This window comes from Lytechinus pictus, chromosome 7 (genome assembly GCF_037042905.1).
Source record: "Lytechinus pictus isolate F3 Inbred chromosome 7, Lp3.0, whole genome shotgun sequence".
NCBI lineage: Eukaryota > Metazoa > Echinodermata > Echinoidea > Temnopleuroida > Toxopneustidae > Lytechinus > Lytechinus pictus.
The window spans coordinates 20,948,027-21,020,115 of NC_087251.1; the positions used below are offsets into that span (position 1 = coordinate 20,948,027).

At 36.5% G+C, this 72,089-nt stretch overlaps 3 protein-coding genes and 1 pseudogene across 3 annotated transcripts; 2 read left to right on the forward strand and 2 right to left on the reverse strand.

The window, feature by feature from the left end:
- Window positions 1–1,969: 1,969 nt before the first annotated feature.
- Window positions 1,970–20,561, reverse strand: LOC129264772 (ribosomal protein S6 kinase delta-1-like). The gene is made up of 12 exons (XM_054902713.2): window positions 20,427–20,561; window positions 18,548–18,583; window positions 17,592–17,709; window positions 16,931–17,046; window positions 16,030–16,429; window positions 13,626–14,186; window positions 13,077–13,198; window positions 12,161–12,307; window positions 8,929–11,405; window positions 8,059–8,269; window positions 7,497–7,592; window positions 1,970–6,862 (listed from the first exon to the last, which is right to left on the reverse strand). Exons 1-12 carry the CDS (start codon window positions 20,526–20,528, stop codon window positions 6,752–6,754), a joined length of 4,497 nt encoding a protein of 1,498 aa, XP_054758688.2. The 5' UTR covers window positions 20,529–20,561; the 3' UTR covers window positions 1,970–6,751.
- Window positions 20,562–24,077: 3,516 nt separating this feature from the next.
- Window positions 24,078–32,786, forward strand: LOC129264767 (3-oxo-5-alpha-steroid 4-dehydrogenase 1-like). Its single transcript, XM_054902710.2, has 5 exons — window positions 24,078–24,560; window positions 26,450–26,616; window positions 27,176–27,277; window positions 28,583–28,733; window positions 30,561–32,786. Exons 1-5 carry the CDS (start codon window positions 24,238–24,240, stop codon window positions 30,625–30,627), a joined length of 810 nt encoding a protein of 269 aa, XP_054758685.2. The 5' UTR covers window positions 24,078–24,237; the 3' UTR covers window positions 30,628–32,786.
- A 2,485-nt stretch (window positions 32,787–35,271) lies between these two features.
- On the forward strand, window positions 35,272–41,238 carry LOC129265402 (choline transporter-like protein 4; annotated as a pseudogene).
- Window positions 41,239–45,395: 4,157 nt separating this feature from the next.
- On the reverse strand, window positions 45,396–55,243 carry LOC129264765 (muscarinic acetylcholine receptor M3-like). The gene has a single exon (XM_064102193.1). The coding sequence runs from the start codon at window positions 55,233–55,235 to the stop codon at window positions 53,871–53,873; it is 1,365 nt and encodes a 454-aa protein (XP_063958263.1). The 5' UTR covers window positions 55,236–55,243; the 3' UTR covers window positions 45,396–53,870.
- Between the last annotated feature and the right edge of the window lie 16,846 nt (window positions 55,244–72,089).

The window sequence follows — 72,089 nt, forward strand, 5'->3', positions numbered from 1 at the left end:
CAATTTCAAGGCGAACAAATTTCGGCTCATGGTATTTGCCTTGCCTGTACAGCAGAAATTAGATATCTTGATGGCGTCGACCGTCGACATAAATCTCCTCACATCCATGAAACTTGGAATGATTGTCAAATATAGACCAATTTGGCTTTGTTGCTGTTTTTTAAAGGTAATTTATAACTGCGGGGAAGGGCTTAAAGTATACCTAACATAAGATAATGTATGCAAATTGCATTGTCATAGCAACGCACCTGCTTCATTGCATAACTCATTGAAAGTGCTTTTATTCTACTTTGGAAGCCCCCCCTCCCAATTATGGTCGCCATAAGTTTCAGTGATCTGAAGTCGGATTTAACCATAGGCAATTATGTAGGTAGAATTTCAAGTTACTAGAAGTCAAAAGTCATTTTGAAAAGATATTTTTTTATTAATCCAAGTGTTTCATCAAATGGTTATGAGATATCACAAATCAATGAAATTGATATTAGTATCATATAAGTAAATGAAAATTAAACTTTAAATATGAAAAACTTACACCAATTTTGAAAATGCAATTTTCTTAAATTTGATTTCATATTGCATGGAGCTTATAATAATGGGTATCAAGTATCAGAAATTATATGACTTCATTTCCATCCACTTGATCAAGGTCAAATGTCATTTCAGGTTTTAAAAATTGGATAAGAATTTATATTCTCTTTAATTTTCAAATTAAATATAAAAAAAAACATTAAGTTTCCAATTCTTAAAGCAGGTATAATATGAAAAAAATATTGTGAATATAAGCAAATATGTTACATAAAGCAAGGACTCATTAAATTCCAGGCCTAAAATTGTAATAGAGCAAGGATGTTTTTTCTATAGGGCATATTTCTCTATTTGAATTGATTTATTTATTTACCAACAATATTCACATGTTTACAGGTTATAAAAAAAATTGCATAACAGTTACACATGTATAAAAATATGATGGTAAATGGGACCAGAAAATAGCACAAGTGCTAATCGAGCCTGGCCCCACATTAAAGTACAAATTTTAAATATTAAAATAGGCAACAAAAATTCTAGGGCCAATAACTGGAGCTTTGAAGCCAGTCACCTTAAGTCATCAATTTTAAGGGTATATGGGATTTTTTTGAATATCAATATTACAAAGTCAACACGTCTGTTATATGGATCTGAGTCTACTGGGGGTGTTGCACTCAAATACTGATTCGAGACGGATACATTTATTTATATCCAATAAAAGAGAGTGGGCTCCACTTACTATTTTAGAAGTTTCGTTAGAATTATGACATTATCCACTGAAATTATGCAGTAAAACAGGTCAATAGAATGCACAATTCCATAAAATATTACAAAATATTGAAAAGACCTATAAATCCTAACAGCAGAAATTACCCAATGAAATGTTTATGCCCTTGAAATATTCTGTTCCTCTGATCGCATCTCGTCCTGTTTACATTGAAATTATCGAGTTACTTTTTTTCTCACACAAGGTTAGACTGGAAGTGGTGCAAATCACCCAACCGATCAAACACTACCTACTCTCTCCCAACTCTTTGACTGGGTATAAAGTGAACAGATTGGCAATCAAATATTGAACATCCTTCCTGCCCATCCTTTTTGCCAAATTGCCAGTTGAAAGAAACATTACAACAAGCATATACAGTGGTGCCAAAAGTTAGTGAACCCCACCAGAAAATGTACTCCTTCATGCCGAGTGTTGAATGTAGACAACAACAACAGTACAGTGTTCAGCGAGCCCAGAGAAACAAACCCTACTGAATGTAATATTCTATCACCCAACTTCATACTTAAATATCTAGAACATGGCAGAACTTGAACACTTGAAATATGTTCATTTTTTGGTGGGGTTCACTAACTTTTAGCATCACTGTACATCCCAACACATACATCCCCATAAACAACCACTACAGAAAAAATGTAAAAGTGTAGGATAAAATTATTTCTGTCCAGTATATTATTCTTTTAATAGAAAATATTGCATGAGAGTTGTAATTCATATAATGCAAAAAAATACATTCCACAGTAAAATATACCAATATAATGGTTTCTGAGTATATGCCAGTATTATAGCGTCACTACGCAAAGTTCACAATGGCAGTATTGACAGAATGACAAACGAAACTCGGTCCTTCATCTGTAAGTATGCACAGTCATGTATGTCATGGTAAAGTAACAATAAAAATCATGCCAGTAACATTGTTCCTTCAAAGTCTATGCTTCGGGATTTCACAGAAGAAGATTCATTCTTGTAAGTATTGCAATGAAGGCAGGACCACTTAGTCATATATTATGAAATTATTATCACACACGCAATACGAGGTTATAGGTAGAATAGTCTTCATGTTCAATGCAGTGACTTAGAAATATAAAAAAAATCACCACGGTTACACTTTTGACCCCATCAGCAAATAAATTACTATTAGTAGTAAAGAGGGGGTGCTCTAAGCTCCTGAAGAAAAAAAATCACAAGATCAACAGGGCACACTGTTTTAAAGAGAAATACACAAAAAAGATTAATGCACTCACTCAGTGTTTGACACTGTTTATAATACAGAATTAAAATTTAGAGTGAAAGGCAACATGTTCGATGCAAATAAGAAAAAGTCCCTGCAATTGGGTCCAACTAAAAAGCAGGAATGTGCATGAATATTAGAAACCAATGCTAATTTATTTTTTCATTGTACTCTTTGTACCAAACAGTCATGATGATCCCTTGGCTCTAGTAATGAAATTGCAAATGATAATGCTCAAAGCATTTACACATTGAATAATGTATTCAATTTGATTTATACCAAAATGCCCATACAGCACACTTTAGCTCTGTTATGAAAAACATGTTTAACACAAAAAAAAAAAACATTGAAGGTTACTAAATAAAGGAAATATGAGTTGCCTAAATGCAATATACCTAAATGCCCATACAGCACACTTTAGCTGTTATGAAAAACATGTTTAACAACACAACAACAAAAAACATTGAAGGTTACTAAATAAAGGAAATATGATTTGCCTAAAATTACACACAAAATCTTAACCTTTCATAAAATAATAAAACTGTAACGATTCAAATGGTCCAATGGTTTAGTCATAGGGAATGACATCAGGGTCCTGTATCACAATGCTTAAAAATTGGTTACAGGGATGGATTTATGATTGATGGCATTGATCATTATATGGAATCAATCATACAAATCAACAGTACGATTAATCTCTTAAGCTTTGTGTTATGGGACCATGATTTCCTCAGGACTACAATACAGATTTGATTAAATCACTAGTACAGGAGGAATAATAAGAAATAAGGAATAGAATTTCAAGGAATTAGAGAAAGGGGAAGAATCCTCAGTAAATTAAAGATTTAACATTTGTTATTAATACAAACACATCTTCTAAACTAAATACTTTAGGAATTTACTCCTACAGTAAAAGTATGAAGATTTTTATTTGACTCACCTTTAACATAGTAATATGTTTGTTCAATCAGATGTCCAATACAAACTGGACGGTAAACTTAGTTCATAAAAACAACATGAACAGTTGAGCAATGCAATTCTTCATTCTCTTTTCAATTAATCAGTCTCTAAGAATATTAGCAGCTTTCTTTAATGTTAAAATGTATAATGTGCCATATCTCAAATGATATATGATTTTCCATAACTATGCATACATGCAGATAACATTACTTAAGGGCTATTCCACGGTTACTCACGTTACATTTAGAGACACCTTGACTCATACTTGGAGCTGTAACTCCATTATTATTGATAGGAACTAAACATCTCTTTATCACAACATAGTACGCAGTCTGACTATCCTTTGTATAAAAACAAAACTTGGGAAATTTCATTATGCTCCTGGCAAATCTTTGAAATGTGTCGGTTACTCATGTTACATGATTTGGACATGCATAAAATGAAAAGTGGACATAAGTGAAAAGTGTCCTCATGCAAGGCTTTTATGAAAGTTGATTATATCCATTTCAAAGAAGTATATTAGGGAGACAAATTTGTATATAATTGAAAAAAATAAAGAACACATGGTTTTTACAAGGGGTGCAGATAAAGTGGTTACTCACGTTACGGTTCAGATGGGCTATATGTACAAAGACACATTGAGCTCATGTCCACCAACCTATGAAATTGCCCTTAAGCTTTAGTTTTGTAATATATGAAATATAAATGTTAATGAAATAAACTTTGTCAAAGAACATCTTCACCCCAAAAGTAACAATATTCTTTTTAATGTCAGAATTTTACAAAACATATTTGCATACAAACAGCAATGTTTTATCACCTGAACTAATCACCTGAACTTAACAGCAACATTAGCAGGACCCAAGTGTAACATCAACATATCTTGAGTATTGATGTGTTATTAGATACATAACTAAAAATCTTGAAAACATAAAGAATATTATATGTTTTTATTAAACAGGTAGAATTGTTGTCATGAATATCACAGTTAGTTATGGATAACAATAGCTTCTTTCTCAGTCCTATTTATTGCACAAAAATATTTCAGAATCCCAACTGAAAGTGTTACTGATGAGAACACTCGGTCTCATCCAACTATATTTTAGTAATTTTATCTACTAACTACATGGTCAAAAACCACATAAAACATATTCAAAACATCATACAATTCCCAATAAGGCTATGTCCATTTGAATGAACACAAAAACACAAAATTTCTGTATAGCCACTTTTTACAGAGACCATACCAACTTGTATCTTTTATCTGGGACAAGAGAGGGATGAGATAGTGACCAACTCTCATACCACTTTCAAAATGAGTAAAAGCCACCCAGGTGACTCCAACACAATCTTTCAATCTGTAAGATCACATGGGTGACATTAAGTGCAGTTCTAGGGTAAAATGTTACCCCAGAATTGTCATGGTAACCCACTCTCACTGGTAGATCCAGATTTAGTTTTTTCTGAGCATCCAACATATATTTTAGTTTCTTACCATACATGTCAGCTTACTGTGACATCACCAAAAAAAAACCACACTACTTTTTTCCCCTTAATTGTGTCAAAGTAAGGTTGTTTAATTTTCTGTTGTAGAAAAGCAAAACAAAAGAAAACTGCCAAGGAGCTCATCTGACACTGTGAGAGGCAAAATCATCAGGTGAACTCTTGGGTGACACCAAACCAAAGAATGACCAGGGCGGTCAATGTGATCGAAAGGGGTATTTATGTAAACACTAACACTTCACAATGCCCTTTCTCAATTTCTGAGAGGATAAACCCAAACTATCTTGTCATAACAATATAAAATGAACCCTGGATCATAAATTTCTGGATGTTTTCTCTTCACTTCTAAACTATCTCATCATTTCTGTGGACTTATGTTCTACAAGAATCATCCTCTTTACAAACAATTCATAACAAGAAAGGCACAAATGAAATAAAATGGAAAGAGCAGCATTACAGTCAACAGATACACATGGCCAAACAATACAATAGAAAATGAAATAGCTTATAGCGAATATTGAAATACATGAAGCATATGATTTGGCAGGCACTTTTGAGAATAATTTGTCAATATTCTCCTTCCATAATTAGGAAATTAGGGATCGTAATATATCACTGGCATTCTTCCGAACCGTTGTATCAGTCAATTTTGGTCAAAAAATTGATTTTGAGTTTTTTGCAGAAAATGAAAGTACAAGTCCTATTCTATTCAATGCTAAATTTCTAGGAAGCAATTTATTTTAGTTTCTGAGATATGAGGAGATTTTCACGGCGATGCCACACAAATTTTAAATAAAATGCGCAAATCCCATTGTAAACGTGTACTGTAGCAGAGAGATACGACGTTTTGAATGACAGCGATTTCAATGCTCGCGGTCAGCCAAACCGTCGTATCGGCCATCGGCACTGCATTGACTTTGCACGTGAAAAGCGATACGTTTTGACTGACCGTGCGCATTGAAATCGCAGTCAGGGTTCTTGTATTCCCCATGGTATTTTTGTACAGCGGAAATCTAAACCGCTCAAACCAAAATTACAAGCATGGAGCTCTTTTGTGATATTTTCTCTGATCCTTGGATTTGTGTAAAATAAGGATACCAATGTCAAGCAATTGTCTTGGTCTTTCTAATCATGTAGTTTTCTAGCAATGAATATGTTGAAAGGCTCGGAAACTAAGTGTGAAAATTATAGTAAACTTTGAAGTTGATTTTCTCTTAAATGGGTTTGCATCACCGTATGCTTGATCCGATTCGGATGACCGCCGACGATGTCACTAAAGGGTGGATTGCTTTGGATTTATGCCTCTTTTGTCACATCCCACATGGGATAATCAATTTATATATGCTACCCGTTAATTTGTCTAACTGCTACTTAACTTTTCATTATTCCAATTCCACATTACAATTTCACCTATCAAAAACTATTTCATCTTAATATCTGCTTTGTCTAATATAAATGGCCCAATGCTCAAAGGTTCAGTTTTACTGATTAATGCAAAGTTTAGCACTATATCTGCAACAATCAAAGTTAAGACACAGTGATGCCACAAAGACCATAATCTCAGATATGTGTTAATGTCAAACACCATAACCTTAAACAATAATTCAGCCTCGCTAGGTGACTCTTTTAATGACGAGTAGATCTTTGACCTCATCAACACTTGATGACATCCATCAAGACACTCAGAGAGGGTAGCTCCTAGCCACACTCCATGTATGAAAGCTCTATGATAACCCCACAATCATCCTTCAGCCTAGGAGATTAGACCAGTTGACCTCTTTAAAGAAAGGGTGAACTTTGACCTCATCAGCCCCAGACTGACCTCCACCTAGACGCTCCAGAGGATTCACCTGTAAAAGCTGCAGATAATAATGAAAAACACATTACAATGAATAAAGCTATTTAACAAAGCAATCATTCACAAAGTAATGTAGAAAGCTCTTTAAAACTGTAATCAACATTGTCATTCTTAAAGCTTCTCTAGTTTTGGTAGCATAACGAACTTGAAATTGAATTGGTTCATTTACCAATTAATACCACTGTAACTTAGTAATAAGATACTTCATCAGTGATTTCAATTTGATTGAAATAATTTGTTTTATTCCATCAGTACATACATGTATTTATTCAAATTAAAGCAAAAAAACAAAACTTCTAATGTATACAAATAAATCATTACACATAGCTGCAAGGACTGCTTTCTGATAACTTTCTCAAGGCAAGTATAAGTAAAATGCAGTAGTAGTAAAAGTAGTATTAATGATAGCAGTAGTAGAATTAGTGGTAGAAGTGGTGGTAGAAGTGGTGGTAGTAGTGGTGGTTATGATAATAGTAGTAGTAGCAGCAGCAGCAGTAGTAGTAGTAGTATTAGAAGAGGTGGTGGTGGTAGTAGTAGAAGTAGTAGTAGCAGTAGCAGCAGCAGCAGCAGCAGTAGTATTGTATGTATATAGTTGATAGTTGTAATCGTTGAATCCATTTTTAAGTCAGACTCACCTGTGTGAGAAGGTTCTTAGCTTCTGGTGAGATGTGATCAGGAATGAAAAGTTGTGTATGACTATTGATCCCACTAGGATGGCAACTGTATAAAGACTGGAAGGTAGTACACAGAAAGAGAAGTTAATTATATTTTTGGGGGAAAGAAACAACAGTTTTCATATTTTTGATAGTACAAATCTACATTACCTAGAAAATTTATTATTCACCTAGTCACCAACAAATATATATTTTTTTTATATTTGAGGTCTGAAACGAATCGCATCCTGAATGCCCCTTAGCAAAATGTTCATATCATTAAACCTGAATATAAGTATACAAGGACAGCCAAAGTGAGACAAGTAAAGCTCTCATCATAAGTAGGTGGTCTTAAAGACAGGTTTTTATAGTACCGTACTTGTTTCAATGTGGTGGGGGGATATTTAAGAGAAGCCAAACTTGTTATCTTTCTGGAGCTAAAGAGGTATCCTTTTATACAGGTGGTTGCTAAAACAGATTTAATTGTACAATAGTGGCTTTCCTTTAAATCAGATATATTGCCAGTAGAATTATCTGTACACACCTGTCCAGTGAGTAATTCAAACAAGATGACCCCATAGCTCCACCAATCACACGCCGGTCCAACCCCGAAGATACCCGTTGCCTCAGGAGCTGTGAACATGTTGATCTGAGCCTTGGGATTCATCTCCTGACACACCCACTTCCACTGACTATAGTAAGTCAGTCGGATGTGACCACCTTCCGCTAAGAGGATGTTGTCCGGATTAAGGTCTCTGTCAATAAAATTCAAATTAAACATGGAAATTTATACTTGAATACTAGAAAATGTTTTACACTCAGAGTGTTAACACCAATTGTCTACTTGATGTTTGCTTAAGTTTAATCATCACTTGGTCCCATACCCAGAAATTGCTCTCAGATTGGTCTATCATAATTCAGTTTTATCAGAAATTTTCTAAATGTCACTTCATCTAATTAGTTTTACGAAATTTCATCTTATGATCCAATATTCTTAGTTATATTTTGATAAAGTGGGTACGTAACAAAATTAACATTGGCTAAAAATAGTCACACAAAAAAGTGGCAATTAGCCTAGAGAATTATAGCTGCAAATGAAGTTGAATTAGATGAGTGATGACGCCAAGGAAGTATTAGACAATAACAGATTGTACCAAGTGGCAATTCACTGGTTGGTATATCGAAGATTGAGAAGGCACAAAATGTTGATTGGCAAGTGAATAGCAAGGACAGGTAATTACACAAATACTATCTATCAGGGCATCAGACTTGATGGTTTCCATGTAGATGCACCATAGGAAATTAAACATGATAAAATTTATAATTTGACATAAATTACAGGGTTTTGATGTTTCATTTTTTCATCAAATTACATGATGATCAATCAAATAAACATGACTGAATCCATCATTACCTGCATGTGATGCCAGCAGCATGAAGCGTGGCCAAAGCAACAAGTATCTCAGATGCCCAGATGCGTACACAGGACTCAGGCAGGGTGGCAGAACTGCTTTCTGTTCTGGATCTCCTCATCTCATCCAGATGAGAAAACAATCTTGAAAGCGAAGGCAAAGAGGTGTCTTTATTGTGCAAAGTTTCCCCCTTAAGAGTGGAGGTCCTTGAATTTGTGGGGGTTGTGTTTGCTTCTCCGACCAGTCCATTCTCTTCACCATATATGTTGTCTTCTACTGCTTCCCCACTGTGGCATAGTACATTAGAAGAATCTGTTGACACTGCTGGTATGCTACTTGGAACAACAGGGGCTGTTACAACTTTATGGTATGGAGGTGTAATCTCTTGATTTGAGTTTATTGGTTGGAAAGTATGCTGGGGAGTTGACTGAGCAGAAACTGTGGACGAACTGGGAAAGTCCCTCATCACACCAATGGAGGGTAAATTGGTATCTGACGGATCAACACTCACATACGCTGTAGAAGAATAAGAATCTTTCCTACTGGTTATAATCAGCTGTTTGTCATTATCGAATGGATTGATGTGTAAATTCATGTCCTTTTGGTTAACATTCGAGGCATTTCCTTCTGTCTTTGCATTTTGCATTTCTTTCTCAATTTCCTCTGAGGAAGCTCCATCAGGGTTTTGTCTTGGCTGTGCAAGGGCATCCGCTTCAGCTTGGTCTCCTGAACTCAAGTCTAATCTATTGTCTCCAAGCATGTAAATATCAGCATCCCCACTATCAGCCACATTGTGATCATCCTTCACATCAAACACACCGCCAAAACCATTGTCCTCATCCTCAGAATCTCTTGGAATATCTTTTGGCACATCTGGTAAATTCAAAATATTAGGGGCAACATGCTCAGCAGTTTCCTGAAAGCCTGTAACTGAAGATCTACTCTCAACTTCTTTTGGACCTGTACTGGTATCAAAGCCAAACCCTTTTGTGTCTGGAGTGCCTCCGTCAAAGAATGAATCCCAGACATTCTCTTCCTGAGAGCGAGTATCTGCACCCATGGACACTGTTCGTTTTGTGTCTCTGATCAGAAAGTGCTTTCCTAAAGGTTCATTCATCCGAAATTCCATCATGCTGGACTGTTGCATAAATGGAGGGCGAGAGGGAGAATTATTGCTAAAACTGTCATTTGGGTCATGTCTGCTGGGTTTTTCAGATAAAGACTGGCTCCTCTTCTTTGGCGAGCCAGAATCAAAGAAATCAGCTAGATCGACACCAGGTACCATCTCTTCCTCGCTGAATACTCCAAAGGCCCTGGTATCCAAGAATGCCTGAGAGCTCTCCGTAGAATCAGCATTGGGCATTTCAGAAGTTGATTCTTTATCAGTTACAATTTCCTGGATGATATTACTGTTCTCTAAGAAATCAACCACATTTTCTTGTTTGAGCACTTGATTCGAAACTGAATGATCTATACCAGCTTCTTCTTCTTCTTTGCGCATCTGTTCAACTTCTTGGACAACAGCTAGTGCCTCAGCAATAACTCTGGCAGGATCAAGATCAAGTTTCTCTGTCTCAGACTTCACTTCAAGGTCAACTGGTCCAGCCTCAACAGGAACAGCATCTATTGGAGGTCCACTTGTAGAAGATTCAAAACCAAAAACTGATGAATCACCTATCTCACCCATGCTGTATTCATTAGGGCTTTCTATGCTGTCAATGCTAAATAAAGCCATTGATGCAGGTGGAGCACTTGACATACTTTCTTTCGCATCAGGCAAGACTACTTTACAAGGTGTGGATCCAAAGACTTCACAGTGACTAAACATCTCAGTCTCCTCATTAGTGTCACTCAGAAATAGACTGTCATCTTGCTCTGTTCGAGCGTTATCAGCACATTCGTCGTAGTTTGAACTCTGAGAAACTAGATCATTCAAATTTGAATCAGACAACCTCTCATGTGGGATGGTCTCACCATCTCCCAAATGTTCCCCACCAGTTACATATTCCCCACATGCATCAAGTAAGTTCACATAGCTACCAGAAACTGCTGGTGAAGGTATAAGCTTCCCTTCTATACTACCAACTGAGGCAGCATCAGCATGGGCATCTGGATCATGACTTGTATCAGATGTATCCTCCACCTGAGTGGTGGCTTCCTCAACAGCTTCTGCCAGACTGAAGACATCATCCTTCAACCCTCTTCCGCTTTGTGTACTCCCCGACCTGGAACGCTGGGACTGTCGACTGAGAGTGCTACTCTTTAAGCTGTTAGCAAGCTCCTGCCTCCCAGTTGCTTCTTTTTGTTGCTTGAGATAAGGACTTGCATAGTTCCAGAGCTTCCCCCCAGTGGCATGCTCAAGCAAGAGAAAGATCGAGCTCTCTGTCTCAAAGAAGCGATAAAGCCTCACCATGTACGGACAGAAGGCAGGCACTCTGGTTATCATCTTGGTGTTGGGTACACTGCACTTGCTGAGGGACTGTGGCATAAACAAGAAAAATTCAACCATTTATAGAACAACCAATTCTCATTTGTGCACTTCTACGAAATTCATATCAAAGCAGAGAGCTAAACAATATTATTCTATTGGATTATATTGATCTATACTCCTTTTCTTTCCCTATAAAAATCAGTGATGACACTTCCATCATATATCAATTTTATCTGTCACAATTTATGACTTCATATCTGAGAACTGTTAATTCATATTGGATATTTCATTATAGCAGAGAAAAAAAGTGCTATGTTGATTTCCATGAAAATATTTTGGAACTTACAATATGAGAAGCTGACAATGTGAAAGGTTGAAATTACTAATGAGATAAGAATATTTTCCCTTGTTGAAAATTTACAGAAATTTACAAAATGCAAATTGCGAAACAAAACTTAAGAGATTTAACTAAATCACTTTGAATCCTGAACTACTCAACTATCTCAATTCATTACCCAGAATGCAACATTTGGAGCAACTAGTCTTACAATCCAAATTCAACTACTGCTGGTATTCATTTCAACATTTTATCACATATACGTCTTCAAGTACCAGTAATGAATAAAAGTGCAACTGTTTTCTGATATCGATGGAAAATTGACTGTGATTTAGATTTAAATACAGAATGTCATATCTTCAATGATTATGTCAAAGGAATGTTCATCAAGACTAATTCTCCAGTACAGGAGCATACTGCAGACCACACAATATGACTGGCCTCCTCATGGAATTAAAAGACTTACTTTGATGATGAATGTTTGGTATGTTGACATATCAAGAACAAGAAGAACAGAATCAATGCAACCAAGAACCTTGTAGGATTTCAGCTCATCAATGTTTCCACGTAGATATGCTGAGGAGGCATCCACTTCCATTGCCATCTTCTCAGACTAAGGGAAATTATAGAGTAGAGTAGAAAGAAGGTGCTATTATCTTGTCCAAACTGCTGACGACTGAATTATACAGGACTCCTAGACTTTGTACAGGGAACACCAAGGCCCCGTCTTACAAAGAGTTACGATTGATCCAATCAATCGTAACTCTATGGAAATCCATCAGTGTCATAATTTTATTCTACAGGAAATTTGCAAAATGTCCTTTGTAAACAATAATTTGTCAAAAAATCAATGACTTTATGGAAATACATTCATATCTAGAAATGTTTTTGAACAAACATGCATTTCATATGTTGACTTTGCTGGCTTTCCATAGTTGCAATTGATCAGATCAATCAAAACTCTTTGTAAGATGGGCCCCTGGTTCCAGTTGGGCAAATTGTTAATAAAGCATTACAGAGGTCTGATGGGGGCATTCTAATTATGGAAAAGCAGTTTATTTCTGTTACAAGCAATGAAGATGGGTGGTCATCAATTTGGGGGAAAATGCTTCCCATGAAACCGGCAAAGGTCGTAATGCAAAGTTAGTATTCAATTCAATTGAAGAAAACCAATCATGTAGCAAAAGTAGTCAACTGTATGAATATCTCACATAGATGGAGATAATGATAGGGATTAGGATTGTGACAAAATAAAGCAATTGGCAGGATGTTACAAGAATTAATTCCTTTATAAAGAAAGTTATTTTGGAATAAAACAATGAGAGATGAAGCATCAGCCCAAAAAATAATGATAATAGTGATGTAAAATGTAGAATAATTACCTCCCATCTTCTTGCATTGGATGCTTCTACTGATAAATATTTGTTGTAGATGTCTTCAGCCTTCATTAGATATTGAGCGGTCTTCCGCCTAACAGCCTCTCTTCTTGTCTTGCTTTTGTCAGCTAAATCAAAATGTAATTGAGATTGGTCTAGAATCTGAAATTGAATTTTCCATGAATCTAATCGTAGCTTAAACTCTTAAAAATATCATCCCCAATATTTACTAAAGGTATGCCAATTTGTTAGTACAAAAGCAGAAAAAAAAAAGAATGGAAAATCAGATCAATAAATCTATGAAAATCTCAAATTTGGGCAGTTAGTTGAGACAATTCTTGCATTTAACATGTACTGGTACTTGAATCAATTATTATGAAACATGCAGACAAGACTAGATGGAAAACAAGCTGAGTACAAAATATCTGAACACATGATGACAACCCAATCAAGTGAGCATTACAAGTACATCAGTTTAATACAGTTCATAATGTTGTGCCAAGCCAAGAAACAGAGCTGGTTTAAGGACACATTGCAAAATTAAAGCAAACTTACCGACAACTCCATTCAGCAATATAGCTACACCAGCTTTGTATGCATCAAAGGAAGCCTGATAGTTGCCAACGCTCTGATTATCCAGGGCCAAACTGATTTTACCAGCGGCTTGATACAGATAATCATCCTCTCCACTAACATTCCACTTGGAGATGCTATCATCAGAAACATGGCGGCTGCGTTCACCTGTGGCAACGCTTCGACTGTCAGTGATACCTGTGGAATTGGCATCTTCTTCAGCAGCCTGCTGGGCACGGAGTGAGTTCAGGTACGCCCTGGCAAGGGAGTTGTGGCTGTTGCGGTTTGCAGTCATACCACCAGAGGAGGAAACAGAGGAAATGGCAGAATCGGAGGAATACGACTGCAGTGAAGGGGGTACGGTGACTGTGATTCCACTGTCGGTCGAGTCACCGGTAACAATGCTGCCTGCTGGGGTAGGATCATCATGAGAGTTGGATGAAGGTTCAGGAGAATCTCGGTTGAGTTCAGCGCATATATCCATGGCATGAAAGAGCCAGCTGTTAGAGTGAGGTAGTGTACCAGGCTCTGTGCTCCCAGGTTCTAGGGGAAGAGTACCAATCTCATTTTATTTATAATGATGTATGCATCATTCTTTATATCATGTAGAATGAGTAGCAAATCGTGAAGATAACTATCAATTTTTTTCAACCAATGCAATACTAGTAAGCATATTTTCAATGACTGATGACAAAAAGGTATTTTTATCATTCATTCTTTTATCAATTAATTTAATCAATTAATTAATGAATTCATGCATGCATGTATTCATTTGCGCGTTCGTTCGTTCGTTCATGCATTCATTCATTCATCCATTCATTCATTCGGTCGGTCGGTCAGTCAGTCAGTTATACTTTACCTTCATATTCACATATTCATTTAAGTTCATATATTGCGCTTTCATTGAAAATATCAGCCCTTACAATTATCTGGGATGGTTAACTAAACTACCTATTTTTTCATCAAAATATGTAGAAAAATTATCTGCACAGTTTGATTTTGCTTCAAATTATTTTTTTGAATGATATTCGATGCCACCCACCCTCCCCTTCATACAAGTTGTTGTCATTGATCCAAATAAATATCAAACTACGGAAAGCCAGTGACATCATAATTAATCCATCACTTAGGATGCATAACTCTGTTCTATTGTAAACAGAGAGAAGCAATGCATAAGCATCACCTCTCACCAGCATTATGCTCAGACATGCATTTGCTAGATGACAAGTTATAGTGTTACTGGTTTTTTATAGTTGAGATGAAATAAAAGTCAATAACAATTATTTTTCGAATGGTGCCCTGGTGATGAACCAGGGCAACCAAAAAATTACTTTTTTTCTTTCCAGGGCTCTTTTTGGAGAAAATTAAAAATTTTCCAGGGCTACTTTTTCATTTTCCAGGGCTCTTTTTCCACTTTCCAGGGCTACAATTTCTGGAGCTATTTCGCGGCTTTTTTGCGTTTGTGTGTGTGTGTGTGTGTGCCACATTGAAGGGATGCTGGTCAGCAGTGCAGGGCTGCTCTGCTGCAGGCTCTGCTTTAACAAGATGTGCTGTACATGCGGTGCGTTCAACGCTAGCGGGCGTGTATATTTTGCTTATTACATGACGTCATCCAGCCACTGCCGAGAGCCAATTTATGAATGAAAATATAGTAAGCATGCGCAGTGCAAGCCTTCCATAGCCCCACACAGTATTCCACCAAAACAAGTGTGCAATACTCTATCACCTCGTACCAAAATCGACCTAGAATTTCACTTTCCTATAATTTATATGAATTATGAAAGGTATTCTCGGAGGACCTATTTTCTCACCGATACCGAACAGGTAAGCGAATTTCAATTACTTCTTGATTTTCGGTCAAAATCTTACGAATTAGCGTTGATTATAGCATCGTGTTCGTTGGAGTTTGTAGAGTCTATCGCAACGTGTACAAAGTCAATTGATTTCCGGGTTTCGGAGCGTCGCGTGAATATGCATGAAATTGCCGAGTCTCGATAATTTTCGATCGATACTGGAGCAATCCGATCACGAACCCGCGTAGACAATGTGACCGGATATCGTTATCGCTATCGATACTTTCGCACGCAGTCCGAAGGAATTATTTTGGCGACCACGTAGTCATGACGTGATCTGCGCGATTGGCCAATCAGCGGTCTCCGATTCGCTGAGCCGAGACGGTCTATTCGTTGTACACAGTCTATGGACAATTTGCCACTGTGAAATATACAGTGTTGACGGGGGCGATTATGAGTTTTGCAGTCGCCCTCGTGTGAATGTTTTTAGCCCTTTTCCGGGGCTCTTTTTGGACTTTCCGGGGCGAATTCGCCCGCCGCCCCCGTGTAATTTTTTGGTTGAACCAGGGACATGCAAGTAGCATCATTCTTACCAGATGGTGAAAGTGGATCAAAGAATGTCAGTTCTTCTAGCTGTGGAAGAGGTGTACTGGGCATAGAGTCTTCGCTAAATGTTGTCCTTTCATCTTCACTGTCATCGTATCCCTCTCCTCCTCCTTCTGAATCCTCCCCTTTTTGTTCTTCATCCTCCTGCTGACGGTGTAGCCAGACCCCTCCCAGTTCATTCCCTGATGTGGGGAGGGATTGAGTTTGAGATGCCTCTGCCTGATTCTCCTCACCCTCCCCCTCCATTCTAGGAATGGAAGCTGCCATAGCTCTACTACTAAGAGGTTTATTGGGGAAGCTTCCATTGTCAGATTCAGGGTATGCAACTTGAGGTTTTAAGATTGGGTTTTCAGATGACACTTTTCTCCTAGTCACAGTCTCTCCTCCCTGGAATAAAATGACATATCAAATGAAAGAGAGAGCGAATCCTACTTTGTGGTTTGGCTCAATATATTTAGATTCAGAACCATAAATATCTCACAAGGCAATATGCAGAAAGGAAACAAAAACCATTCACATACTGTGCTAATTTTAATAGCATCTGTATCTTCTGTCTGATAACATTGTAAATATTTTTTTGATAATCACTAAAATCATGAAATTGACAACATGGTGAAAGTTCAAATCACAAATAATACAGAATGATAATTAAAAACCCTCTTTCTTTTCAATATCAGAACATATTGTAAGAGTTGCAATTTTTACAGTGGTTTTATTTCACCAATTAAGACTTTGCTAAAATCTATACTCTATTATGGCCATTGCTGCAGATGCGAACAAAGAAACATTGGGGAAAATATCAACTTCTGAATATGACAAATCAATACTAAACCAAGAAAATATCCGTATGCTAAAATATTGACTAATACAGTGGAAAAAGATTCTTACCTTGAAAAAGTCAACAAAGTGAGTTGACTTAGCAAGAGGAGGTACTTTCACAGTAAACTCTAAAAGTCTCAGGGCACTTTGCCTTCTTTCTTCAATGGTCTTTTCATCAAATCTCCCTAGTACAGAAAGTGAAAAATATACTGACATATCAGACATAAAATTTTGTTTTGATAAGCGGCCCATAACACAAAGCTTAGCAATGATCATAGAACATTTCACTACGATTGATTCCATTGATTACAATGTTCAATCAATCGTGAAAATCAAGCGTACGATTAATCACTAACCTTTGTGTTACAGGACCCAGGTGTTTTTTCTTTTGTAGCATGTGCTTTGTAAATTATCTCAAAATCTCTCAAATCAAATATCATATTTTGTAATATTTTTATCAACAAATGTTTGTCCCATACCGGGTACTCAAAAGAAAAATCTGCAACCAATCATTAAACATTGTCATGTTATGTTGATTCCTATATTACACTGTATCTGTAAATTTTCAGCACCATATTGTGTACACATGTTTGGATGATATTGATCAATAAGAAATAAGAATATAGTATTAGACATTGTGTATCAAATATATCCTCCAAACCCTAAACCACATGGACTGATTAAGGAGACATTCCAAGAGGACATACAGCAAATGTTGATGCAAGCTTACCAAAGAAACGAGCCTTTGCAAAATCTGGAAATTTTTCTGGTCTACGTAGATGGTAGTGGAGAAGCGAGAGAGCTTGGTGGAGTTTCTTGAAGTCATTATACCGCTTCCACACAGCAACCTGAAATTATAAGTGAGTGCTTTTTAAAATTAAAACATTGGTTCCACTGCATGCATCACAAGTCTTCAAGAAATTACCTTTTTGCTCACATATGAGAGAAAATTTATAAACTCAATTGTAACACTTTGAATTCAATATGTTGAATTGTATTTATGTTTAGATTAATAGCTATTTTATTAGGACATTCCCATACATCTAGATCATATAATATCCCTTCTATGAATATTCATGGAGATTCTAAATAAATGATTGGTCAGTTGGTTCTCACATACAGATAATTTTTCATATTTTCTGGGGCATGCTCAATCATTTGTTCTGCTCCAGGAAAAAATAAAAAATAAAAAAATGATTTTGCTGAGTGTGGTGGTTGAACAAATCTAGTCCAGAATGGGGATGAGGACCAACAAGAAAAAAATTACCAGGATTTGTTGTTCAAATTTACAGTAGGCATATCCAAAGATATACCTGGCTTTTCTTTTGGAAGTATTAAGTTGGAAATATTCATCCTTGATTAGATATTACATACATGTACTATTTTTTAGTACACAATACTTGCCGGTCCAACCTTGGATGAATTATTTTTACCCACTTAACTTTCTCAAAGCCTGGTATATTTGTATACTTAATGGATATTGACATTTTAAATGATATGTATTGAAATATTGTAAATTGCACTTGATACTGTCTATGCATATCATGATAAAATATCAAGAAGTTATCAATATGATAGTGTGTAATGTTTTCAAGCAATTCCTCGGTAATGAAACCCTTGGATCTAAATTTCTTATTACTGAGGAATTGCTTGAAATAATTACACATCATATTGTGATAGGCTTACCTCAATCACTTCCTCTGCTTTATCCAATCTGAATGCCTGTAAAAGACATAAAAAGGAGATGGAAAATTTTTCCAGTTACAACTTGTGACCTTTGGATTTAGGTAAAATTTTTATATCACTGAACATGCACTGGAGTTTACAAGGGCAATTTTCAAATATATACAGAGGCAACACGTTTACAATATATAGCAGTTTTTTTAGTACGAAACGTGATGTCATTCAGTTTTATGTACGAAGTCGGCCATCCAGGAAATAGACCAAAAGCTTCGGTCTCTGTTATATTGGTTGTTCTGCTGAACTCTGTTGGCTCCACTCACCAATTACAGAAACCGAAGTTCTAACTTGATCTATACAGGGACTCAATGTCAGAAATAGCTAAGTTAAAAAGAACTCCCACAAACAAGTTTAATCTTATTATTATTACCAAAGTACATAAACTATTACGACCGCCGTATATATATATATATCGTACCCTTGGACTAATCTCTTACCCTATATTCCCGCCTGGAAACTGGTTATCATCAATTTTTTCACGATATTTCAATCATTCGTTGTCACCTGTAAGCTGCCATCTTGGTTCTGAATATTCATGAAAGTGATGACAGACTCCACCCCTTACGTCATTTACAGTGGCCGGATGTTTCCAGGATTTGAACGCTTGTTGCTTGCGTACAATCGACAAGCAATCCAACCCGATATAGAAGGGATGATCTGATTGGCCAATGGTTTCGACCCAGAAGTTTTTTCAACGGCTATGTTTTGTTTTTGTTTTTTTCAACGGCTATATGTTTGTGTATTATAGCACCTTCGGATATAGTGGGAGTTGAACGACAGCAAAACTCGAAGTCACTTCTTCCTCCCCCCCCCCGTTTTGGTGCATTTGAGGCCAAAACTGAAAAATTTAACTTTCTATTAGGGTAGTTTTTTTAAATGTACTTATTTAGAATAAAGTGAAAAATCAAAGATCCCCGTCGGGGTTTTGCATTGCAAACCCCCAAATGCCGGCTGCACCTCCGTGAGCCGTCAGTGTACGAGGAGAAATAAAAAAAATTAAAATGTTTAAAAACTCCTCGAAAGAGACGGCTGCCAAGTGTCTATTTCCTGGCCTGGCTATAAATAGCATTTGGATTAAGAACAATGTCAATCAATGTCATGATGAATGACAAGTCAATATGCAAGCAAGCTGAATAAAAGTTACACAATTTCAACTCTGAAAATAACCCAAATACACACAAAAAGTCATTAACAGAAACACGAACCCAGAGTCATGTGCACATTCACCCTCACACGGACACGCCCACTCAACCTCCTGATTTTGTTAATTGTAGTTGCACGCTCGCTTTCCAATGTATACAAATTCTACATATTTTCACAGTCGTTTAACAAGCAAAATTTTTACCTGAGTCAGCTCAGGTAAATGGGAGCGTGTGATTTTTCGAAGCAGATGTTACCAAGTTTTACAAGAGGATTGATGAAGATAATAAATTTGTAGCTGTTTGTTAGTGTTTTTTAATTTTACAGTAATACAGGATGCCAGGGAAGAAAAAACTGGGCATTGACGTTGTGGCGTGCGCCTGTAATCCAAGCTATGCGGGGAAGTTACAAATTGATGCAGAGGTTCGAGCCCTGGTCACGTCTTTCGGATGGTGACGTTAAAGGTCGGTCCCAGACGTAAATAATCATATCTGATTGATACACGTCTGACAAAACTCAAATACACACACACGCTCACTTGAACTTGAAGACATAAAACCCAGTGGATGGGACTGAAGCGATACATTTTTCTCACAATTGTTTTGGATTTATTATCCGAAAAAAAGTATATCGCATATATTTTAAGGTAAACACTTAAAAATCTATAACAGTCATTATCTCTTACCCTGTAAGTAACTTTATACACCGTGAAACCTTTTTCGTGTTTTGTAGGCTCGGTGACGTTGAAACTCCTGATCCAAGTTTCCTTTTTCTTGGAGGAAGCCATTTCGCCATTTCATTTTGTAATCACACAATAGTTGGTGGATCCGGATATCTGTCAGAGGATCGATCGAGGAGAAAGGATGCCTCAGTTCGATTCGCATGTGCCGGACGATCGAGAGGCATCTTGCTTGATTTATTAATGCAAAGTATAATTTTACTGAATTTAATTCATTCTGTACAAGGTAGTACACAATATATGAGTTTCAAATTACAAATCAGTTCGATGTAAAATATCATACATTACATATACTACTTTTTTTATTAAGTCAAATGGATGATGAAACAACTATGTATTTGTATTATGTTACTCGATCGAAAAGAAAAAAAATGTGATATTGAATTGATGTATTGAATGAATTAAACAAATAACAACCTAAAACAAAAATATTTATGACCTTGACGCGTGAGCATTCCCCAAATCGGAAATGTGGATCTCAGTAGGCCTACTGGGGGCAGTGGAATTGCAATTAAAAATCAACCCCTTGTACTACTTTTTTGACATGCATGCGAAATCACTTTTCGCATAGGGACCTAGCTATATTCAAATCACTGCAAATGCTTGATTAAAATTTAAATGTGCATGACCATGAAGCACAAAAAGAAATAAATATTTTTATGGACTGTAAATTTTCTATTATCTCTTGTTCCAGTTGTTTGGAACAATGGATACACGGTTATTAAATTTTGATTCGAAATGTTCTTAAAGGAAATTAAAATTATATATTTAAGGTAGTGTCTGAAAGCAAGATTTTTTCTTTTGTTTTTGTTTACAGACATTTTGTGATGATGATGGATTTGTTGATGTTTTTCATAATACATCATTTAAATTTCCAAATTTGATAATTACTAAATTCGGATTATTTAATGGTGTAATTTTATTACAACGGCAGCTATCCTGGGCCGGGACACAGTGCCCCCGCTTTTTTGAAGAAATGCTCCCTTACAAACTTGTTCTGTTTATCTTAGAAAGACCCGTTTTGTGTAACGAGTGCCCCAACCAATGCATTTCTCGGATCCGACTGAGGGGCAGGGGTGCTTGATCCCATATAGGAAAAATGTCCCCTTTTCAAGATTTGGAATGTCTTATTTTACACACGAAGAGAGAAATTACATGGTATAAGTACGAATAAATGCATGATTGACTGAGAGATATAATGATTTCCGAATCCCCTAGTTCTGATTGTTCTTTATTTCCCCCTTTTCCTTATTTTCTTTGCGGCAGTTTCTGCGCCCACTCAGTGCCACCCACAGAGGTTACATTTCTTTGAATTTAACCTCACTAATCGAAGTGATATGAGCGCGATACAAATTTTACTTATAACTATGATAATATATATGTTAAAAAGTACCCTTTCATACCCATCAGATTATTTTGATTAAAACAAATTTACCCGACATGCACCTTCCTAACAAGCGATTTGAATTTAGGTAAGTGGCATAATATGCAAACTATTTCGGAAAAGATACACAAAAAAAATTTTAGTAGTACAATCAGGGCCGTAGCTAGAGGGGGGGGGGGTATGGGGGTGTGACAACCCCCCCCCAACATTCATGGCAGTCGGCAAAATCATGTACCAGGTGGCAAAATGGAGGATAACTTCGAAGGAGGTTACGACTTATAAAGTAAAGACAACCAGTTGGCAAGTCCATGTAGCCAGGCTTAGAGCCCTACTAGTCAGCAAAGGACAAAACAGATGGAGCTATAATAACACACAAAGTAAGCCCCCGGTCCTCCCCCAATATAAACAAGCTTGTGAGTTTGTAAATTATACCACAATTATTGACGATTTAACAAACACATTAGTTTTGTAAAATTAGAGGCAAGACTAGGTAAAGAAATATGGGGTGGGATGAATTTTCAAGGTTTAAGTTGAATAATAATCAAAGCCAAAGTATAGTTGGCAAATTATAAAGTGGACCTATTAAAGTGGCAGAACACTATACGCTCTACCAGTCAGCAAAGTGATGTACAAGTACTGCCCCGTTTCAGATCTGAAAAGAACAGAACACAAGACTTAAAAAATGGTAACTCTGCAGTTGGCAAATTCATGAAGACAAGTCTACAACTTGTAGTTATTTTTACTAAATTCTGTCGCCGAAGATTTTTTTTAAAATTCATGGTGTCAGAATGTGCTTGGGGCGGGATGGTGGGAGTGGGGGCAGGTTGCTGGGGTTGCCCAAGACGTTAAATATGATATAGAATAACATACAAGATAAAGGTAACTTCAATAATTTCTGTAACATTTCTAATGGCTGAAAGAGATACATGTTAGCAGTAGCACTCTTGCAATTTTAGTTACATCTTGCACAGAAGGTCAATTAAAAATTAAAAAATCTTTGATTTTGATATTATTAATGCATAGGGTATATCATTATACTGCAAGTTAGCAACTGCGGCACACTAGCCTTTCTATTTTGATCCAAAATGTTTATTTTTACAGTGCAAATATCTTTGTATATCTTTATATAATTTACCTTAAAGTATTCACCAAATGCAACTAATTCAATTCTAAAAATTCAAAATCTTTTAGCATGTGATTATTGTAGGGGGGGGGGGCACATCCCCATCAGACTCCCCCTGTGCTCACGTTGGCGCTGTCACGCCAAATTTAGTTGGCAAATTTAGCTGGTACACCCCCCCAACAAAATGCTTCTGGCTACGGCCCTGAGTACAATAAATTACTTTCGCTTTATTTCATAAAGCCATATCGTTAAATGGATTCACCAATTATTACATTTTGTAATAAACAGGAAGAAACTGTTGTAGGGCCTATACGTATATGATTGTGAAAAAGTAGTACCAATATGGACGTTTTTATTACACTTATTGCAACAAAAGCACGATCCTAATTTTCTTTTTTCTCCGTTTTGTAAATTATTTGGTGTCGCTTCATATCATAAGTTTGTCACTTTTTAAAGCTTATTAGAGAAATATTATATATAGGCCTACACCTGTAAATAAAAAAAATAATTACCCAATATCATTGTTTTTAATCTTTTCTCAAGAAACAAAAAGAAGTAGAATATAATCTAGCAAAGAAGAAAAATAAGCTCCCCAAACATTTTCGAAAATGGAGACTTGATCTGTGATGTTGAATCTTTAGAATTGATATTGATGTTTAGGGTGTTTATCCTGCTTATTAGAGAAATATTATATATAGGCCTACACCTGTAAATAAAAAAAATAATTACCCAATATCATTGTTTTTAATCTTTTCTCAAGAAACAAAAAGAAGTAGAATATAATCTAGCAAAGAAGAAAAATAAGCTCCCCAAACATTTTCGAAAATGGAGACTTGATCTGTGATGTTGAATCTTTAGAATTGATATTGATGTTTAGGGTGTTTATCCTGCACCCCCGGCTTGTTTATTCTAGCCTCGTTTATTTAATAAAATACACAAATATATATATATATATATATATATATATATAAACACAATAGGCCTATTCATGAGCGCAAATGTTGGCTGATTTTTTGTTATTAGTACCCGAAATGGGACATTTTAAGCACTTTGTTGTAATCATTAACATGATGCATTTTTTCTCCTCCTCTAGCCCGGGACTTACTGTAGAAAACAAAATCTTGTAAAAACTGCGGCTGCTACGTTCCTGCCATAAGTTAATTATTGATTGACGCTAGCTGTTTCATCACAATCTATTTTTTTATATCATCGAACTCACAAGTCCCAATCCAAGAAAATTTGTATCCAAAATGTATTGTGTAGGATTTCTGGAACCATTTATCAGAATGACAGGAGGAAGCGAAACTGCTTTTCTGGACATGATGGCCTATTTCATGATGCTGTGCGGGTTCCTTGCTGGGGTGGTTACTTCCTCAGGGATCCCCACCCCTTACGGCCGATACACGAGTCCGAAGTTTGGCTGGGGGCTAGAGAGTCGCACCGCCTGGTTCATTCAAGAGTTGCCAGCATTCGCCGTTCCTGTTCTCTTGATTGTGTTTTGCAATTGTCAATATAGTTCATCGCTTCCTAATTCCATCCTTGTTGGTTTATTCTTAACACATTATTTCCAAAGGTAGACCATCAATGAATCATTTTTTTAAAAGTAGAATTTTGTAACTGGCTTATCATTCAATATCATGAGTAGATTGATTATTAGAACTAGAACTTCAGGTTAACTTAATAATTAGTAACAAAGAGAAAAAGCCAAGGCGAGGTATTTTTTTCGACCAGAATACATTTAGATTTATATACTGTGTATAGTTCCACAGTTAAGTGAAATCCATGTCATTTTCACCAAATTTTGCACAGTTAAGCACCTGAATATTTCAAATATATGCAAAAAATAACATTGTTTGTGTGCTTAATGCTTTTGCTATTGAGCTTTGAAGTTAACCCTGGAGAATTGGGCATACAAAATAATTTGGCATTTTTACACCCCACATGATCAAGTGCTACGTCACTTATTCAATGAACAAGCTAGGTTATGTGCTACGTTGAGGTTACACCTCTACATGAACATGTATTACTACCTCAAATTAATGTAACTTACATCATATTTCACAATTCACAGAGTAGTTCAGAATTGTATGCTGAAGATGGGGAATTTACTACTTGTTCGCCCTTTTAAGGCCAGCACCACCTTCATTAATCTCAAAAAGTTGAAATTTCTATGACAAATTTGGAAAGTATAATAAATGCTGCAGTTTATTCAAAGTCTATGTAATTTTCACCAGAATTTGCAAGCTTGTAGAGGAAGGTGTACTAAAGCTGTGTAAACATTAGCAAGATAGCCTGGGTTCATGTGCTTGTTTTCAATTTATCAGCAATTTTGTTGGAGCAAGTGTGTTATAAAATATAAAACACAAAAAAACACGCCAATGCCTTTGTAGCTATGTGAGTATAAATTTCAAGCCACTCTACCATTTATTCCAACTCATACCGGTACTTTGCAGCACTGCAGAGTAAAGTTTTCAGATATTGCAGTCGTATTTAAAAAACAATGGTTCATGGATTATTTTCAGCTAATTAGCTTTATAAAATAACACATCAGATCTGCAGTTATACTATAGTGCAGATCATGATCATGATCATGAGAAAAAGTCAGCTGATACCTATAGCTGATTAATCACCTGTTCATCACATTGTTAGGTAAATGCGCCTAGCGTAAAATTGCGCAGATAGGGATGCGCGCAAACATAACTTTGGAACGTCCTTTTAAAGTCAAATTTTGCCATGAATTATTCAAACCAATTTCTGTGGTCCTAATAGATTTAACTTAAAGCCACAGGTCTTTGAATGCATTAATATACAAATAATGCATGCAGCCGAGTGCGTTAGTGGAAATGCAGAGCACGCAATGTTTCTTTAGATAGGTGCCGCACTGTGCACAAGCCGCTGGCGGCGAGTTTCCAGTGTGCACCATCTGAAGAAACCGAGCTTTCTCTGCATTTACTTTTACGCACGACAGAGCAAGTACATTATTTGTTTTATAAAATAGCAACACAGAAACAAATTCTTGAAAAGTTACAGTACAGTTTTGTTGGACTACTCCCGGTACTTCTACCGCACTGGTTTGCTTGAGCATGCCATGTCAATTTTCGTTGCGCACCTTTTGCACTGCCGTGCAGTGCACCAAAAAAGTTGGATGTCGTGTTGGTATTGGCCAATCGCGATGCTTGAAATAATACACCTATTTGATAATACATTTTTTTTAACTGAAAGATTTTATATGTGTTGTAGCGATCTGTTTTTGTTTTTTTATTTTTAAGTCTTTGAATTGAAAGAATGTGTAAGAATTATCCTGATGGATTGCAAAAGAACAAAAGTGCCAGAAGTGAAGGTAATTACACGACTCCTTTCCCTTCAGAGAGGCAAGCACTGGCAGTTATTTTGACCAGTTACATAGATGTAATTTTATTGTCTCATAAATTTGTATTGTGTTTTTTTTAATTCTCTGTACAGGACATTTCTGTTTTCACTGCTTATACGTGGAGGAAAAGTTACGCCCCTCATCCCATTTTTACTAGCTACTGCCTTCTGTAGTTATAATGGTTTCATGCAGGGTCGATATCTCACACAGTATGCAGTTTATAGTCAAGAATGGATGAAAGATCCAAGATTTATCCTTGGTAAGTGATCATGGAAAACAAAATTTCAAACGCTTTTAACGTAGCCCCCCCCCCCCCCCATGTGGATGTTCGTACTTCCTGTTTTCTTGGTCAGATTTAAAACAAATGATTGGCCTAAAGAGAAAACTTAACGAAAAATGTTTTTTTTTTTACTGAAATAGCTTCTTCATCTACAGATCTAGATTACTAGTGCCAATATAATTTTTAAAGTAATTTTCTTTCTTTTGATTTTATGTCAAGTTTATTGGTTTAAAGATTAATAATACACTTTATGACACCAACAGGAAAACTCTTTGAGAAAAAAAAACCAATGGAAAAGATTTACATTGAAATGTAAGAAACTTGACAGCAGCAAGCAACCACACCAAACCTCAAAATACAGAAAATTGAAGGGATGGGTAACATTTTTTTAAAATACATTATCCCTTTTCATTTTTGTAATATTTTTAAAACTTGTTATGAGGTTTTGAAAGAATTTAGGTTTCATTAAATTCTCCATGACAATTACTTTAGTTGCATACCATCTCATAATGATATTTTCCCCTCATGTGTTTTCTAGGATCACTTGTGTTTGTGACGGGTATGGCAATCAACATTCATTCTGATTACATTCTGAGGAACCTACGCAAACCTGGAGAGACGGGATACAAAATACCAAGTGGTAATGCGCTTCTTCATTCCCCTTGGCTATGGTATTGTTGACATCAAAATATCAAAGAAAAATTACAGCCTTCGGAGAGAGAGAGAGATTATTTGAAGAAACAATAGTGATCAATAGTCCAGGGAGTTTGAAAAGTGATGTCACTAAGTTACCTGTAAATCTTAAATTTGCAACAGTGACTTTTGAAATTATTTCATAGTTCTTGGACAACTTTTTTTTATTTTCCCCTCATTTTTCTGCTCTCAGAAAAGACTTGGTGTGGTTGGATTTTCCTGTAATTAATGTATACATACATGTGCATTGTAATTTTACCAGAATCATTGCTTCTGAAAAATGTAAACATAGATGTACATTTTCTATTTCATGGTCCCATATTGTTTTTAACAATCAATCATAACGTCTGATTTGGCTTTGCACTCTCCCAGCAAGTAAATTAGCATTTTAGATAAGTGAGATAATATTTTTAAGATCCCAATGATATTGCTCAAAGGTGGCTTCTTATCACTGCTTGCTGTTGAGATAGGTTCCATTGGCTAAAATTTCATTATATCAACATCTAGGACCAACTTCTTAATGTTACTAGCTGACAATCTAATTGAGCTTCGAGCAAGGGATTATCAGTTTTTTTCAGTCAAGGATGCAGACAAAAAAATATGTTTTTTATTCTTGGGGGCTACTTTTTACAACTTACTGCCTCACTCTGCAACGTTGGATAATCTTTAACATTTCAATGAATGGGGAATTCCAGGGCCCCTTCTTACAAAGAGTTACGATTGATTCAATCAATTGTAACTATGGAAATCCATCAGTGTCATAAGTTTTTCTCCGAAAAATTTGGACAATGTCCTCTGTATGCAAAGAGAAGCGCAGTGAATTTTCAAGAAAACAATGAATGCATGAATATACATCATAGCTAGAAAATATTTTGAACAAACATGCATCATAGATGTTGACGTTGCTGGCCGTCCATAGTTACGATTGATCGGATCAATCGTAACTCTTTGTAAGACGGGGGCCCAGGACTCATTTTTTTTTTAGTTTCCAGGGCTCTTTTGAGCATGTCGGGGGCTAAATCATCCCCAGCCCCTGTGTAGCCCCCGTGTAACTTTTTCTCTGGAAGGATGCCACTTTGTAGTAGACTTTATGAACTTACAATTTTTCAAACATGTTTTCTTCAATAGAGACAAAGTAGTTCCAAGTGGCATCCTGAATAGCTTGTAACATCATAACACTGTATTCAATAGGTTTACTGGCTTATGCTGTAAATTAGTTTTATTTTCATATGATCATTTTTTTTCCCCCAAGGTGGTATGTTTGACTATGTCTCTGGAGCTAACTTCTTTGGTGAGATAGTTGAATGGAGCGGGTTTGCTGTAGCCTGTTGGTCTCTACAGGGTCTTGCGTTTGCATGCTTCACATTCTGTGTCCTTACACCAAGAGCACGGCAGCATCATATGTAAGTACACTGGTGACCACTCTTATGATGTTAAAGGACAAGTCCACCCCAACAAAAAATTGATTTGAATCAAAAGAGAAAAATCAAACAAGCAAACCAATGAACATGTTATTAAATTGGATGTAAAATAAGAAAGTAATGACATTTGTAAGTTTCTTTTAATTTTACAAAACAGTTATATGCACATCCAGGTCGTTATGAGGGGACTGATGACATCATCCACTCACTATTTCGTATGTATTTTACCGTAGGAAATATGATATAGTCCAATTTTCTCATTGTCATGTGGAACAAAGTTATTCCTCCCTGAACATGTGGTATTACCATTGTTATAACTATTGTGGTTTGGTAAAATTGTTCCTTAATGTCAAATCGGTGAAAATCGAAATATTGTATAATCCAAACAATAAAAAACAAACGACATAGTGAGTGATGGACATCATCGACTCTCTCATTTGCATGTCACTGAATTCTGCATACAATTGTTTTGTGAAAAATAAGCGAAACTTTAAAATGTCATAGCTTTCTTGTTTTACATCCAATTTTTATGAAATTTTCAACGTTATCTTATTAGATTTTTTCTCTATTGATTCAAATCAACATTTTCCTGGGGTGGACTTGACCTTTAATTAGTAGTTGATTCTCGGTAATGTTTTTATTTTGATTTAAAGTAGCTGTTTGAGCACTTTCTTTACTTATTTAGTAATCGGATATTAGAAAGCTACTGACAAATTATATCCTGAAATTTTCAGCCCATTCCATGCCTGATAAGGTGTTTTATACAAAGAACAAAAATGAATATGCAGATATTCTACTTTGATTGGGCACCTGATTGAAGTAAAAATCTGTTGTAATATCAGTAATTTGTAATTTATCTAATAAAACACATTTTTAGTTTACACATAAATTCTTCACATCACAACCGTTTTTGGGCAAAATACATTGATAAAATCTAGTAATAAAATGGACTAGTGACATTCAGTTTGGGGGGAAATTACCAAGACTACATACGGGCTTTAAATTAAAAGGAAATCTGGTCACAGAAATTAAGAAAACAAAAATTAAGATGTGTCAACTGCAACTGCCAGCTTCAATCATCAAGCAGTGTTAAATGAGCAGCTTTTTTTGCATATCATTTGGGAATGACAGTCATTGGATGTGGACTGTGATTGGCGGGCTCATCAACGTTGTTGCTATTGGCCATCCCTCACTCATCCTTGTGTTAGAAAATGACACCGCACTGTCACATACAGTAGGTGCCTTAATTAAGCCTATTGCCTTAGAAGGTAACCAGCCCCATTAACACAAAAATCTATGAGATAGCACACTGATTCATCAAAATACAGCACATTTTCTTTTCCGGTTGATGTGGTAGCAATGTTGCATTTGGTCACATGATGATATAATTGAACCAGATTAAATAAAAAAAAATTGAAGTCATAGTGCTAATGAAAATTCTGTAGGATCTGGACATGTCACATAAATACCAACCAAACCAATGCCTCCGCTTTACCATCATTTCTGCTATTGACTGTATGAAACTTTTCTTTTAAGGCTTCCAAAACTGGAATCATCAGATTCTCTCTGCCTTTTAGAGCAAATGGCACTTATGTAAAAGAAATATAAATTAAATCATCTTGATTACATTACTTTATTCTTCTATTCATACCGTACATTAGTTTCTCTTGTATAATGATGGAGAATCCCAATTACAATTCGATATTTGATCTTTGAAATGGTGCCTTTTCATTGAAGCTTGCAAATAGCATGGACCACTATGTAGAATAATATTTTGATATGTTTGTTATCTTTCCTTTTCTTCTGTAGGTATTATCTAGAGAAGTTTGAGGACTACCCAAAGTCTAGGAAAGCAGTCATACCATTCATTCTCTGAAGGATCCAGCCTAGAGACTCTCACCAGTGGACTATCAAGTCTTCTATCCTTGTGAGACAACAATATTTATGATCGATGATAAGTGGAAAATTACCAAAGAAATAGGCGTTAACATGGACAGAATATTTATGAATTGAGATTTTTTAGTGATGCAGGAAGAATTCTTATGGACGTGTTTTCATCATAGAGCAATGCAGAGGAAAAACATATCCGGAGGCTAATGTTGAGCTCCACGCCCAAATTATGCTAGTGTACATGAGAACCTATGGAAATTCTGTAGCTCTTTTAAAAAGCTTTCCAAGGCCTTCAGGGCATTTATTAGGCAAAGTCTCACCAAGCCTCTGTGTATTTTTTTTTCTTGGAGTGATGGTCGAAATCAAGCACTGACCAGTTGTGACCATTCAAAATTGTGATACTGAGAAGAGCTCCTGGCCCACAGTGATTGATCATAGGGCTACTTATATGCTTGATTACATTAATTATTGTTTGCAATCATACAACCAAATCAACTGTATGATCAATTGTAAAGCTTTGTGTTAATTGCCCTGTTCTGTCTACTACATGGCAGTATTATGGTCCAGGATAGTCAATGACTGACATGAAATTACTCTCGACTGCTATTGTTTGAGTACTTTTAAAAATTTCTTTCACCTTCAATCTGAATTTGATTTGTGTTTTTTTTTTGTAGTTGAGCTATTTGAATGTTCTGAATATTAAGAAACAAATCTAATTTTCAAAAGTGAGTCTAGAAAACTGAAACCCAATCATGCAAAAAATACTATGCAAATTCTATTTAGGATGATTAGAAAGGCATTCTTTTTGTTGTTTCTCATTTATTATTTTTTCAACTGAATTTATCTGGCAGATATTCTTCAACATTCCTCTGCAAGTTTGGCAATTTCATTTTAGCAATGTAATTCTTTCACAAATATTTGTAGAGTTTGTGTGCCTGATTGTCATTTTTAGTATTTAATATTATGGACATGATATGTCTGTTCAATCTTCTGAATGTTTTCATTCCAACATATTAGTACTTATATTCATGATATTTATGGTATATCACTATGGTGAAGAGTTACCAGAGAATGGAAACCATTTTATAGGGAAAAAAGTGTTTGAAAGGACAAAGCATGAAAAAAAATGCAATACTGAGTATTACTTGTACTTGTGCAATTCCTGTTTGTATAAGCTTCATTTGATTTAAGGATTTGGTGGGGGGTGGGGATGGTAATGTTTTTATAATTTCAATCAATCATAAGTGCACATTTTGTAATTCTGCTTGTATCTTTTTAGTTGCTTTTTAGACTAAAATCTTTCTGCTAATAGACAAGATTGTGTATTATACAAATCTAAAATGAATTGATTACTCATTAGTGGGGGACAGGAATTCACTCTTGGACACTTCAACCCACAGCTCCTCATCGTGATACAGAGTTTTAAAGGGAAACTACTGCTACAGTCACGAAATTGAATAACATAAGTACTGCCTGAAAGTCATTGAAAAATGTTGCCCATGATGCATCAAAGAATTAGCCTATGCTGCAAGATCTTCGGGAATCATCACAATGATGAGTAGAAGTGGACCAAATCTGCTGAGGGTAACTTTGACTGTACATAGAAATGCATGGATGGGACTATACTGAATGTTTCAGCTGTTTCGACTGGTAGCTCGAATGTGATTAAGGCATGTGAGGAGCAACCCATTTGCAATTTACCTTTTTACTAATTTCTTCCTGAATATTTATGAAAGAGCTTGAATAAATCACAATAATTGTTTTCATCTTTTATATAGGTTAAAGCCAACGGTTAAAATCACTTTTATTTCATTTAGAAGGGTTCCTAATACGTTCCATCCAAGTTATCTGACTATTTTTTTGTTTACAATTACATATGCCTCTTCGGTAAAGAATTACGTATAGATTGCTTTCCATAATTGTTATTAATTATATCATTTGAAATTCTTTGTAGAGTTCCTGTGTGAACAAAAAAGGAACATGATGTTTGGTCAAAACAATGCAAGTATGTTTCAATGTTTAGAGAATGAACAGACATAATTGGATGAAGATGTCGCTGGCTTCCATAGTTGAGATTGATTGTATCAATCGCAAATCTTTGTTTGATGTGACTCAGGGTGGTGAATAAAAAATAGATCCTATTAATCTCTTTTCTATTATATTGTAATTATGATGGCCTCCAAAGAGAGATGAGTGGATTGGGAGTGAGTGAGTAAGCGATTGGCAGTCATATGCCCTCTTTGTTAGCTTTGGGAAAGAGAGTGAGTTTCGCAGCGGTTTCTTTTGTTTTCATGCACCTTAACATCAACATTAACATGGAATCAAACACACCTCTGCACAAGCAAACACATAATAAACAAACAAACATGCATGGGTATTTCAAACCACGACTCAAACCATGTTATCTCACAGAACCATCACTACATAAACCACAACAAAACATCAAAAATGAAGAAGCAGGGGCTTGATTTGAATGGATTTTCATCTCTATTGCCACAGACAAAAGAATATGTTCTTTATTGACCCTTCATGTATATTTCTGCATGTTGTGCAGCTTTTCAATTCAGACCTCATCCAACACTTTTGAATCCTGCTCTTTTTGTGATGGCATGATCATAACAAGCATGGTATCATTTAAAGAAAATTAAACGATCTTTTGATATGCATTGTGTAATATTGGGAGTTGGGAGAAATTAATAGCCAAAATCAGATTTCCAAACTTTTTTAGGGGTTTTATATCATCACCACGGGAAAAAAAAAGAACAGTGACTTTCAATATTGTGTCATTTTGCAACTTTTGAATTTTGAGCTTGCCCCACATTTCAAGGCACTGCACCTCCATGTGAACCATAAACATATCATGTAGGGTATTATTATAAAGAGAATTAAATGATCTATTCATTAATCACACATTGATATTCACTAAAACCGAGGAGGGATTATCGATCAAAGTCAGATTTCCAAACTTTTTGAGGAGTTTATATATATCCAAGTTGGCTGGCAAAGGTTCCTTAAATTAATGTCCACAATGCTGGCGATGATGAAATTGATGTTGAAACACGATGAATAATAAGAGTCACTGTAACGAGTTGAAATGTCTGTGAAGACGATGTTGATGGTGATTAACAGTCAATTTTAGTAATCCATGGGTTGAAATGCGTTCATTAAAACAGGTTGATGATCTCGATGAGAACTGAGAATTCATCTTTCAAAGTTACTGCAAACAGTTCATTGATGGCGTGCAAATAATTCCACAGTAGATAAATGTTGTATTCCAGTTGGAAATAAACTATGCTCTGACATAAAGTCTGGTGTAAAACTCTGAGTTCTGATCTGATATAATTATATAGAAACTGCCAGCCTATATATATAAATTTTCACTATTATTGTTGTCTATAAAAAGAACCTTCTGCCAATTTCTAGAGCATTCTAATTCTAGAAGACTCTTGAATGACCTCAGTGAAATTAACAATGTAAACAACATAGCTAATCCTATCGTCTTTTTCCACTACCAATAGGAGTCTATATATTGTGTAGCAGTCTCTATTGTTTATATTTGTACATTTCAAAAATACCAACAACTACTCTATCCAATTTAATATGGTGTCTAACAAAGCTTATCTGAGACATTCTGGAATATTCTTATTAGGCAATTAATTTCCTTAGAGAAAAATAATAATTAAATGTAAAATTACAATTCCTCTTATATACAACACCTGTCACAATCGGCACATTACTAATTGCTGATTGACATATGTGTTGTTGTTTTTTCCTCAAAGTAAATTTATTGTGATTGATATTTTGACGCAGTGCTGCAAATCAGTCATCAATTTTTTCCACAGGGGTGCTGGTACATTTGTATGTAATTGATATGTACTTAATATAGGATATATAATTCTTTCGCATTATTTTTAAAATTACCATCTGCTTCCTGCTTTCACAATGTTAGCACCAGGTATATATCAGGCTATAGCCACGGCGTCAATATCATAACTCAAAATGAGGTCAAGTTTGGAGGAGAAAGATGAAGATAACGAGTGCAGCTTTGCGTTTCTTTCCAAGTCTTAGAATGTATAGGCGTGCGGTGTGACGTCACAGAACCACCTTTCAGATCATTTGGGCATTTATGATAAAAAACTAGGCTGAACTTGTCGCATAAACATACCGAGCCCTAATGAAATCACGTATTATTCAGGCCAATTTATACTGATTTCAGTGTGGATAATAAGGTATTCATGTAGTCATGCTTCGAACCACCGTCATTAACCAGTTCGTTTCAACTTGATATTTAAGTTTCTTCATCATACTTTATACCAAAACTTTCCCATTCAAATATTTAAATACAAAGGAAAAAAAAAATTGACGTCACAGCTTTGTAACACAATCCTAACATGACAACCCCTAACCATGGACCTATATAAATTTAGTTCCGTGCCCTAACTAAGAACTAACAAGAAGCGCTCCTCAACCGTAGGTCATCGAACTACAAGTTGTCCACTAGGAGGGGCCTTTTTCAAATTTAAGTTTTATTTAAACTGTTTGATATTAATGTGTCAAGAAAAAATGATTTCAATTTACTTTTCTAATCGAATCAAAAGGACTGTTTTTTAATCAAAACACGATCATCGTGATGGTGATCATGGTAAAGACTGAGATAATAATGAAGAAGATGATGTAAAGATGATAACTATCATGGTGATACAAAAATAAGACGATGGAGTTTTTTCATATTATAGCGGCATCATTCCTTCTTTCTTTAAAGTCCATGTCCATGCTGTTTTCCTTTACTTTTTACATTATTTCTAAAAATGTTGCTTTTTCATTATACATAATTTAAACCAACTTTAAATCACTTTCCTATTTGAGAGTATACTGCTTGCGCGTTTGTTTGTTTTGAACGTAATGTTAATTCATCAAACATTATAAATTAACCATATTTTTTAAATTACCATAGAACAGTATTTTCTTTGACAATCACATATTTCCGTATTGATTTACTTGAATACTCATATTTGAAAAGATGTATGTATGATAAATAACATAAATACTTTAAGAAAACAATGTACAAAAAAACCTATCATCAGAACTTATACATTGCAGCATTTGAATCTTAGAAACACTTTTAACAAAGTAGGAAAAAAACAAATACATGTATGCTTTCCAATGTCAAACCTGTAACATCTACATGTCAGTCACCAAAAGTTAGTAGTTGACTGAATTACAATGTTTCCAATTTATAATACCCTGCAATTCTCAGTGTAGGTAATTTCTAACGGCGTTTCTGTTAAATCTATGGTTTTTGAAAAAAAAAATATTTATGAGCAATACTTAAAGGCACTTAAATAAATTTATATAGGTGTTAATTTAAAATACTTAATGGTTCATAAATCATCTGTAAATAATAGATAAAATTTAGAGTACTATTTTGATTGATTTATTCATGAAAACATAAACATTGTACGATATATTAATTTACGAGTTAGAAAAAACATATCATATGAAAGACCTTGGCACCCGCTTATCTGTATTTTCTTCTTCACATTTCTTTTATTTTCATAATTTCTCCTCGACTTAATTTTTCAAATTTTCTTCTCCTGGTTTTCCCTTTCCCTTATTTCTCCCCACCATCCTCCATTTTCTTCCTCTCCTCATTCTTTCTTTTATTTTTCTTCTTCTTCTAGCTCTTCTCTTATTCATTCTTCTTATCATCGTTCATTCTAAAATTAAACTTACTTCCCTTTTTTGCAAATATATAACAGTATCTAATGTAAAATTTATCAAGCCCAAATAACTTCTCATCAACTAAAGTCTTCTTTTTCGTTAACTTTCAACATTTGTTCTATCCTGGTTTTTTTTATTGTTTCACCTGAACGAAGATCGGTAGAGACCTGTAGCCACTTTTCTCGTTAGCCTGTTACAAAAAAATGTTAAATTTTTTTTTAACTTACTCTCATTTTTCTATTTCTGCACCAATTGTGTTCACACTTTTTTTTCGAACCAGAAAAACGGGCGTATGATAAAAGTAGAATGAATTTTGGCTACATGCAGAATTTACATTGGATTTGTACATGAAATCAAGTTTTTAAGCAATTTTCGGTCTGACATGCACGAAATGTTGCGTAACTTCGGAACTACGTATCCCCGCGTCAAGTCTTAAAGGGAAAAAATGGTCAAAAACATCGCGGCACGACAGATTTATAGCAAAAAAATGTCGAAGGGGGGGGGGGGATAAAAAAGCTCGTAGATAGGGTCAACCCCTTCAGATCTCGGACGCTAATTGCGGCCGAGAATGTAGAGTAAAATAAGATCATAAATTTAATTGTTCATATTTTTAATTAATTCATTATGCGAATAAAAGTACTAAATTTGCCCTAAATATGTGTGCGCTTTTGTGTTTTTTGTGGGGGGTAAGTTTTTGCCTTTAACCCACTTTAAGTAGCTAGTAAAATACTATTTGGGGTGAAAATTTATACAAGCAGCTACCCTTCTCCATGTGACAAATCTTTGAATGTCAATGATTCGTATATAGTTGTACATTTTTAACTGCGGAAATCATTTTTGGCATTCGTAACAAATATGTACAAAAATTTCAAAAATATAATTCAATTCCTGTTAGGGAATAGTAACTTGATCTGTTATTAGATATCATCCAGTATTGAAGAGTACTTGGAATTAGAGTTGTGAGTCAATGGTATTGCGCACGCTCTCTCTCTCTCATTTGTTCCGTCTTTACTTTTCTTCTGCCCCAGATTGACATTGCAAAGTTCACAAAAAAGTTAATGTAATTATAGAGCTGCTGGTAAACGACGGTCATTTGGCATTTATGAGCTAGCGCTTTGTCATTCCTTGTTGAAGAAATTTCAAGCAGGTTTTATATTGAGTTATGCGTATAGATAAATTCAGTTGATTTCAATAACAACTCTAGCTGGCATCTTTGAGAAAAGTTTAGAATAGTTGAATATTCTCAGCAACTCCGGTTGGGCTAATGGGTAAAGAAAATGTGAGACACGCAGAGGGTCAGGAGCAGGGGCGTCCTGAAGAACATGTCAATAGATAGGGCAAGGCCCGTTCCAATGACGAAAATTTTCGAGGGCCAATCGAGAACCGTAGCTGTACGGATGTGATATGCTGTGTCATCTTTTTGGCCTTCATCGGGGGCCAGGGCTTCATCGCCTACCTCGCATTTACGACGGGGGATCCAAACACGATCATCCACTCCACCGACTATCAGGGTAAAATCTGCGGCAATGCTCCTGGAAAGACCAACCTCACCAACCTGTTCTACTTTGATTTGTTGTCATGTTTGTCCTACTCCACGGTCTTCTCCTTGAGGTGTGACGCTCCTAGGGTGTGTGTCGAGACCTGTCCTACAGAGACGTACGCTATTCATCTGAAATACATGTCCAAGTTGAATAGCAATACACCTACAAATGTCGACTGGAATGATTTCATCTGCAAAGATGGGATTGACCCAGAGGATAAGGTGATCAATGGTGAACTTACCATTGACAAACTTCTCGACCAAAAACTCTGTGCAAGTTACTACGTGAAAAGCAAACCCTTTCTCGGAAGGTGTTTGCCAGACCTCCCCTTTGACATGTTGGACAAATTGGCAGGTAATGCATTTTTATCTTTCGTTTAAATAATAATTATTGAACATAACTTTAACCCCCTCCTCCACGAACGTCAATTATTCTGATTCATTCAAAGAATGGCTACGCAGTCAACATTTTTTTTACCGCATCTGATGTGCAGATGAGACATTGAAACATAATTATGTTTAGCTGGAAACAATCTAACTAATTTCACTAGTTGGATAGTGTTTAATGGGTAAATATTCAGCCTAATAGTTGTTCATACCTAATTTATCATCAACTTTTAAGCCGCTTAAAATAATAGTATTGTCAGGATTCAACTTTGTTTGTCTTGTTTGTTTTGTTTAAATATAAATGACAACAACAATAATAATAATAATAATAATAATACCATCATGTAGCTTTCACAATATTTACATGTACATCAACCAAATTAGACTTCGAAACGCTTACAGTTCATTGCTCATCTATGTTTTTTGTTAGATGTTTTTCCTGAAAAGGTGTCAGGAAAAGATACTCTTCATTCACATTTTCAGAAAATAAGCAAAACGCGTTATAACCCAAAATGGGATCGTAGACCAGTCGTAAGTAGAGACGTCGCGACTTCTTTAATATCGCAGATGAAATACATGTGGGCAATTCCATTAAATATGTACGTCCGACTTCCTATTCGTGGGAACTTCATGAAATTCTCTGTGTCTGATTTCTTGTTCTTTTGACAGTCTGTAATGCTCTCAAATGACCTTGACTTGGTCAATTTATGAAGTGAAGTAAAACTTGAGAAAAATGGGGGTCGGACGTACAAAAAGGTTGATTATTTTATGGAATTGCCCATGTAACATAACCCCCGGTCGGAAATGTAGTTTGCCCGCGCGCACACACAATCAAATGCCTTTCCTCCACTCCCTGGAAAGCATTCCAGGGAAGAATTCATACTCTAAATAATTATGCACGCACGAATATGTCACAGCTTATTAAAATTCTGGATGCACACCATAAGGCCATACTGATCTGCACCATTCTTTGCATTTTACGCCTTGGGAAGTTGGGGTCAGCGCCGGACCCTTTTCCCTGCATCCAAAACACCTTCGATTCACCCTTTTCCACAAGAGCCACTAAGAGCGATATTGTTTTTTACCAAATCCTAGCGTCCCCAATACCACACGGCCCATAATAATTAGTACGCCAGTGGAACAATAGATTTGTTACAATTATTGTTGAGATGTAGGGTGTAAACAGTCATACATAAAGAGCGTTCACGACCATGACGAAGTCGCGAAATTCGCCAGTGGAATTAAGACATCGGCAGCAAAAATCGCCAACTTTGCGACTACAATTACGAAGTTTGCAACGAGAGTCGCGAACCCCCCTACCAATCGCAAACTTTCACGAGTAAATTTTCGCAGTTTGAAATTTGTGGGATATTAATACTAAGCATCATGTTTTCATTTATTAATTTGCAGTCTTGGCATTTCAGACACCGAATGAACGCAATATCACCAACGAGCACACAGACCTCTTCTCCAAGTTCATCTATTACCTCAAACAATCAGAGAAGATAAAAAATTGTCGTCGATGACTTCAAGTCAACTTGGCCACATATCGTAGCAGCTGTAGGTATCGTCGTCCTCGTTTCCTTTTTCTTCCTCATCCTCATGCGATGGTTAGCGAGTATCGTCCTATTTGGTTCCATCGTAGGTCTCTTCGGGTTGCTTGGATGGGGGATGTACTATTGCTATGACACCTGGTTGTGCTACAAGAATGGAATGGAAGCATGTTATTCGACACCCATGCGTTTGAACGATCCTCTAAACCTCTTCAGCAATCTCCAATCTGAAAGGGTATGGTTCGTTTTTTCCATAATCTTGACGGTGATTGCCAGTATCCTGCTGTTGCTGTGTATGGCATTGTTCAATCGGTTCCGCCTGGCAGTCAAACTATTAGGGGAGGCAAGTGAAGCAGTGGGTATGATGGTGAGCACATTGGTATGGCCTGTCTTTCCATTTATCTTTCAGATTGGATATGTGGCGTTCTGGGCCTTTGTAACCGTTTACTTAGCATCTGCGGGTGTTGCTTTGTTTGAGGTGTCTAATGCTCCTAGTAGTTCCTCCCTGGAAAATGGTACGCCTTGTGATCAAACGTCGTTCGATTCGGAACTTCATGCCCCTGCGACATGTGACTTCACCAGCTATGACACAACGCCATACACCATGTATCTGCAGATTTACGGCATAGTAGGATTGTTATGGATGCTAAACTTCTTCGTTGCTCTGGGGGAAGTCACGCTTGCAGGAGCTTTTGCTTCATATTACTGGGCTTTTAAAAAGCCCCGAGATATCCCAAGTCTCCCTCTTGTCTACTCTTTCTGGCGAGCCATCCGATACCATCTAGGTTCTATTGCTTTTGGAGCTCTCCTTATCACGGTCGTTCAAATTATACGACTGCTCCTCCATTTCATCGAAAAAAATACAAAACATGCAAATAATGCTGTGGCTAGATTCATATTTCGCTGTTGCAAGTGTGGGTTTTGGTGCTTGGAGAAATTGCTCCGTTTTATTAGTAAGAATGCGTACATTGAGATTGCCATCTCCGGGCGAAATTTCTGCTCTTCGGCAGCAGGTGCTTTCAATCTCATCATGCGTAATATTGTCCGCGCCACCGTTCTAAATGGTGTCAACAGTTTCATGATCTTCCTCACGAAATTTTCAATCATAATTGGTATCTCAGTGGGTACCTTCTATTTTTTCCAGCTTGAAGTGACCAAGGGAGTTGCCCCGGATGTCTATTACATCTGGGTGCCCATCACCGCTATCGCACTCGTCTCCTTTTTCATCACGACGGTTTTCTTTGGTGTGTACGACATGGCAGTCGACACCCTCTTCCTGTGTTTCCTCGAGGACTTGGAACGGAATGATGGATCTGAGGAGAAACCTTACTATATGTCAAAGGGTCTAAGAGACTTGGTTGGAAAGCGTAACAAGAAACCAAACAAACGCAAGTGAATCTTTGCAGATCTAAACTTGCAGATCAACCCAACAAAAATAGTATTCAGGAACTGAACTGTACATATTTGATTTTCACAGATGAAAATTGATTCATGGACATTAGTCTTGTATATATATATGAAGATGTTGAATTTGAGGTTTGACTCTTCTCTAACCATAACTTGTTAATTAACAGTGTGATACTGTGATTTTTAAAATACTTTTGAATGAGTATCACTGGCATTTAGAAGTGGGCGATGGAGCCCCCCCCCTCCCCCACAAAATAAATGAATGAATAATTTTTTTTAAATCTACGACGAAGGAAATGAAAGAGAAATAGAAAGTAAATGAATTATGAATCTTTTATTTTTTTATCATCTCAAAATGTATCAGATCATCGCTCACTCTCCTGACATTTTAGAAATTTTGCCACTGACACGCGATGTAGTACCCTTCAAACTTTTTGTCCCAAACCACAACTGGTTAGTATTCAAACCTATGAATTACAAGTTGAAAGCTAGATTCGAATATCAAGAAAATCTATGAGGTTATCATAGCATCAGAGTGAAACTAAATTTGTATTAACCTATATGATTGAGTTAACCAATACCTCGGTCACATTTACTCTACGGCGGCCGTACGGCGAGACGAAAACAGCAGTTTTAACATTTTTTTGGTACCAGTTATACATAGGTGGTTTGAATAAAAATGAATAAAACGGCTGTTTTCGACTGCATTGATTACAACTCTTTATTCAACAGGTCCCAGGGTAAATTACCAATATGATTAAGTTGATGATTACGGTTACCATTATAGACTAGTGGTTGAAACTTAGTCATGCCTGTTGGTGCCATGGTTCCGGAATCCAAAGTCACAAAATGGAAAAAGAAAGACCAATGAAAATGAAATGGGATTAAACCAGATGGTCATTCTTTGCTTGACTGCTATCGAGTCCATGTGGTGATTTCAAGTACGGTGTTTAAATCTGGTGTTGGTGTTGTGACAACACCAGCCACAACACGGTACTTGAAATCAGGCTGGTTTTGGGATCGACCTCGGAAAATATGACGTATTTCCGGCAGTTCGTGTTGAAGGCTTGTATTAAATGCCGTCTGTTGAACCCAGCAATGCGGCTGGTGTTGACGATCTACGTGCAATTTACCCATTCTCCAACACCAACACGATGAAACATCCCCGTAAAATTAGCTTTTACAGTTAAGATGAGTACAAATCATCAGAGCCTTATATATTTTAGTGAAGAATAATTATTGAATTAATTAAAGCATTTGTATTCTGTACGATGATAATTTAATGCATTTCTTTCCGATTTCATTTTCGTCGTCGAGACTTCTCGCCTGAAGTTGAGATGATTTAGCAGCACAGCTCAGAGGCGTGACGTCATGTGCTATCGACAACGCAATCAATATCGTTCCTCTGAACCCATCTCGGTTCAGCGGCCTTTTTACGCTCTCAACACCAACACTGAACACCGTACTTGAAATCACCCATTCATGATTTATGCTTATTTGACGTCAATATAGCTGTATTTAGAATGTTAGTTTTAACTTCCTGTAACTTCTTAGTAACTGAGGCAATCAATTAAACATGCCGATGGTCATACTTTGAACTTTGATAAACTGGTAAGTTTGTTTAATCCCATCTCATTTTCATCAGTTTTCCTTTTGCCATTTTGTGACTTTGGATTCCGGAACCAATTGAATTTAGGGGCTACATCACCTTTGTGATTAAACCAATCTCTTGATTATTGACATGTGCTTAGTAAGGATTATTAAAGCTAGCCTGTGTCAAAATTTTGTTCATTTTGACTGAGTGGAATATGTTTAGTGCGCTTGTGAAGATTGATAAGTTTATTTTGGAACCCAATTTATACACGCGCTCTTTTGAGGCCACCGGAAACACTTGAAAGTACTCAAAATTTAAGTTCGGTTCCACACCTTTTTCCAAAAGCCTTTTTCTCTTGCGCGCGCGCGCGCGCGTGTGTGTGTGTATGTGTGTGTGTGTGTGCGGGTGTGTGTGTGTGTGAGGGAGTGGGTGTGTGTGTGTGTGTGTGTGCGCATTGTTTCTTACGTGTTGGTATGGCCCCATACACTGTTAACTGTGTCATGGAGTATTTATTCTGTAGCCTCATGACCAACGAACTCTATATCAATATTATGTAGATCGATGGTTGGTGTCCACTAGATCCAGTGACAGGATGGTGCAACAAGGAGCGCCCTTATTATCTTAATACAAAATAAAAAGAAAATCATAAAATGGACAAGAAGAATGAAGTAGGTAAAAAAGAGAAGGGTATAGAGAATGAATATATTTGTTCTTTCATCCAGAAAAAAATCTCTGCTTGCATAATTTATTTGACACATTTTTATGTCGACGAAAATCATGCTGGTTACTTCGGATTGAGTAATGTAATTAAATATTTTTGTTTGGGAGGGTGGTTCTGTTCGAACCCATGGAAATTCATTTTGGATCCGGTTATACCTTTTAACCCAGAAGTTGTCCAATAGCGTAAAAATTTACTTGATAGGAAACGTTGTATAAATCAATTGAAAACTGTAATAAACTTTATAGCTTTATTGTCAATGGATATGGACTCACTTGTAATCAGTTTTGATTATTGTTATCATAGTGGAATATGGAGTGCAGACCATGAGATTAGTTTGTTGTGTTTAACAAGATTTAATTGAATACTAAGGATAAGCAAAGCAAGAATTATATATTTGCCAATAACGTGTTGAAAACTAGTTTTGAAGAAGAAGGAAAAATTTTATATTTTCGATGCATTGCGAATGAAATAAAACAAAATAACATGTGTTTTTTAATATTTATGTCATGAAATATTAAAAAAACTTCCTCGACGGTTACATCTTTATCTAAATATATATGTTTTTTAATAAAGAAATAACAACTAACATATATGGTTGGAAAAAAAAGGGTGACCAGACGTGACGAAGTTAATTTTGGGAAAACGTGTCGAGTGTGTATGCTGAATGTAGAAACTCTGTCGTACTATGGTTGTACGCCATCTGCCGTTCAGGGTCGTGTAGTATTTCATTCACTCGTCCTCTTCCACAGGAAATCATAGAAATACCGTTGGTCCTCTGTTCAGATTAAGGGAGATGAACAACCCGAGTCATGATTACCATGCACGAATAAGGAGTTATAACGAATAAATCCAAGCTTACTGTTAAAATCCTCTTCACTCATGATGGGGGGGGGGGGGGTCAAAAACGACATGGTGATTGTGGTGCTAATGATGGGTCTGGGCAGTTAGTGTGGAGGATGAGGAGTTGGATAGAGTTATAAGGATGATATCTATGATGTTTGCAAAAAAAAACATGTAAAGTATACGAGTGTAAGGGGGTTCGTGAGGATGTGTGTGGGTGTGTGTGTGTGTGAGAGAGAGAGAGGGGGAGGTGGGGAGAGCGAGGGATGGACTGACATTGGCGGGAGAGAGATAATGGATGAAGCATTTGAGACGTTTTACGTATACATGGTATATCAATGAGACTCTTCTTAACGTCACCATCCAAAAAAAAGTGACCCATGGCTCAAACCAAGGAGTTTAGTGCCTCAAGACGCCTAGATATCTTCCCTGAATAGTATACAAGATACAAACTAAGAAAAGGTTCCCCTTTGTAACCTAAGAAGTTTGTTGAACCTTTCAAGCTGCAATTTGCAATATTTTGCATCCAGTTAGGCGGGTTCTTCACACTCATTTTTGTACCTTTTGAGCGCAAAAAATAATGCGCCTTTAAATTAGTAGAGTAGTACATTTTAGGCAGCAAGCAGAACCCCCCCCCCAAAAAAAAAAAAAAAAAATTATATTTTTACACCTCCTCACTCTTAAGGTGCAAAAATATACAATGTAAGGTGCAAACTTGAACACTAATGTATGTGAATCCTACGTTCAAGACTTTCTTTCATTCATGTGGTACCATGTTGACCATATAATTAGAAAGGAGAATGTTCTATGACTAAAATTGTGTTTGATTTGAAGAGTGTATATCCTTTTAACTTCATTTATTATTTTATTGTGTATATTCATATCTATAATTTTGATAAATAGCATTTGTTTGTCTGTTCAGTAAGTAGGGGCTCACTAAGGGCTCGATAACTACAACATACACAAAAAATTAACACGTCATTATCTGGGATTTATTTTAAATTTTTATTTCACATGTGCTCATACATAAATAATATAAATCCTTTGTAAATGCATTATATAGCTTTGTAAAACATATACATGAACATGAAAACTTCAAATTCATCAACCTCGTGTCTCTTAAAGTACAATGCCACAAAAATAACGAATAAAATAGAAAAGTATATCCGGTTGTGTTTTTACCTTAGGTCTTTCCTACGTTTATAAATAGAAGTGGATATTGACATTCATTAAACTTTTAAAAAGGTTGGGCAAAAAGGGCCCAATTTTTAATCATCACTGGGCAACATACTGTCCACATAACTATTGGTTAAAATCTGTCAAAATTGGGTAATAAAAACTAATAATTTTGTTTTTTTTTAATGCTCAATTGGATGATTTCCCAAAATATGTTTTTTTTTACCAACATACATTACCCAGCACAGTGGACAGTATGTTGCCCAACATTCTAAGTGTGTACATTTTATCAATCTTAATTTTGTAGAATTTCAATAATACACATATCAAATACCAAAAATATATTCAATGTTTATTCTTTAATCGTCTTAACATAACTTTAAAACTTCATAACGCTTTATAGATATATCATTTTGAACGGTAGAAAGTGATTCAATTTCCCTTCTGCATGTTAATCTAATTTTTCTTTAATATTTGCTCTAATAGAATGAAGTATGGGTAAAGAAGCTGTTTAAAAAAAACTTGTATGCAAGATTCTTTTCACTACAAAAAAATCAATGAATTCATAATTTCCGCGAAAGTCAATTTCTGTCGATTGTTTTTTTTTCCTTGTTGGATTGTTCTTGGTACCACTTATCGAGCATTGAACCTATTATTTGTGTGCTAGTATATCACACGCATTTGTCATCTTCCCCTGCAAGCTCCCCCTGGTATCACTCTGCCAAAAGTTTAGCCTATTCTGAAATTATCCGGAAAGACCCTATGAGTCAGTAAACTGGTACTTTAAAATTCGATTTACGAGTAGAGACGCTTTTTGCCTTTTTTGTTTCTGAAAATTTGAAGGCAATCCATACATGGATATGGTATATGTCATTGTATTAACATTTTATGCATACACGGTTACACAGTGTGCTTGTTAATATCATTGCGTCCACTAAAGGTATTGGTTCAGACTTAGTAAATCCCTTATAAAAGTCTACCAGAATCATTGATTATTTTTAACATTTGTCTTTGTTGCCAAAGACCAGTTAGGTATTTGACACGTTGACAAAATCAACGGGTCATCCGCATGAAAGAGACAAATCAACCTCGTGTCTCTTAAAGTACAATGCCACAAAAATAACGAATAAAATAGAACAATGCTAACAATGTCAACAGTCACCACATATGGGCTTTCAAGCTATACATCTTTTCCATAAACTCAGGTTAGAAGTTTGTTATATGGGCCTACTTTGCACCCAACACGGGATGTTCACAAAGTAGACGGAAGATTGCAAGACTTAAAAATTACAACAGTGTGCTGCTATTCTGTTAATTTATTTTACTTGACTAAATAACGTACAGGAACGGCTTTTTTCCCCCATTTTTGGGGGGTCTTCGACTTCCTGTATCCTGTGAATACACTACAAAGATGGAACACCTTGCATGCATGGGGAAGCAAAACCAACATCGATGGACCCTTCTGACCTAGTTTGAGAGGCAATTTTTAAAATACGCCTAAGATACGACAATAATTTGTACACTTACACAGCAACCCACCCGATTCATTCCCCTTGTTATTCTCTTCTTAGTTTGGGAGCCACCAGTAATTACCGACATGAGAGGGTTTTCAATATCAATTAATATATTAATTATAATTTAATTCCACATTTGACAAAAATAAATCTGCACACTTTAATAATTTCTGTATCGTCAATGATCTTTGTCTATTTTCATTCTATTTAGCAGTATCGAATCTGGAGTGAGCTCTTATATAAATATTTTGAAGGTCTGAAGGTCAAATTCAATTACAAATGTACTCTAACTACCGAACTAATATAATTTTCATATCATTATACAAATCATAATCATACTAAAAATTAATTCCAAAATATTTTTGGTGACTTAAAACAATAAATACCTGTTGTTGCAGTTCAAAACATTTATAAACAGTGTTAAACTCGATAATGTTAATTGGAATCTTTGCTCAATAGTATAGTGTTATGTACAAATAGTGCTTTCATAAATGGAATACAATGCAATGTATGTATATCAATCATGAAGCAGTGAGGAAGAGGCAACACCATAACAGTGTCTAGAAATACAAATTTAGGAGAATTTGATGTATCATTTTTTTAGTCTCAAGCTATATAGCTTACAATAGCGGGATTCTTCGTAATTTTTAATATGTTGACGAGAACTTCTCATATTTCATTTCCTACTTTGCGAATTAAATATTCCTATTCACTAAAACCAGATATAATTTTATACCATTTCACTCGGATCAATTTCCCAATTTGCAACTTACACCTTAACAACCTTTTTTTCTAATAAAAAATGAAAAGACCGAAGAATAAAGGTAGACATTATTTTAAAACTTTACTTTTTTTATGAAGATAGACAAGCAAAAAAATAAATCAAAATGTCCTATATTTTAGAGTTAGTAGAGGTCGACAAAATCATAGACGGCGAGAATTTCCTCTATTTCATTGTTGAAGGTGAGAGCAAACTTCTAAATTTTATTCGATTTTATTGAGGTCGGTACCATACGATAACAGAATTACGCCATCTACGGTCAGAAGTTTTGTACTCGTGGCAATTTTTTTTCGAAGTGATGAATTGAATATGATTTTTAAAAGGAAACTAGATTGATAATGGTGCTATATAGTTTATACTATTCACTTGCCCGAATACGAATAAAATATTGACGATCAGTGCTTATCTTCTACTTATTATACCTTACTATATTAATCTTTATCACCATGACAAATTGTCTTTAACAGAAGTGATTTTTTTTTCAGTACGGAAATACAAAACTTGGATACACATTGTCATCCTTTATCCCCTTCTCTCTCTTTAGCTCCCTCTTCTCTTTCTGTCACTCTTTATGTTCCCACTCTCTCATATTTTTTATATTGTTGTTCTCTCTCATTCTTTCCCCGTCTATCTCTCTCCCTCTCCTCTATTTCTCGCTCACTCACTGCAAGTAGGCCTACATTTTGGTCCTTTTCAGCTTTTCGAGATAATCACACCTATTCTCTAGCAAAAGAAAAAAAAAATCCCTTCTTATTCTGCCATGATATTCACGTACAAGACTTTCAGGTAGAAGTGATACTTTTTACGCTCATAAGCTCTATTCATGTTTTATGTATGCGTGATTTTAATTCACTTTCTTCTTAGCTTTAATTAAGCGATTTTATATAAATAAATCTCCACACGACCTCTGATCGTACCAATTGTGCCTAAGACTCTCAATGTCACTTTTAGATAACTTTAGAATTCGTCATCTCTAAATGCCCTCTCCCAGCTCGTTTCATGAAACTCTTACCTCTCTTAATTCTATTTTCTCTCCTCACCTCCCTTACTTCTCTTCCCTTCCACCATGTGCATCGTCCTTGAGAAAGAATGCTGTATTTTCATTTTCCTCGACTTTTGACACACTCTATCAGCAAACCAGACACATTGTACTTTCACACGTCACCTCTCTCCATTTGAGCCCCAAAATAAATGTAAAACTGTTTTTTTTATTTTTCCAAAACCACTCCCTCTATCTTGCATATCATCCTCGTTTCTTTATGTAATCTTCGATTGTTCAACTATAATCATTCTCTGGCAACTCCTTGACTTACACCTGCCTTTCATTACACCTCTGTAATAATTGTATTTATGTCGTAATATCACCTCCCTCATTGGCGAAAGGAGCAAAGATCGCATGTCTTATGTGCCTCTGTCAGGGCACTCAAAAATGCAAATGGGAATGTATATAAAGAAATAAATTAGATAATTTGAAGGTTTTTTAAGAATACCAGAGTAACTTATTGGCACTATAGCCCTGAGCGCTGTATCTCCCTAGATACGTCACTGCTCCCCACCTTCTTTCCACCTCCCCCTTCTCTTAAATTTACCACCTCTTCACTCGCGGATCCAGGGGGGGGGGGCACATCCGGCCAGTGCCCCCCCCCCTCTTGACAGCCTTAATCAAATTATGCCGTTTTTACGAAAGTGTATCCTCCTTTTGAAAGTCACAACATATGTTTTTAATGGGAATATGTCGCTCATACACAAGGACCTTTCTTTTTTTGTTCTTTCTTTTTTTTTGCTTGTCAAAATTTTCTCGGGAATATGCCCCTCTCCCTTTGGAAAATCCTGGATCCGCCCATGAACGTCTTGTAATCACTCATTTCTCCGTCTGAAATTTCTCGACTCATTTCACACTAGTTAACTCCTTATGCAAGATTATTTGATAGTTTCTATTTCGGTCATGTCATTTTCCTAATTCTAACGCTTGATCTGACGTTTTGCTATAGCATTGTTTTTTCTTTCTCCTTCCTTCTCTCTCTGCTCACTTCATAACACTTCAAATATGTTACAGTGTTGTTTAAAATCGACGGCTCCTCATTATTTGTGTATCCATTAGAAATATTTCTGTTGTGATTATTTTCTTTTACACATCTCTCACCATTTCCAAATTCCAAAAATCTCTTCTACATTTCATCGAATTTTCCATGTCTTTGCTTATATTTCTTCAATTTTCAAAATGTTCTAGCACCAACGTTCCCTCATCCCCTCTTATCAACATTCTCCCTCTCTATAACTCTATCTCTGATATTCCCTTCTGTTTCTCATCTTTGCTTCCATTACATCTCTCTTCACAGTCATTCACATTTAAAAAATGAGTTGTGCCCGTAAGCACGGACTAATTTCAGAAGTTTGTGTATTTCGGGATCAAGTGAATTAATCGTCATTCCACTACACACGACTTATACTCTGATTTTGGACAACCGTAATTATTATCTGGTTATAGGGCCTATATATTTTTTTCAGTTCTCTTTTTGTTCCATTCTAGTTCCATTTAGCTATACCCTCACTCTAATCATCTTTGTACCACAATTCTGATCTAAATATTTTATTTAGTGGATGATTTGCAGCATATTTTTTCTTCACACTGCCAGTACTCTCTATTACGGTTGAAAAGATTCAATAGCAATACGAAGTACATGCACACAGGCGACTTGAATGATTTAAGCGCCACACAATTTGCCTCAAGACTCAATAATTATTGATAGATATTACTAGTCAGTAATCATGGTAATAGAGATTTTTAAACACAACTCTGTAAAATATCACTGTGAATTTGTACAATGACATTTTTACCAATAATTTTCGAACACCTACAGAACTCACATACTCATCCGCGCTTCGTTTTGTATCCTTAAGCGTTTCTCTCTTCTTTGGTAATCCAACTCACACGAACAAAATTTAGATGTTTTCTATATGAATTATGATAACTGCAGAAATTGTGATTTTCTTCTTGCATCTCTGATTCTTTTTGCCTATTTTGCCATTACGACTAATTGTGGATTTGATGTAATTCTGATTGTTGCTCGTTATCCGAGCTTATGTACTGAAAATTATTTAACGAAAAGTGTCTTTCTTGTGGAAGTTTCTATCATTATTTTTATCATATAATAATTCTTGTACTCATCATACATCATGTTCATAGGCGTAAAGGTGACAGAGAATCTCTTTATCAAAATGTTTTCAGAGACAGTTTCCAAGTAATTATTGCAATTCCATAACGAGATGATCATTCACCATTTAATAATGTTCGCAGATGAATGTTCAAGATAATTCATATTCAGTGACGACCAGGGGTGGGGCATGTTACAACCGATAATGTCGCACCAACGCATAATGTCACACCAACGCAACGCATAATGTCGCAGATTACGACATTATGCCAAGAGCGTCCAACGCATAATGTCACAGTCAACGCATAATGTCGTAGCTTTTCTACTAACGCATAACGTCGCAAGTCTTAACGCATAATGTCGCAGCGGTATTCGCTTCTGGACTCGAGTTAAATATAAGACATAAAATATGTTTTATACGGATTAATTTGTGCAAGCTCTGACATCTGAACGCTTTTAAGAGCGTGTTTGATGGGGCAGGTGCAGATGCAGGGGAGGGGGTCAGTATCGAATTCATTGTCAGGAGAAGGGGGCCAGTGGACTTTGAAAATTTTTAATGTGTGGACTAGTGAAACGCAAGCATACGCATACCACCATTCATCGGTGCATATCGCTATACATGCAATTCAACTTATTTTGCAGGAGACTAAAGTCATCTAGCTGAAAATAAATACCAATTTAGTTACATTTCATTGTTGTTCATGACATTTAAATAAAGACATCATATTTCGTATTGTTACTCGGAATGTGCCATCAATATATTAAAAGTTTAGCGCTCGATTCGCGCTCGCATATCTTATACTGGCAAAAACTGCTCAGAATGTTTATTGCTTTGGTCGAAATGCATCAAATATCCAAAAATGAGCTCGCGCTTCGCGCTCTCATTATCTATTTAGGCAATGTGAGATAGATAGGGTAATTATAAAATGCACTTGAAACTTCAGTCTTTAGTTGGGACTGCTCCTTCTATAAACCAACAGCAAAAATTTGCTTTTAGCGGCCCATCGGGGAAACATGAATGACAACATTCTGCGCCCCACCCCCCTTTTGGCGAAATCCCGCTTTATATACTGTATTAGAAACAAGTACATGCGTGCTCAGACCCTGGACTCCAGAAGGGACCCAAAAGTTGGATCCAGCGCCCAAGTCGCGCTTCACACTCCATTTTGTGAAACATGCAAAATAAATTTTAGTCCACCTCTATCCCTTTTTATTTGCCACCCACCAGTTTTAACATCCTGGTGCCGCCACTGCTCGGGGGCTCTCGTTATTTTGAAGAGAAACGAAAACAGGTTGTCAATGCATGTAAAATATTGTAAAGCCCAGTTATTTTTATTTTCTTTAAAGAAATACATATACATACACAGATTTTTTTCTGTGAGGAGGGGATGTGTTCATGTAAAAAATGACTCTAAAGTGATGTTTAGTGATTTCGTGCACATTTTAGTGAGGTTTGTAAAACTCTTCAGTAAGCAAGGAAGGTTTTCATTTTTTTCCGGGGGGCATTAATTTTGCCCCCTCCCGCTACGTACCAACATGTTATTAATTTATCACGTGCTCCCCTCTCTACCACGGAGATTTGCATAGGACCAATACTTAAAATGTCATGAACAACGATACAATATTAAATTCTTAAAAAGTGACCACTCTTCATCATAATGAATTCAATACTGCCCCCTCCCCTGTATTCACGCCTGTCCTACCAACTTTCAAAAACTTTCAGATGACAGAGCTTAAATGAATTACTGATTGAAAACATATCTTATATCTTATCTGCAACTCGATTCCAGAATAAAATACCGCTGCGACATTATGCGTTAAGACTTGCGACGTTATGCGTTAGTAATTTAAGCTACGACATTATGCGTTGACTGTGACATTATGCCAAAATCATCCAACGCATAATGTCGCAATTGCGACATTAAGCGTCGCTGCGACAGTATCGGTTGTAACAGGGCACATCCACAGCCTGAGCCCTCCCATTGAGAGCCATAACAAAAAATATTTGTCATGTTTGTAGTGGAAAATGTCGGACATACGCAAGTGAAACACTTATTAAAAATATTATTAGGTTTTTTTTTTGCTTGTCAGATTTTTGTCAACAAAATGGTACCCGAATGGAAAATCCCAGATCCACCCCTGTTTATTCCATTGTGTCAAATACATTCGAGTAAGGTCATCACAATAATTCAATCTTAAATTTACTGCTATACTACAAGGTTTGTCTTTATGTAACACCGGTATACATCGGGAGATATTACACAGGATGGATGGTGATTTGGTATGCACTGCTACTGACCAATTTACGGACCCACTATGTTGACCAACGAGCTTTTCTTATTATTTACAGTAGTGGGAAACACTCATTGAATTTGTAGAAAGAAGACGAATATTTCCATGTTGTTAGAAACTTGGTGAATATTTTCAAGACATTTTTTTTCAAGATGATATTCAGTCTGGTGGGGCGTGTTTGAAACAGCGAAACGATTACAAGCTTGCTATCACGTGATACATTGGTTCATAGTTTAAGTTTAATGAGTTCTTTACAGTTTAGACTCATTCTTTCATTGTCGTCCATGTAAACTGGCAACGCATGCGTATCACATGACTTAGTGTTAGTGCACAGAAGCTACGTAACGATGACGTCACACATTCGTCGTGATGAAATTGATTGTGAATTCCACAGGTGTTGTCAAGAGCGGAACGCATTAGCATCACATTGTCAACATTTTGTCAGAAAGGGTTCTTCATTTTTAAAGAAGACCACAACTGTTTCAACTCAGGACAGTCTTTTTTTAAGATAGTGAAACTTAATAAAAAAATCCGTCACACCCTGGCCATTATCCACGACACGTCTTACAAGTGAGAATTTTATGAAAACTTGCTCGAAATAATTCGTTGGCGAAAGCGTAGCAGAGTGGGTTGATGGTGCTGTTGATATAACAAAGATAATAACTAAAATGATATAGTTCTGCTGGAACACATGTCTCACACCATGCCATAATGATTACCATGGTGGAATACGGACTCCATGTGATAAAGAAAGCCCCTAAAATGAAGGTCAAAGTACGCGTTGCTTTCCGCTCGCTTCGACTTTGTCTTTCACCGCGCTGTGAACGCGTCCTACGAAAACCTCGCTTACTTCCACTCATACTTCCCTGATTTCCACGCTTTAACGAACCAACCTTCACCTTGTTATTATTTACTCGCTTTGATTTTGAATCCACTGCATTCCTTGACGACGCCGACATGGTGCTTTCTGGTCTTCGCTCCGATGACGACGTTTCATCGCTGGAATCGAGACAGCTATCTGCATCTGATTTGTTCCGCTTCACGATGCATTTGTTTACCCCAACACGAGGCACATCCGGACGCGAACCATCGGCATTGAGACTCGTTGACGTCGTCGTTGTGGTCGTGGTGGTGTAATCTGTGACCATACCTGGAGCTTCGGTCTCTAGACAGGTGGGCTCCACAGGAGCTATCCTTTGCAGTTGATCAGGGCAAGGACGGGGCAAAGCCGTACTCGGTCGCTTTTCCTTGCCCTTTTTCTTCCTCTTCGCTAAATTTCTAATGATCCTATAGATGTTCGCGTACATGATAAAAATGGCAATTAGTGGCACCCAGTACACAAATACTGTAGATATTGTTACGAAAGAAGGGGAATCCTGCATAAAAGGTAAATAACACTCGCCAGTAGGTCGTGTATCTTCGGTATTTGTGAATTTAGTCCAACCGAGGACGGATGTGAAATAAAGCAGTAAAGGTAAAACCCATGTTGGAATAATCATTATCACCGCGCGTTGCAGCGTCATTTTGTTCCTGTACCGCGCAGGGCTACGAACGGACCACATCCGGTCCGCACTTATAAGTATCAGGTTCAATACAGATACTTCTGAGCATGCGTAGTCTACGGATATCCACAGGTCACAAACAACAGAACCAAAGGGCCAAGTGCCCATGATGAGGTAGAGGGAATACACGGGCATGGAGAAAAGGCCGATGATAAGATCGGCAGCCGCAAGGCTTAGTAAGAAGTAGTTGCTGGGTTTATGCAGACGACGTTCAATACGGAAGGCCAACATGACGAGGATGTTGCCGCCGATGGTGAGTCCTTGGCTGAGAAGGGCGAAAAAACATATGAACACCAGCGAAGTGGTCGAGTGAGGTAACCCACTACCCTCCGTAGAATTCACACTGTCCATCTCTGCCGTGGTCCTGCATGGAAATATAAAAAGAAGACGATAATGAGTACAAACTTAGGTAAAGAAAATGATCTATCATCTCAAAGACTGATGTGATAATATGACACCTGGGGGGCGTTTCATCAACATTTTTGTCCGACAAGATGTCAGACCTGACATCTTTCCTTGATTTTGATTGGCTGATAAGCAATGTTACTATGGTAACTGTCGGATAAAATGGGACTTGTCGGATAAAACGTCCGACAAGTCCTTTCATGAAACGCTCCCCAGATAGACAAATCCTTTTCGTCAACCAACAGTGGTTCTTATCTGAGCATGTTTAGAAGAGACCGTTGCTTCCTATTCAAAGCCCTTGATGTTTTTAAGGTAAATCTTCGCCAGAGCACGAAATTTTGTCACGTGAATATCTGCTCTCATGAATATTCCGATAAACTGTTAAATGGTTCTTGAAGAGGAATGTAGCCGTCTCATGAACGATCTCAATCTTATACAGACAACTGGTCATGACGACAAAAATATTTTATATCGTGTTAAGATTCTATCAACTGCGAAGGAAATTCAACCTGTTCCACGACTTTCGTGTTAAACTCTGACAGATCTAAGCGTAATGGAAATTAAGAGCATCACCAAGATTTTCTTACATCACGATCATTGTTAACATAAAACCTGGGGCCCGTTGCACAAAACTTAGCAATGATCGTAGACATTTTTCTACGATTGATTCCATTGACTACAATGTACAATCAATCGTGAAAATCAAGCGTACGATCAATCGCTAACGTTTGTGTTAAGCCCCTTTCACAATTGACGTACGACCTGTTTACGACCACCTGCAACAGTTTTTTCTTGTTGTTGCACGATCAATCCCTTGGTGTCTTGCGAGCACTCGCAGTCGTTGTAGACGATCGCACAAACTAGAGGTGGTCGGAGGTGATCGTGACTGGTCGCATCTGAACTTTGAACATGTTCAAAATCCAAACGCGATCAAATACGATTGATTCACTCGCAACAGGTCGTACCATCGGTCGGGCGATCATCGTGTGAGTGTTGTTCAACGTTGTACGACTTGGTGCGAGAGGTGGCACAACTAAGTATAGTCGCATTTAGTCGACTGGAGGTCGTACAACACTTGCACATGTGCTGGAGACCTACAGAGACCAGTCTTGCGACTGGGTGCGATAATATGAGACTGTTGCAAGACCGATCGAAATTACGGCTTACTACATTCCACTACCGTTGCATTCGCATGTATGCGACCGTTCAGCCCCTTTCACAATTGACGTCCGACCAGTTTACGACCGCCTGCAACAGTTTTTTCTTGTTGTTGCACGATCGATCTCTTGGTGTCTTGCGAGCACTCGCAGTCGTTGTAGACGGTCGCACGAACTCGAGGTGGTCGTGGCTGGTCACATCTGAACTTTGAACATGTTCAAAATCCGAACGCGATCAAATACGATCGATTCACTCGCATCAGGCCGTACCCGGGGTCGTACCATCGGTCGGGCGATCATCGTGCGAGTGTTGTTCAACGTTGTACGACTTGGTGCGAGAGGTGGCACAACTAAGTAGTCGCATTTACTTGACTGGAGGTCGTGCAACACTTGCACATGTGCAAGCGACCTACATGTACAGAGACCTGTCTTGCGACTGGTTGCGATAATAATATGGGCCATAAGACTGTTGCAAGACCGATCGCAACGGCTTACAACATTGCACTACCATTTCATTCGCATGTATGCGACCGTTCCACTCGCAATCCCTCGTGCAACACTCGCATGTGATCGCACGAGCACAATAAGAGCATATGCGACTTACTCGTGCAACGGGGTTTACTGGTTGTTTTTGTTGTACGACAGCTGTTGCAACTGTGAAAGCCTCTGTGCGATCTTATGAGATGACTAGCGATTGATGCCTGTTGCAGCCTGTCGCACGACCAAAAGGTCGCAAATGGTCGTACGTCAATTGTGAAAGGGGCTTTACGGGACCCTGCTTATACCACAATGTACATTTCAACAACAAAATAATTCAGACAATTCTTGAACGTTAAAAAAATACACCCACTGATGCACAGTGATGTGGGCTGAGATGAACCGTTTTTACCTAGAAATACCAGCAAAGAATAAATCATAAAGAAGGAAAAGGCTGCGAATAATAAAAACTTCCACCCTAGGGTATACCACTGAAGCCTTAAAAGTACATGGTATTGCTCATTCCACCGTTGATGGTGTAGATGCAAGTCGTCAAATGGTAAACTGTATCCGTTAAAGAGCTTTTGATTTTTGACATTTTGGACAAGTTAACATAGTACATTGAACTTTATTTTGATAATTATATCGCTCGTTCATTAGGTGGGACCTACCAGCTGCATTACATTCTTTCTTTTTTAAGGGGAAAGGGGAAAGCTTATACTTTACACAACCATCTTAGAGCATGCGATCTTGAAACACATAGGAGTAATGTCGAGAATTTGTTTTCACATCTTATTTTGATATCATATGGACATTATACAGGGGGCATACGCACGGCAAAAGAAAGGCCCCTGAAAAATCATATTCGGTCTTATCACGGGAGTACAAAATGTCGCCTAGAAGGCAAAACCTACAATTCTAATGGAATTTCCACAGCGGGATGCTCCTATGACTACATCTTTTTTTAATTTTGCTGCGACCTTGCTGAATGAATTCAACCCTGAATAGCAGACCAAGGACTACATAATACTTTTACATAAAGGCAATGATCCATGGTTATAAGCGATCAGCTAGTTAATTCTTATTTGCTTTTCGGAGGACACTCGGTATAAAGCGCATTTGGTGCGGCGGGGGTGACGGTATCCGACTCCGCAAATTAGATAAATAAGCAAGCTTCCCTGGAAGCTAAATGTCACGTTGCGTATTACATTTCGTGATGTCACCCAATCATTAGCTTTGGGCGTGACGTCATAAGTGGTTGTGACATCATCGCAGTAATGTACTATACTTAATAACCGACCCCTGAACTCGGGCCCCAAACACTACTGACAAATTCCTCAAGTTACAAATTAGATGAAAATGGCCGCAACTGATTTGATAAACCCGAGATTGAGCGGAGCTGTAATGCTGTATTAATTTAGGCAAAATACAGAATATCTGAATATACAGCGTCTCTCTAGTCCATAATTGTCTCGAAAATTATTTTAAAAACTTCTTTCGTCCGGTATATCACAAGAAAGAATGCTACAAAATCATAACATCATAACATGTTATTGTGTTAAATCACACAAATTGATATAAATTCAAATGCATTCTTGTCAAACCAAATTTGACACTATTCTTCAAGCAGGCCTTTATATATCTCGTTTATAACCTTTTGAAGAGTTATTTCAGGGTTTCTTTTGGGAACAAAATACATGAATGTAAACCAGGACCTATTTCTGTAAAAGTACACTTTCATTCTCTGTAACCATGACGATAATAATGGATAATTTCATAGCTGTATTTGAATTCCAACAAGCGAAGGGAGATAACTCATGATAGGTGATTTCAAGTTTGGCATTGGCGGGTGATGTTGGCATTCAGTCGATCTTTACACCAGCCGGCACTGCACCAAGCTTGAAATCTAATTGGTGCTAGGTATGATGTCGCCACAGTGTTATATTATGAATACACGCAGTGTGATAGGCATCACTTTTGTGTAAATACGTATTTGGTGTTAGAGCTAAAGTAGTGTGATTCATGCTCTCAACAACAACATCATCACTGACAACGAACTTCACCAGTTTGATGATGTCACAGATCACTCAACATCATTCATTATTCCTCTATATGCATTTTGGCAAACCAATGAACCTTTTTCATGACTCTGAGTCACATCCGATTTATCTCGTCTAACCTCTAAGAACCTCCAGGTGCCTGTTTCACAAATTGTTTCAATTAAACGAAACCCCCTAAAAATCGAACTCAACAAGATTTTCGACCAATGAAACTTGCGTTTTGCGTTTGATTAATTTTAGTTCCGCTTGTGCAACGGGACTCAGATCTTTCTTTCATTCATCCACCCTATCGTTGGTCCAGATCTAGAATAAGATACGGGACACGTTCTATTTTATGCTCATTGAGGTGAGCACAAGTCGAAATTCGGAAATCTTTTTGAATAAAAAGCAGCGCGTGAAGGTCCTTTCTTTTTTCATACAATTCTGAAATAAACAAATGTATCGCAATCTACTTTATCAATGCGAATTCGACTGCAAGATTGAGGACTTCTACTGGAAATCACTCACTTTATATTGGGTAGACTAATTATTCAATAAAACGTCGCGTGATCTTTACCTAACTATAGATATCGGTATTTTCCATCACTTGATCATCAATCATCATCCCAAATGAATAACATCAGAAAATTCATGGACTAGTAGGTCCATGGAAAGATCAAGACCGATATTATGATGATGGAAAAGGCGATAGAATCAAAGTTGGGAGTAAAGCTTTATTTCAATATCTCATCGTGAGAACGAGAGAGACAGGGGGGGGGGGGAGAGAAAAAGGAATTCCCACATGATGCATTTCACTCCCTCCGCCTATCATCCAGGCATCATTCTCAATTAGTCCAGTTTTTTAAGAAGTCCCTCTTCTTTATCGCTAATTGATCACCGACATCGCGCCTGCATCATTAGTTCCTTGAACAGAGGGTACTTAAAATAGAAGAAACTGGGCTTGTGTCAACAGTGGAACCATGTCAAACATGCAGATACAGACGGAGGGAAAGAGAAAAGTTAGAACTTAAATAGGAAGAATAGCCCTTGGGGACGGAGAGGACTGTGTGGATTCAGTCCCCAATCACAATTTCCAGCTGCAATTCAGGGCAAATCAGTGACAAAATAGAGGGGTTGAGGACGCTATAAGATTTGAGACAATGCATTATCCAATATGAATTGAGGCACGAACCTTAAGTAGTGTCAGTCGTTGTGTAATACCTAATATCTGCTTTCTAAACTCAAGGTATTCCGAAAGGTATCCTATAACATTTTGACTAAGGTATATCGTAACAGACAAAATGATCTTTGAATAAAATTATGAATAAAAAAAACTCACTTCAAAGTTATGCAACGAATAAAAAAGGTCGTTTACAAAAGGCACTTACCCATAAAAAGTAATAGGTTGGATGTAAAATAAATCTATCAACTCTTGGTTAACAAAAAAATACACGTACAACCAATATTTTGTATTTTCAAGAGTCTGATTTATATACGTATTTAATTCACTTATTAATGGGTTGCTCTTAAGAGTGACTTATGTGATAAATACATTAAAGTACATAGACTGAATGACATCATCTTAGCTTTACCAGGTGCAAAATACTTATACTTGATTTTGCAAAAAATGTGTCAATTCAACCCTGTTATTTGGTTCTCATTTGCATTGGCAATCGAAATTTGGAGAGTGCTTCCAAGACTTGTCTAATTAGAATGGTACACTGAGTGTAATACGATATCAGTACACTGCCACGATATCTGTTTGAAATAATTATTTTAATATTTTAGGAATAAAGTGTGTTTGTCTACTTGAAGCAATGTGTGTTTGTTTATAAGGAAATCGTTTTATAGTAACTCTTGCCAAATTTTGTGACTATATTAAATTACAGTGCATCTCAGTCAATTAACGTGTCCAATTTCTCATTAGGTAATCATGGTAATAGTCCATTACCTGAGTTGAGTCATCGCACAGGTAACACTGGCATATCTTTATCACAAAAATAGGTCGACAAGAGACTTCACTTTGTGATGATTTATTAGAAAGCCCAAATAAAATGACCGAGGTAAGCAAAGGTAAGAAATAAAAACAAAAATAAGACAATGACACAAACACAATGAACCGTATCACGATAAATATTTCGAACAATTATTTAAAGTTAATGAATTATACTTTTCTGGTGTTTTTTTTTTCAATTTAAGAAAAATATTTTATAACAAATCCAAAAAAATAAAGAATTACGAAATAAAACTTTTTTTTCTTCAGGTATGAGGGTAGACTAAACTGTTGGTAAAATGCTGCGTGTTTCGCTTCGTTGCAAAATATCTAACACGGCTCGTCATAAAACGAGCAAACATTGTCGTTATCATATCTTTGAGGCCAATTTGACATTATAATGGTGAATTATCACAGAGTGGCCATCTTTATTACTTTGTTTCCGTCGTCTGGTTGTCTAAAAAACGTCCCTGTTTAGGGTTGTTTTTGTGCAATTGGTTTTAAATCAGTTGGGAGTGAGTATAGTCAAGCAGAACTTTCTCGTCTATATAGATTCGATGTAATGACGATGTAGCCGCTCGAAGAATATCGCTTATAAATCGCTCTTACAACCCATCTGGAAATAACGTCCCCCAATGGCACATACCACGATTATTGATAACAAACATTGCATCAACATGCGACTAACAATGACCACAACATGAGGGTATTGCCATAAAAGCGGAATTGGAAATGCTAAAAAACATCAAACCACATTTAACGCAGCATGCAATCATTGAACGGAATGATGACAGCGCGAAGGAATCAAGTCTAAGCCAAGAAAGCAGAAGAGTTTGAGTCTCCCCTCCCCCGTTACGTAAAGAATTGCCAATTTTCTAAAGCTGAGCTGACTTGGTATGCTAATTTTTAAGGGATAGGTGTAACGTATCTCCTATGATGCCAAAAAAATGCATTTTACCAAAGAATAAAATAGAATGTCAATATATCTGATTTTTCAACACCGGGTAATGTTAACGTACCATGAATGTGCACGTTTTTCTGTGTTTAGTTATTAAACACTAGACATTTCCATAACCACATGATCGTTGATACCGAAGTAACCAAGTTATTAAGCGAAAAGGCAAATTTAAAATTTAAAGAAACATAGTTATGCAGTATAAAAAAAGAAGGCTTCAGAGACCCTTATATTTATTTACAGAACAATAATGATGTCATTTTACAGAAAAGAAAGATGAATATTTTCAGTACTGGAGGTGAATATGGGAACTGATTATGCAACGATGACATGGTGCATGGTAAGAACAAATTACCCAACTTGGTGATATCTCAACAGTGCAATCTCAATATCACTTGATACTGCATTCCATTTCATTTGAAAAGAAAATCAATGTATTGAAATTGATATCAGTCCGAGGAAATGTCCATTTCCAAAATAATGATGATTTTACATGCGGCTTTTACAATGATGTGTTTGCTTCATTTTCTCGCTTTCACAACTTAATATTCGACCAATCAGATGCATCGAATATATAAATCCAATGTTTAAATGGTGTTTCCATGGGAATAATTTTGCAATTTTATTCAAATTCTGCCCAAAACATTAACCAAAAATTGTATTTTGATGATAGACACTGTCCCTATGTGCCCAAAACTTTGGTGCGTCTCTCTGTATTCTATTTTAAACTTTGATGCCACCAAGCTCCCACTTTGATAAACAATTTTTTGTAGCGAGATGGAATCTCTCTCATGTCATATAAACGCAAAATCACACTTTTTACTTTCCCCTGATTGTTTTGTATTTAGCTCAGTTTTGTCTTACGCATCCTATCAAATTTAGCCCCTTTTTTGTATGTGCCTTGCATTCTAATTATACAACGTTTGCAAGGGATAACTAGAATGTAAGAATGGTAAGAAGCACTTTACTTTGGGTCAACCAGTCGCAATCATGGTGATCAATATGGTCAAACTAATTTCAGTGCAGCTTTCAAACTATGCATCTGAAAGTATTGAAAACTGCCTTGGTATAATGTAGGTATATAATTGCATCATGATTTATATTTAAAACAGTTGAATAGAGCAAGAGAGTGAGAGAGAGAAAGAGGGAGGGGATGGGGAAGAGGGGGGGGGGGGGGGGTAGTGGTGGAGAATGAGTCGAACGGACGAAATAGATTTGAGAATGTGCCCTGTGGAGAGGGTGCATGAGAGAAAGCAGAGATTTACCTCAAAGAGGGAGTGCGATTTAAAAACAAAAAAACAAAAAGTGATTTTAAAAAGTGAAACCTAGGAAAAGAGAGTGAGAGGGAGAGACAGACAGACAGGGAGAAGGGGGGGGGGTGGAATAGGTCCTGTAGGGAGGATACATTAGAGAAAGAAGAGATGTAACTGAAAGAGGGAGAGAGATTAAAAATACATCGAAAAAGTACAGTGATTAATAAACTAACACGTAGTAAAGAAGAGAGAGAGAGAAAGAGGGGTAGGGGGGGGGGGGGAGGGGAGGAGAAAGTTTTGAATGTTCCCTGTAGAGAGAATACATTATAAAGAAAGAAGAGAAGTAACTGAAAGAGGGAGAGAGATTAAAAAATGCATCGAAAAAGTTCAGTGATTAATAAACTAACACGTAGTAAAGAAGAGAGAGAGAAAGAGGGGAGAGGCTTACAAAAAGCCTTTGATACTGTAAATCATAACATACTTTTAAAGAAATTAGAAGTGATGGGTTTAGACTCTGCATGTATGGTTTAGATCATATTTCATCTAACCGTCATCAAGTAGGTACCATGCAGACGGTTCTTTCTGATTCACTGCCTATTAAATGCGGAGTCCCTCAAGGAAGCATTTTATGCCCCATTCTTTTTATGTCTTACATCAATGATATGTGTACTTGTATTAACGAATCTAAATTAATTTCATATTCTGATGATAGTGTCTTGCTATATTCAAATACAAATCCCAAGATAATTGATAAAAAACTTAGTGCAGATTTGGCAAATTGCATCGAATGGATGTCTGACAACAAGCTTAGTTTACACGTTGGGAAAACGGAAAGCATTTTATTTTGTTCGAAACGAAAGTTAAGATATACATACGATTCATATAATAATCAGGTAATTGACAGAAAATATTCAGTAAAATATTTGGGAATTAATTTAACAAGTAACCTATCATGGACGGGTTTGGTAGACTCAATCGCCAAAAAGGCAAATTCACGCTTAAATTTTTTGTAAAGATATCAAACCTGTTTGAATATGAAGTCTAGACGTATTTTATGCTTTGCTTTAATACAATGTCTATTCGACTATGCTAATGCGGCTTGGTATACGGTAGTCTGGGTGTTACGGATAGGAAAAAGCTAAGAATAATTCAGAATAAAATTGTAAGATACATAAATGTTTTAGGACCAAGAGCACATGTCGGATGTAATGAACTTGAAAAGGCATGATTACTTCATGTAGATCACAGATCACAACTATTAATATTACACCACGTGCATAAAATATTCTATTCGGATACATTAGATCATTATATAGCAAACAATTTCACCTGTGTATCAAATATCCATAGGTACGATACTCAAAATAGTAATTTTAATTTTGTATTACCAAAACGTGAAGGACATATAGGGAACACTTTTTATTTTAATGGCATCCAATCTTGGAATGCTCTTCCTAATCAAGTAAAAGCTGTTATTTTTTTCCCTCAATTTAAGAGTGCATTAAAGAAGCACCTAAAACTGGAAGCTACTCGAGAACAGTATCAAGTAAAATCACACATTTTTGTACGGTTGGATTCTAGCATTGTAGTTAATGTAGGGTATGTTAAAATATGATCTTGTTTCATATATTAGGAAGATGATTGTTTGCTTCAGATGTTTGCAAATTATTTGACTGATGGATATGTATTTTTTTAAAAACAAATTCCAGTACTTGTCGTAGTTTATACTTCTTGTTACAATATATTAACGTTTTATACTGATTATAAGACCCCATTGGAAATAAGGCTTTCGGCTTTCATGGGCTATCCTGTCAAGGTATTCTTCAATTTCATTGTAATCTCTTGTGATATTCTTGACGAATAAAATCAATCAATAAGGGGAGGAGAAAGTTTTGAATGTGCCCTGTAGAGAGGATACATTCGAGAAAGAAGAGATGTAACTGAAAGAGGGAGAGAGATTAAAAATACATCGAAAAAGTACAGTGATTAATAAAAAAAAAACGCGTAGTAAAGAAGAGAGAGAGAGAGTGGGGGATAAAGATACAAAGTAGCCGGGTATGTCAACACCTTAAGAGTACGAAAGATGTATAGGAATCACGCCTTGCATCTTGAAGATTGAGTTGGAGGATGAGGACAAGAGATTACGTTTCCGTTCTCTATCAAGTGCAAAGCGATAGTTTGAAAACAGTTAACTTCCTGTCTTTAAAGGGAGATAAGTCGAATTTTGATTTCCGTATATCGATTGACATTATCTTTGGTCGTTTCTGACAGTTAAAAACCATCATAGATTCCATTAAGGTAAATAAATGCAATAAAATGTATAAATCGTCAGAATATCGAGATCTAACTGAACGTGACATATACTTATTTACATTTGTATTACTCCTATACACCACCTGTTTTTCCTGCATGATGTCCAACAAGTGGAAGATGCTTTGAACAGAGCGACATTGGCCTGTCATAGAATACTAAATACAATACCCAGGCCATTCTCTTTGCTTTACAACCTAAATATAGAATGCTTAGAAAGAAGCAACAACTATCAAAGTATAATCTTTTCCGGATTTGACACTATATTTTCCTCTTTATAGAATATTTTTTTATTAGAATTGAATTTCCGGCAGCTTGCGAAATACAAAAAAGAAAAACACCCTGCAATTATAAACATCTAAATTGGGGGGCGGGGATGTTCCGGTGCTTCATTGCTAACGTCATTTCACATCTGTCTTGAGTCTCAAAATCAATAGTTTTGAAATCGTAGAAATACTATTGTCTATGGTGGACACAGTGTCGTTGGTGTCTGGAAGATCACTTAGGAGATAGAAAGCGACGCGCAGATGAACAGTCAACTTAAAAACAAGACATCCTTCCAAGGTCCTCATTTGCAAAGGAAATCACCTTTTTCAAATTACCATTATAGAATATTTAACGATTTGATATCGATAACTCACCATCCCACTTCTCACACTTTCCAATGACAGGTAACAACAAAATGTTTGGAAAACGAAGCCACATTGTTACCAAGAATATTGGGTATGGTCAAGGTTGATCTGATACCGTTTCATGAAGTTTGCCATCCACGAGATTTGCAAACGTGATTGTGAAATACTATAATTTGATTGGCTGGATGACAACATGCTAGTGATGATAACTATCAACTATTATTACAACCATGTCTCATTGGCTATCGCCTGCCCAACCTATGACTTTCTTCAGTTCACTTACACTATGCAAACCACTGTATGGAAAGCAAAGGACAAGTAAAATTGGTTTGCGCATGCTCAGTCCTTATGAGATCAAAGACTGAGCATGTGCAAATTGGTATTAAATCTGAGCTCCCACACTCTGGTGTTTTTGGAAGTTTCATGTAGAATGATGGTGCGCCTTGTCCAACTATCCCTTAGACATGAAAGATACTTCATGTCCTATAAATCAAACGAAACAGGAAAACCCTTTGACATGTTTGAGGACAGAAAGTAGAGCTGTTTTGAGGTAAATAACAGATTTAAGACTTACTTCGTCAACTTTTCGGATAAAGGAAAACAAAGCGACAAAGTCGGTAACAAAAGTTCTTTTGGAAAAGTATCGATGTTAGTCTAGATTATACCAACTATGATTGAAATGTGTTCGATATACACTTTTCTTTTCAGATCTTCAGAAGATCACAGGATTTGAAAAAGCTGGAAAATAATACGAATGGAATTCGGTGTTGGGTACATCACTTAAAGTAACAAATTGCAATAGGCCAATTGTACTTAAGTTATCAAAATCCCACAATTAACATTAATCGCATTCGTCGTTTGTTTGAAAAAGCCGTAAATACGTTTTTCATCTCTTCAACTATTTTGGTGGTCAAGCAATTCTTCTAATCGCTCTTACTTTCAAGGTGCTGTTACGAAAGTTTTAACCCCTTTGCAGCATCCCATGAGTAAAGTGGATGGTTTATCAAATCTTAAGGCCCATCGATGGCTTACCATAAACAAGAGTCCTCATGAGGTTTATCGAACACTCATCTTCCATCTCACACCTTTCAAAGACGCAGTTCCATCTGATTGATGGAGCTTTAGAACATTAACAAAGCAGGGCATTGGATTTAGATTCTCTTAAATCGGCCAAGGCTAAGATCCGCCTCGAGTGTGATACGCTTCACGGTCTCTATGCAACCATCCAGGTGCTTCTCAAACTCTGTTCTAGGCCCTGCAATATGAAGCTTAGCAATTGATCGTATGGCTGATTTATACGATTGATCATAAACGAATAGCCAATGGATTCAATTGTAGAAATTATTCTCACGATCAATCGCTAAGCTTTATGTAAAGGGACCAAATGATAGTTTTTTTCTCATCGAATGCGCCACCATGACTGATTTCCGGGAAGCGCGAAGAAAACGTCTGTAATAGGTTGCAAGACCCTGTCACCGGATAATACAGTCAGGGTCTGAGAAAAAGCAATAAGGTGTAAAAATCGTACGTGTTGCTTAGCAAGGGGCAATATACAATTATACGGCCAATCTAGATCATTTTAATGTCAGTTTAGCCAATGACTAAAAAGTTAATGAAGGGTTTAAATATCTTACTTTCTCATATCAAAATCACTAACTTTCATGTTGATTCTGTATAATTTTTGTCCTTTACACCATATCTCCGCCAAGGAAAATGAGGAAAAACTTAAGAATTGGTTTATTATTGTGACTTACCATTCTACATTTCTATATAAAAAAAAAGTAGACTATAATGAAACTGTCCAATATCTTTCAAGACAGGCAATCACTTGAATCATGAATAAAATATCTCATTGGTATGAACAATTTAATGCTTTAAGGGAATAAATAGGTGATTAATCTTTTAATCTATTCATGAAACAAAATAAACCAACCAAATTGAATAAACGACCAGAAAACTTTAAAACATAACTGAATAGAAATATACAACATGCATGATATTACATTAAGCAAGCGAATTGATTGACTTAAGCATACGGAGGTTATTTACAAAATATGTTAATTTTTGAAAATTTGATAAACATTGCTGGTTTTGTTTGAATATTTATTGATTTCCTGTAACCGAGTTTATCTCAGGCTTCTTTAAAATCACACCACGCTGTCATGGTTACAGATAATGGCATTTTAATTCTCGTTGATTAAAGCCAGTGTCAATAATTGAGTAAGGACGTGTCAATCAAATAGTCATCCCAATATATAATAAAACAGGTATAGAAGGGCGTTGTTAAAGTTTAAGGTAAATCTCAATTATGCGTACGCGTCACTGTATGTATTGAGATTACCATCATTGGCGCTGTTTGCTATGAATCTATTACTAGTAAGGCTTGTTTAATCAAAAGTAATGATTGCAAAGCTAGCAAATCTTCGTAAGAATCAATCAGAAACGTGCCATTTCCTTCACAGAGATGATACTTTTGTCAGTGATATAGTGTACAGGTAAACATTCAATCACACATTGACATTATGTTTATTAATCCACCCTCATTCTGTGTGTGTGTGTGTGTGTGTGTGTCACGCATGCACCCACACATGCACCCTTGCACACATTCTCACAAAAACATCACTTAATATGTTGATTAAATGGTAGCTCGAGCAAAATCTGGTGTAATGATAGTTGCGCATTATATCTTCAAGCAAAAAAATAAAGCGCCAAGTACTAATATCATTAATGATATCATCATTAACCAACAAACTTATACCCAAACACACTGTCGCAAGTGGATCTTTCACCTTTCCACACATTTAGTCTAAATACCTCCGTTCTGATGCACTCTGAAACGACCACTTATTTCACTTTTCTCCCTTTCTGTCTATATTTTAACTCTTCTATTCATCCCTCTTTCCGTCTTTCTTTCTCTTTCTCTCTTTTTCTCTGTCAACTTCTCTAAACTCGTCAAATCAAGTGCCCATGGCATCATGCTCTCACAGAGAATGATACCGATGTAATCATCATTCCGATAATGAATGGATCTTCGAAATCGTGGTTCCGATTCAAGGGGAACTGCGGCACGCATCTGTCATTTCCTCTCCTCACTTGAGGCTTTTCTTTATTTTCATTTGCATAAATTGTACTGTCTGATTTATCGGCTTCCGAAATCACGAAAATGCAACCCGAAATTATGCAATTCCCAACCTTTTCTTTCATCCAAATTTCATTTCCTGTTAGCTGTGCATGTCTTGTTGGTCAACCTTCGTTCAATGACCTGAGGGAGATGAGCGCTCTGGAAGCAGAGGACAGCACCTTCGTCTTGCAAAGAAGTTGCCCAAAGCAGAACTGATCATCAATGTTTGGCGTCATATTTTATTATGATTTGATATTTGCTTTCATCCAATATCGATTTTGCATTATGTAACTATTTGCATTGAGTCTGGGACAATCACGTTTTTTGACATTTGGAATCGATTCTTGACAAGTATATCCAATTTTACACTCCGTGTGTAATGTAACATCTGGGGGCCCGTTTCATAAAAAGTTACAATTTTTGGTAAATTAGTCATTTCATCATTAAAAAAAACATTAAAATTGATTTCTAATGCATTTATAATAATGGCAAGTTACCATAGTTCCGTAAGCCTTTCTGAAATGGGCCCTAGTCTGTGCAAAGGATTTTTTAATATCGCTCGTCTGGTCCGCAACTTATTCAACTAGACGTTTGAATCATCCCTCTTTTTTTACAAGACCACCTGTTGCCTTCACACATTAAACATATCAATATCAAAACAAAATATTAACGTTCTGAATGTCAATTCATAGGACATGGTGATGAGAAAGGGTATTTTTTAAAGAGAGCAACATCTTCTTTTGTTTCAAGTGGTTATGCATATAGGCATGGTCATAATCTTTTGTGTGGCATTTGACAAAATTGAGTGTATGAAGGCTCCGGCGCCTCCAGGTTGCATATTGAAATCATAGAAGGTTGACGATCATGTTACAAAATTTCTATCTTTGCGTAAGATATATTGGCTAATTTCATTCAAACGTACAATGATTACAAAAAAAATGTTAAAATGTTTCAATGCCTAAGGAAAACCATTCTAATGGAATGGTTGGAATTGGTTCAATGCCTTAAGAATCGTTATTTAATATTGTTATCTTAGCATTAGTATTGCATCGCGGCAAAACTGGCATCCAAGATCGGTGGTGATAAAAGCGCCCACAAATTGCACTGCTGGTCGTGCTGACGTTCCCTCAATACCAATCCAAAGTCAGAGATTATCTCAGTAGACATACGGTAGTTCAAACCCTTACTAAAGACACATTATATCCTGGACAAGCGGAGTATAACGTTAATGATAGCAACCTTTCCAACAACACGAAAAATCAATTGGAAATCTATTGGCAAGTTTCAGCATTTAACAATTCAAACTCTCAGAAACGCTGCAAATTGATACTACGCGTGCAGTGGTGGAGGCAATTACGGACATAAACCTGCACTTAACTGTAATACTTCACATCACAAATATGAATTCGTTAAGCAATCATAATCTTTCATAAAATAATGTAGGAAAGTGTAACTTTCTTTTCTCTCACTCGTCACCCTCGCACATTTTCCTTTTAGACTGATAACCTGAGATACAATGATAGAATCATAAAGAATAAACATCCTTTGCGAAAGCGAAGACTCTTTAGCAATTAAATCAACAGAGAAAGGTATGAGGATAATTCATAAATAAATCAGCAGGTGGTTAAATTAAGTGATTATCGGTTCTATAAGGATGCCTTTGATGGGTTGAAAGATGCTGTTGATGTTGAAAACAACCCTGGTATAAACGAAGCAACACTCAGATGCTCTTTATTAGTACCGACTCCGGAGCAGCCTCTAGACCAAGATATAAACAAACTTACACATCATTCATCGTCTGCTTTATTTCTATTTTCACTCAAATAGCCGATGTATAGTGACCGTCGAAAGGTCAGCGATATAATTAAAATCTGTAATCTGTAGCTGGATTTGTTGATAAAAGGAAAGGTGCGGATCCATGTGAATATAATTACGTTTTTGTTTATTAAGTTTTACGTATTTCAGTAAATACATGACATCTGTAGTTTTCTATGTAGAAAATAAATGTACATCATTCTTTCTTATCAAATTAATGTTTATTTCCCAATAGTGAACCCCCTTCAAAATGGAGCTAATAAACAGTTATTGTTAATACAGTTAACACACACTGAGTTAAGATCTACCCTAGATGTATCCATACTACCGCCATAATGTACACGTAGGTTATCTCATCATGATAATGAAGTCTTCTGCTTTTGGTCTACTCAATATCTACTCAAATTACAATGATTTCGAAGTTATTGACATTTTTATGATCTAGGGACGAATGAAGGTCTTGTTGATATAATTTAGTCGTCACAGATTTGTACGGAATTAAAATTTCATTTCAAATTTTGGTAGAAAGCAAGTGTTTGTCATAATACAATGTTCTGAAAATATTATGAAAATGTATGTATATATCAATAATGTCAAATAAATTACAGGCACTCATTATATCTTATATCTTTTATTCTGGATTTCAATACCTTAGATATAAAAAATATATGTAAGCTAACATTAAAATTATCTACTAGCTCAAACACGCACTGTGAATTCATTTAAACTAAAACGCAGACCCCACGTTGCCATGATCGTGTTTTCCATCTGAAAATAAAGAGGTCCCTAAGACGTCAAGATATGCAAGAGGCGATTGATTAAGTGGGCTGGTAGCCGATTAACGATATCCATTTGATGACCGATTTCTTCAGGGGATACCTCTCTTTCTTGTAACGCCATTTTAATATTATTAATTATCATCTTTGTTTCAACCGTCATGCAATCAAGTGACTCCACCCTTTTAATGTACTTTAAACAACGTTACCCGGGAGAGCAACTATTCTCAATCTAGACGATTAGTGATTGGGAATATAATAGGAAGCTTCTC

What these genes read in the sequence shown, in the direction of transcription:
- LOC129264772 (XM_054902713.2), bottom strand. Translation starts at nt 20,528, where the DNA reads ATGGCTTCCTCCAAGAAAAAGGAAACTTGGATCAGGAGTTTCAACGTC. An exon ending in TGATCCACTTTCACCATCTG is followed by an intron (nt 14,187 to 16,029) that starts GTAAGAATGATG and finishes CTCTTCCCCTAG; the next exon opens with AACCTGGGAGCACAGAGCCT. An exon ending in CTAAGAACCTTCTCACACAG is followed by an intron (nt 6,863 to 7,496) that starts GTGAGTCTGACT and finishes TATTATCTGCAG; the next exon opens with CTTTTACAGGTGAATCCTCT.
- LOC129264767 (XM_054902710.2), top strand. Translation starts at nt 24,238, where the DNA reads ATGTATTGTGTAGGATTTCTGGAACCATTTATCAGAATGACAGGAGGA. An exon ending in TTAACACATTATTTCCAAAG is followed by an intron (nt 24,561 to 26,449) that starts GTAGACCATCAA and finishes TTCTCTGTACAG; the next exon opens with GACATTTCTGTTTTCACTGC. An exon ending in AGAGCACGGCAGCATCATAT is followed by an intron (nt 28,734 to 30,560) that starts GTAAGTACACTG and finishes TTTCTTCTGTAG; the next exon opens with GTATTATCTAGAGAAGTTTG.
- LOC129264765 (XM_064102193.1), bottom strand. Translation starts at nt 55,235, where the DNA reads ATGGACAGTGTGAATTCTACGGAGGGTAGTGGGTTACCTCACTCGACC.